Genomic DNA, 72,089 nt, shown 5'->3' on the forward strand with positions numbered 1-72,089 from the left:
AGGAATTCCAGAACACTTCATTGTGCTCGGGTTGAACTTGCACATGGATCAAGGGGCAGTTGTGTACACAGAACAAGGTGTACAACAGGGTTATATCTCACTATACTTAATCTGTCTGCTGAGCAAATAATCAGAGAAGCTGGATTATATGATGAAGAATACAGAATCAGAATTAGAGAAAGGCTTATTAATAAGGTGTTATATGCAGATGACACAACCTTGCTTGCTGAAATTGAGAACTTGGAGCACTTTCTGATGAAGATCAAGGATTACAGCCTTCAGTATGGATTACAACTCAGTGTAAAGAAAACCCAAATCCTCACAATTGGACCAGTAGGTGACATCATGCTAAATGAAGAAAAGATTGAAGTTGTCACGGAGTTCATCTTGCTAGGATCCACAATCAATGCTCATGGAAGTAGCAGTTAAGGGATCAAAGGATGCATTGCAATGGGAAAATCTGCTGCACAAGACCTCTTTAAAATGTTGAAAAACGAGGTCATCGTGAGTCAGGATAGACTTGATGGCAGTGCATATCACCATCTATGGAGCACTGGTGGCCCATTGCACTAGGTTTTGGGAGGAAACTTTGAGGACGATGATGCATCTGACCCAAATCATGATATTTTCAATGACCACATATGCATGTGAAAGTTGGTCATTGATTAAGGAAGACCAAAGAAGAATCTATGAATTTTAACTACAGTGCTGGCAAAGAATATTGAAAGTACCACAGACTGTCAACAGAAATAGCAAATCTGTTGTAGCTGCCGTGGCGTGGCAGCTGACTCCTTGAGCTGTGAGCCAATCTGTCTGGGAAGCAGTACAGCCAGAATGCTCCTTAGAAGCAAGGATGGTGAGACTTCCTCTCCTACATCTTGAACATGCTGCCGAGAGAGACCAGTAGAGGGACATCATACTTTGTAGAGGAGCAGCGAAAGAAAGGACGGTCCTCAACAAGACAGACTGACACAGTGACTGCAATAATGGTCTCAAACATAAGAAAAAGATGTAAAGATGGACCAGGAGCAGGCAATATTTAGTTATGTTGCGCACACGGTCATGATGAGTCAGGAACAACTTGATAGCACATAACAGCAAAATGTATTGTCAACAAGCCACAGCCTTCCCCCCACCCCCACCCCCATTAACGGAGGGAATTAGGTTGTATGGGTTCAAATGACTGTGAAGATGGCACAGGATCAGGCAACATTTTGCTCTTATACACGAAGTTCTTCGAGTTGGAGCTGACGTGATGGCATCTGGCAACCCGTGCCAGGCAACATGCAAACACTTGACACATGATATATCTTTTTGAATCCACACAACCATCCTGTGAAGTGAGTGCTTTTGTACTAATTTTATAGGACAGGTTGCAAGAGTGTGGCATACGAACCCTAAACCAAGTCCCAATGGTACCCAGCCCTGATGTTCACAACCATGTGTAATTTCTTCCACTATGTGTCTGGTCTATGGTGGAAGTTACATAGATGGTGGCTGGAAGTGCTTCATTCAATAATCCACTCTCCTGCCACTGTGAACCTATCACAAAGGCAACTTTGCTTTACATTGACAAAATAAATATTTATGTAGTTGAGCCAACTAAAGAATATCATTTTAGGTGAGTCTTACTTCAACTTTCCAAACCAGACTGTTTTTCATGGGAAAAGAAGAGTAAGTAAAGAGGTATTGCTAAAAAAAATACTGTAGGAAACTTTATTAAGGAAAAATAGTGAAATGTGAAGCTATTATTTCTCAATACCACCATCTACATCAGCAGTTCTCAAACTGTGGGTTGCGACCCCTTTGGGGTCGAATGACCCTTTCACAGGGGTCACCTGATTGATAACAGTAGCAAAATTATAGTTATGAAGTATCAATGAAAATAAGTTTATGGTTCACCACAACATGAGGAACTGTATTAAAGGGTCATGACATTAGGAAGGTTGAGAACCACTGATCTAGACTATACACGTCTGAGTGCGGTATTTCCATCTCTCTACTTCTCCTCCAGATAAATCTATTTACACCATGCCAAGATGGCACCTTGGACATATGAGAGGGACAAAGATCCTGTTTCTTTTAAATGCTCTTTGAGTTTGGGGAACAAAAAGAAATCTGAATGGGCCAAGGTATTTTTTATGTCCAATGATCCATTGAAATCCATTGGACTTTGCCCTCTTCTCTTCTTCCTCCTGTCATCTTCCTCTGGGAGAAAGAGGCAGAGAGCCTGACTGCCCAAGTACAAGTGGTTGTGTTGTTGCTGCTCATCAGTCAGTGGTAATAAAACCCGGTTTCTGGATCAGCCAGGCATGTTCGGATCAGCCTGACCTATCAAATACAGTATAATTTTTGCATGATTAAGTCTACACAATTTGTTCCAACACATTACCCTACAAGGCAGGCTGATCTGTGCCTAAATAGCTAGTGTCAACTTGGTCCGTGTGGCTTTTGTATACGCTTCTGCAATCCTAAGGGCTTGTATCTTGGCAGAGCATGGGTTAGACTGAATACAAGTGGCCACCCCAGAGCTGTCTGCAGGAAGAGTGGAAGTCAGCCACGTCACGTGTTTAGACCTATCAGGGTCTATAGAAAGACCCAGGCCTCAAAGAACTGAGCAAATCCATGCATTCCCACACTGCTGAGTCACTACCAGAAAGTCAAGTTCTCCAAAACTTCTAGAAGCTGCCTGCCCCTAACAGGAGGTATGTAGGTCGACATCAGTTGTGGAATTGTGGCTGGCTGGAAAATGGTTTCACTTCTTGATTGGAGTGGACCTCAACTCTCTCCCTCTCCCCACTCCACCCGTAGTTCCATGAAATGTCTTTATATTTTCAAATGCTTGCACACAGTTTGCAAATATTTGTTGTTAGCTGCGGTTAAAGTGATTTTGACTCACAGTGACCCCCTTATGCACAGTCACACGGTCACCTTTCATAAGCAAATCTCCAGGTCTGTCACCGGAGGCATCTCTGGGGAATTTGAACTGTTAAGCTTTTGGCGAGTAGAGCACATAACCATTTGCACCACCAAGAAAGTCCTTTGGGATAGAGAAGCCAAAAGGAGGAAATGAAAAACACTAAGAAATAGTCATTGTTAACATCTTGGTATGGTATATATAAGAGCTGTCCAGCAGAAATGCAAGACAAGCCACACATAGCCACTTAAAAGAAGGCTTCAAAAGTTCATGGAAGAATGGAAAGGAAAGATCATGGAGTTTTTTCATAAACTTTTTGAAGGCCCCTTATATGTAAATTCACATAATCTAGTTGTTGGATGGCATTGAGTCAATTCCGACTCAACAGCCTCATGGATCATAGAATGAAACACTTTCTGGTCTTGCACTATCTTCACAATCATTCTTATGTTTGAGCTCATTGTTGCAGCTATTATGCCCATTTCTTTTTTCAGATCATTTTATTAGGGGCTCCTACAACTCTTATCCCATTCCATACATACATACGTTGTGTCAAGCACATTTGTACATATGTTGCCATCATCATTCTCAAACATTTTCTTTCTACTTGAGCCCTTGGTATCAGCTCACTTACTCCTTCCCCCACCCTCCCTCCCTCATAAACTCTTGATAATTTATAAAATTATTATTATTTTTCATGTCTTATACTGACTGATGTCTTCCTTCACCCACTTTTATGTTGTTCGGGCCCCTGGGAGGGGGTTATAAGTAGATCAATGCTATCAGTTCCCCTGTTCTCCCCTCACCTTCTCCTTATCCTACTGGCATCGCTACTCTCATTATTAGTCCTGAGGGGGCTTTCTGTCTTGGATCCCCTGTGCTGCAAGTTCTTATCTGTATCAGTGTACATGCTCTGGTCTAGCTGGTTTTCTAAGGTGGAATTGGGGTCATGACAGTGGGGGCGGGGCGGGAGAGGAAGCATTAAAGAACTAGAGGAAAGTTGTATGTTTCATTGGTGCTGTACTGCACCCTGACTAGTTTGCCTCTTCCTTGTGATTATTCTGTGAGAAGATGTCCAATTGTCTATAGATTGGCTTTGGGGCTCCACTCCACCATCCCTCTCATTTACATTGATATGTTTTTTTTGTTCTGGATCTTTGATGCCTGATACCTTATCCTACTGACACTTCATGATCACACAGGCTGGTGTGCTTTTTCCATAGGGGCTTTGTTGCTTCCTGCTAGATGGTCGAATGTTTATCCTCAAGTCTTTAAGCCTCAAGATGCCATATCTTTTGCTAGCTGGGAACCATCAGCTTTCTTCACCACATTTGTTTATGCACCCGTTTTATCTTCAGCGATCGTGTCGGGAAGGTGAGCAGCAAAGAATGCTGGGGTTTTAGAACAAAGTGTTCTTGCACTGAGGGAGTACTTGGCAATTCACTTTCTTGATGGTCTTCTATTTTGCTGACTCTCTACAAGCATAATATCATTTTCTAGGAACTGGTCTCGCTTCATAACATGTCCAGACTATATGAGACAAAGTTTTGCCATCAGCACTTTGAAGGAACATTCTTGTTATACTTCTTCAAGACAGATTTATTTGATCTTTTGGAAATCTATCCTACTTTCAATATTCTTCATCAGCACCATAATTACAATGTATCGATGTTACTTTGGATTCTCCTTTTCAATGTTCAATTTTCACATGCACATGAGTGGATTGTGACAGGCACACTGTAGCTCTCAAAGTAGTGTTCCTGCTCTTCAACACTTTAAAGAGGTCTTGTGCAGATTTACCCAAGGCAACCCATTTTGTGATTTCTTGACTGTGGCTTCTATGAACATTGACTGGTTTCAAGCAAAATGAAATCCTTGACAACTTCATTTTTTCCTCCATTTATCATGATGTTACCTATGGGTCCAGTTGTGAAGACTTTGGCTTTCTTTACATTAAATTAAATTTCAACACATAATTTGATTTTCATCAGCAAGTGCTTCAATTCCTCCTCACAGCAAGCAAGAGTGTGTCATCTGCATATTGCGGGTTGTTAATAAGTCTTCCTCCAATCCTGATGCCATGTTCTTCTTCATAGAGTCAAGCTTTTCAGATTATGTATTCAAAATACAGGTTGAATAAGTAAAAGGAAACAAGGTGATATAGTAGCCACACTTAAAAAAGAAACCTATATAATGAATTTTAAAATATTTGAATTTAATCTAATATGATAGTTAGATAATTTTACGTCAACTTGAACATGAAAGTGTCCAAGTGGAATCCAACCTATCAATTAGATCAGAGACTGCGGGTGCCTCCTTGGGGGTGTGACCTTCTTAGAAGGAAGACCCTGGGAGCTTCCCGCTCCCTCTCTCTGCCCCTTCACTTTCTGGGATTCTGCCACTGACCTGAGAGCTGCCACAACCTTGCCATGTTTCTACTGATCTTGTCTCCACACGACTCTGCACCCACCAGCTGTGATCCTCCTGCATTCTGCCTCATTGCTCATGGATCTGTGAGTCTGAAGAGGGACTTATGGACTAGTATCTGATTTAGGGACTTGAGTTGAACTGAGCTAGAATGCTTTTTTTGATATATGATTATTTCTTAATATAATGCTTTCTTATATATCTATGAGTATCACTGCATTTGTTTCTTGAGTTAGCCTAGAGTAACACACCTAATATACCCCAACTGTTATTATTTCAGCATATAATCAATATAAAAGTATTGATAAGTTATTTTACATTAATCTTACTGGTTTTAAAACCCAAACAGGCTTTTCACCCTTTTAACACATCTTAATCCAGACTCGTCACATTTCAAGTGCTCAAGAGCCAGATATGGCGAGGCTACCTGTCAAACATTGTCAATATATGCAAGCATAAAATGGGGATGCTACCCAAACTTGGCTCCAATGTCATGCCAAAGGTGGGAACACCCGGTTTATATTATCAGTGTGTTCAGATGTGGGTGTGGGACAGAAGTAAAGAGAAAAGGGTGAGTGAGCTAAAAGCTCTCAGCCTGAATACGTAAAAAGATGAAGTCATATGCTATATAAACATAAATACCCCAAGTATGAACATTTCAACATATAATAAATATAAAAATGTTAATAAGATGTTTATATTTTTTGTGCTTTTTTGAAACTCAGAATGGTTTTCACACTTACTGTGTTTGTCTTTCTGTCCCTTATATTCAATATTTATCTATCTATCTATTTATTTTAATATATAGATAGTTTTAGTGGAACAATTTTATTGGCATGTATTTCACAAATCATACAACAGTTCAATAATCGTAAGTTGAGCTGTAAAGTCAGGACCACAATGAATTTCAGAACCTCGGCCTCCTTTTTGTACTCATTGCTGTGAGCTCCCACATCCCTACAACTTCCCCTGCCAAGGAACCATCAGTCCAGCTACTGGAGCTACAGGTTTACCTACCATGAATTTCTTATACAGAAGAACATTAAAAACAGAACAAAAAAACCCTCACAATACCAAAGTAAAACAGAGAAAAGCCTCAAAAGACAAGAAAGCAGAAAACATTAAATATGAGCACACATTTAAAAAGGGAGCTGAAGCAATAAGGGACAGATTGACACCTAGCTACATGTGCCATAATCTACTTTCCACTGCTGGCTGCTTGACAGGAAGGCTATTCACTTCCCTGGTCTGTGTTCATAGGAGATTTTCAGAGGATCAGTCCATGTGTACTTCCCTTTCACCTTTTTATAAGCTGATGCAACATTTAAACGGGCCAAAAGGGAGATCACATGATAAGATATTACATTTTAACCTAACTACTTTGCCCTAATAGACTGTGGCAGTGACATCATCTCCTGTCAACTTGAGCAAAGGGATGGTGTCTAACTTGGCAATCAGTTCATAGCCAATGATGCCTCTGTGTGGGCATGTCCTTCTCCTGAGGATTCTGGGAACTCCTGTCTTCTTCCCTGGAGGTGGGACACACACTCTCTGCTTCACATTCCTATTGACAAGCCACTTGAAGCTATGCTGATGGCAGCTGGAACCTTGGAGCTGGAGGAGCCACATGGAGCACCTAGCTGCTTCCACAAGACTTTTCACCCACTGGCCTGTGACTTCCTACTCTTGGCATCATTGCATGTGCTGCATTTATGGACTAGAATTGGATACATGGGCTAATATCAGACTTATGGACTAATACCAAACTTATGGACTTCATCTGAACTGGGCCAAAATGATTTCTTAATATATAATTACTCTTGGGTATAAAACTCTCTTACACACAGATGAGTGTCTCTGGGTTTATTTCTCTAGTCAGCCCAGACTAACACATAGACTTCACAATATTGTCTGTCTGTCCACATGGCTAGTCACATCCCTCATGTATGGTCAGAGGGAACTCACCAGAGGCTTAATTCATGTGTGGACCCTGCAACTAGATTTTGGGCTTCCACCGTCATCCATAACCTCCTTTCTGAAAACCAGGTGTTCACAACTTCCTCTCTGATACCATTCCCTCCTTCAGATTTGCACTTTATTATTTACAATCATTGGATCACACAGGCTGATGGGCTTCTTTGGATGGACGTAGTTGACATCTCACTTAGATGGCTGCTTGTTTAAAGATAAGCCTTTAAGACGCCAGATGCTATTCTTTCTGATAGTGGGAGCACCATCTAGTTTCTTCATCACACTTTTCGATAGCATTCATATCTTCAGGGATCACTTCAGTTAGGTGAGCATCAAGTAGGGCCATGTCATAAGAACTAATTGTTCTTAAATTGGTGCTAGAATTAACTGTGATTCCCAAATCCATTCATATATCTATGGTTTGTATATGTCTCTGGTTCATTTGTGAGACATCATTGTCATTTTATGTTAGAGAACATTATCAATCATCCCCTGAGGCATAAAATAATTCTATTGATAGTGTCATTTATTTAGCCAATGGGATAGAATTTATTTATTTAATCATTTACTGGGGACTCTTGCATCTCTTGTAACAATCCATACATTCATTGTGTCAGGCACATTTGTACATATGTTGCAATCATCCTTTTCAAAACATTTTCTTTCTACTTGAGCCCTTAGTATCAGCTCCTCATTTTTTCCCCTCCCTCCCCCACCCACCCACCTTGATAAACCCTTGATACATTATAAATTATTTTTATATCTTACCCTGTGTGTTGTTTACCTTCACCCATGTTTCTGCTGTTCATCACCCTGGGTGTGGAGGGTGATACACTGATCATGGTAATTGGTTCCCCCTATTTCCCCCCACCATCCCCCTACCTTTCATGGTATTGCTACTCTCCTGAGGGGTTAATCTGTCCTGGATTCTGGTCTAGCCGATTTATAAAGTAGAACTGGGTCATGATAGTTTGAGGTAGGTGGTGGGTGGGAAGGAAGCATTGAAAAACTAGAGGAAAGTTGTATGTTTCATCAGTTCTATATTGCACCCTGGCTGGCTCATCCCTTCTTTGTGACCCTTCTGTGAGGGGATGTCCAATTGTCTACAGATGGGTTTTGAGTCTCCACTCTGACCCCTCATTAGCATCTATATGATTGTTTGTTTTGGGTCTTCTGATGCCTTATACTTGATCCTGTGGACACCTCATGATCACACAGACTGGTGTGGTCCTTTCATTTGACCTTTGTTGTTTCCCAGCTAGATGGCAGCTTGTTTATATTCAAGCCTTTAAGACCCCAAACACGATATCTTTTTTTGTTAATTAATTAATTATAGTCATTTTATTGGGAGCTCATACAATGCTTCTCACAATCCATACATCCATCCATTGCAGACACTGATAGGTGGGCACCATCACCTTACGTCACCACATTTGCTTATGTATCCATTTTGTCTTCAGTGATCATGCTGGGAAGGTGAGCATCACAGATTGCCTGGTTATTAGAACAAAATGTTCTTGCATTGAGGGAGGATTTGAGTAGAGGCCAATATTCATTTCCTACCTTAATACTTTCCTCTTGTCCCACTATCTTTTTTGGTTTTGTTTTGTCCCCCGCCCACTATTGTTTGACTTGCATTCGGCTTTCAGTAATTCCTTTCAGCTACATTGCACTTGATCAAACTCCACCACGCATTCTATACCCTTCTTGCCATTGATTTTAGATCACTTGATGTTCCCTCATCCCTGGGTTTGTTGGCTTCCCCCTTCCTCTCCCCCACCCCCCTCTCCCATGGCCCCCCTGAACCATCAGCTCCATTTTTCTCCTTGGGATTGTTTATCTTGTCTATCTTATATAGATAGACATGAAAAAAAGCCCATAAATAGTTCCAGGGTTGTCTCTTAACATTTATGAATATTTTCTGATTAAGTCTGATGTGGTGCCAAGCCTTACCCCCAACATTTATTTTTGGCATTCCTTGGGATCTTCATGGCTTTGCTCCCCTTGCTGCTCTGTTGCGCTCTCTTCATGTTTCACCCCTGTGTGTGGGGTGGGGGTGGGGGTAGGGGGTGGTGTCAGACTGGGCACAATTCCCACACTGTGTCTCCAGTATTGTCCCTCCTTATTGCTATGGGTCAGGGAGGGGATGCCGTGTCTCAGGGTAGGGCCATCCCTATGGTCCGGTCTGTGCATTGGTTGCTCTGAGCAGGAATATCGTCCTTGGGGCTTGTTGGATCAGGATGTGGTTCTCTCTCTCTCTCTCTCTCTCTCTCTCTCTCTCTCTCTCACACACACACACACACACACACACACGCACACTGTTGTCACTTGCCTTTGAGTTGATTCTCCTTCCGGGCGATCCCAATGTGCAGAGTAAAACCATTTTCTAGAGTTTTCAAAAGGTTGTGACCCTTTGGAAGCAGATCGCCAAACTAGTCTTCCGAGCTGTGCTCTGGAGGGCTTGGACAGCCTGTTTCAGTGGTGAGTGCTCAGCTGGGCTGCGCACGGATTCCTTACATGTCTCTTATCTCTGCACAGGGAAAGGGGCGGAGTGCCTTCCAGATGAGACACGATATTCAGAGCTCCATGTTTGAAAGAAAAAGGAATGGGGAGTTAGATGGGAAACCACCAAGCTAAGATGTAGTAAAAGAAGATTGAGGGCCTTGTTTGAGAACAGACAGGAAATAGCTCTTCCCACTAGCAAACGCGGCTCAGCCGTTGTTCATTGTCTCTGAGGCAGAACTTTGAATTCACTGTTGCTTTTCCTGCGATGCTTCTCCTCCAGACACATGGCCTCCCCATCATATCTTTTAGTTCTCTGTTCAAATCTTACCCCATCTACCTCACTTAAGGGGCCTTTCCTCCTCAGTCTATCTCCATTAGAGATTTTCCCTGTCCCTCCTGCTGCCTATCCTCTTACCCGGCTAAATTGTTTTACAAAGGAGCTACTTATAGGGTTGGCTGGTTTGTTTGCTTCCATGTTCTCCCATTAAACTGCCATCTCCATCAATGCAGGGCTTTGGGTCTGTTTGGCTCACTATGCTGTCCCCAGGAACTGGGACACAGAGTCCTCTCAGGAAATGGTTTCTGAATGAATGACAGATAAATCTGGAGTTGCAAGCAATGGGGGTGGTTTGAAAGGAGGAATAAAAATCCTTTGACATTAGTATGAGTAAGTGTTTGATAAAATACAAATTTATGATTTTTTTAAAGAGACTGTTTTTAAGCACATAGAATAACATTAGGCTAACTAAGGATTTCTGGGATGCTTTGGGATTGGATTTAATGAATACATGGAAATTATATCTAATTAGCATTAATTTTTATGCATAAGCGGGTACATCCAATAGCGTAATAACCATTGTCTTGAATAATTTAAACATTTCTCTTCGTCCCACAAGCATTTAGTTAGCACCCCCTCCCTCAGAGATTCTATTTATGAGGATGGAAATCATGAGGCTTAGATGCAAAATAAAGGAGCTCCATCCTGTCCCTTCCCGGCCAAGGCAAGCTGTAAGGGAATATTTCCCAACTGGGTATATCTAAGAATCAGACACCGGGACCCTCAGCAGTCACCATAATGGCTTCTGATAAGTTCAAAAGTAGAGATATTTTATTTAAAAAAATAAATAAATAGAAGAAGAAGAAGAGGAAAGGAAGGTCCTTTTTACAGTAGCATTCCCATGCATTTATGCAGAAGTAATGTGGAAACTAGAAAGCCATCCCTGGGTAAAATTACAGTTGCAAGCAGAGGTCATAAATATGTTCTGAAATTAGTGGGTGAAAGTCAAATGAGAAACTGGATATTGACATATTCCCCAAGTATCTCACTACAAGACATTCCCAAAGGGGAAAATAGTCGCTTTACAATAGAGAATTACCTCGGGATCTCACCTTAACCAAGTGATCTAAGGTCCCCGTATGAGTGGGATCACACCTCAGACAAACCCAAATTGAAGAAGATTTTGGGAAATAACTCATCACTGCTGTATAAAAGAGGAGCTCTGCTAGCAAAGTGCTTCAGCACTGGGCTGCTAAATGCAAGGTCAGCAGTTCAAAAACACCGACTGCTCTTTGGGAGAAAGGTGAGACTGTTTACCCCTGTAAAGGACTTCAGTCTCAGAAATCTACATGGGCCATTTTACCTTGTCCAATAGGATCACTATGCATTAGAATCGACTCTATGGCAGTGGGTGACTCTATGCCATAGAAATGTCAAGGTCTTGAATAACTGAGAGACACATTAACTGTCGTTGTTGAATGGAAAGGTCCCGTGATGGAATTCACCAGCTGCTCTGTTGGAGAACAATGCAACACTTGTGCTTCTGTAAGGACGTACAGCCTTGGGACCCCATGGGGCAGTTCTACTTTGCCCCATGGGGTCACCCTGAACCAGTATTGAGTTGTTAGCAATGGGTTTGTTTTGTTTTATGGAAGAATGACAACCAAGTATGGTGTTGGATCCTGGATTGGATCCTAGACCAGAAAAAGGACATTAATTGGCAAAATTTGAATGCAACCACCAAAATAAACCAGAGTCATGCATATCCCAGGGACAAGCAGATGGATTATGGGGCTCCACTGAGCTCTAGCCCCAAGAAGTTAGTTCTGATGGCCCTGCTTGATACTCACCTTCATGAAATGATCACTGAAGATAAGGGGCCTACAGCAAAATGTGGTGAAGAAAGCACATTGTGCCCGGCTATCAATTGGAATAGCACCTTGGGTCTTAAAGGCTGTATTCAAACAAGCACCTATTTAAGCCAACTGAGTCCACACAGAAGGACCACATCACTTGTGTGATCCAAAGACAACAATAACAAAATTAAAAATATGGCAAAGGGAATAGTACAAGAGCCTACATTTCAAACACCCCATTTGTAGAAGGCCATCAAAGACAGTAGAAGCCCCAAACCCATCTGCAGAGTACCTAGCCTGATTAAGCTGTTGGCAGATCCCTGTGAGATTCTTCTAGGTGTGAGTCTTGCTTGTCCCATGACAAAAATTTCTTACCCAGCCTCTTAAATCTTCATGGTGGTCTTTTCTTTCTTACCCACTACCTTTATTTTTATCTTTGTATTATTATGATTCCATCCTTACCACTTTGTTTTTTCCTTGTTTCTGTTGGGTTTTCCAGTTCGCAAAACTCAGAGGCGTAGAGGCACAGAGCTGGAACCGATGCAAAGGTTTATAGGGGAGGCGGTGGATTGGGAGGGTGAGGGGGCTGAGGGAGCAAACAGTGTATGTGGGAGGGGGAGGAAGCACTCTCTAGAACTCATGATGATTCCAGGACTCAATTTAAGAGTGATTTAACCGTGGTGTGTATGTGGAAGTGGGGGGAGGGAATGTTCCAAAATTGTTTGTGGTGGTGATTGCAAAACTCTTCTTGTCGTGATTGAGCTATTGGATTGTGTGCTATGTAGATTCGGTGCCACTGTTTAAAAGGAAACGTGAATGCAGTCTATAGGTGAGCTAATAGTAACATATCAACATTAGCATCCTGGTTCAGATGGTATACTATGGCTGTGGAGTATGTTAACATTAGGGGAAGCTGGTGATGCTGTGGACTGTGTTTGCAATTGTTTTCTAAGTCTGCAATGAATCAAAATGAAAAGCAAAAAAAAAGAAAGAAAGAAAGAAAGACGGAGATTTACTTGGTAATCTGACATGATGAGCACGATAGCCATGCTGATAGTGACAATACTTGCTAACACTGAGTGCTTACACAGGGTGAGAACCATGATTGAACCCCTTACATTTCCGCATCCTCTCAGCCCTAAGCAGCTGGTTTGATGTTGTCCCTACTTCATAGTGGAGGGAGAAGGTTAAGTAATTTGCCCTAGATCACACACCTGGTAAATCAGGAAATGGATTAAAACGGCTGCAGTCTGACCTCAGTACGTTTCTTGCCACTACGCATGCTGCCCTGGTGCCACAATGGTACAGTGCTCAGCTGCTAACTGAAAGGTCAGTGGTTTGAGCCCACTACCTGCGTGTGAGAGTAAAGACCTGGCTATCGGTTCCCAGCAAGATTTCAGCCTAGGAATCCCACAGGGGTAGTTCTTCTCTGTTCTATAGAGTGAGTACAAGTTGGCTTTAGTTGACTCAATGGCTCCTAACACATATGTTGCTTACTTTTCATGGTTTACAATTCCATATATTTTTTAATAGAATGTGAAATTGTGATTTTTAAAAAATGAATTTCCCTCTAGACTTCATGTATACATTTCAGGCATGAAAAACTTGCATGTGCACATGTGTGTGTTCTTTATGGTGTTTTCTTACACAGACACCTGAGCCTGGCACAATTCAAAGACTGCTTGATTGGAGAATCTCAATATTCATCTCAGCAACCCCTGGAAGGAGTGTTAGTCGTCTGAGGAGAGCGAACAACTGATTCTAAATACAAAATTGAGATTCAACTGGGGCATCCAATGCATCGGGGATCACATTCTGGGGACAATGGAGCTACTTAAAAAAAAAAAAAGCAGAGAGCAAAGCTTTGGCTTTTATACTTTTTATTTTATAGCAAATAGTTGGAGAGATGTTCCTTTGGCTTTTGGAGTAATTTCTTCATTCAATTAGCCTTTATGGAGCAGCGTGAGCTTCCTGGCACTGGCTCGGTCAGTAGGAACTTGAGGGAGAAGAGTCTTGGTTTTCAGGCAGTCCCTTAGCCAGGGTTGGTCCCCAGGCTCAATGGTGGGAAAGGCTTGTCATAGCCCAGTTCTTACCCGCTCTCCTCATAACCCAAACCAAATTCACTGCCCTCAGTTATTTCCAACATATCAGGATCCTACAGAACAATGCAGAGCAGCTCTTGTAGGTTTCTGTGACTGTAACTCTTTACAGGAGCAGAAAGCCTTATGTTTCTCTGTGGAATAGCTGGTGGTTTCGAACTGCTGACCTTGTGGCTTGTAGTATAATGTGGAACCCATTACACCAGCAAGCTTCCTTTTCCTCTCTTCACAGGCTTTGTCTTTTGAGTATCTGAAGATCAGATTCTTGTGCAAGGGGCCTTCAAAACGTGTGTGGAAAGAAAAGAAAATGGAAATTTCCCACAAACTTTTGAAGCCACCTTGCTGATTCAAGTGCTCACGGAATAAACCACTGCTTGTTCCACCACGAAGAAGCAAACAACACGTTTTCACAATCCATTGCCATTGAGTCAATTCCAACTCATACTGATCCTTTAGGGTGTCCATAATATTTCCAAGGCTGTAATCTGTAGGGAAGCAGACTGCTGTATTTTTCCCCAGGAGAGAGGCCAGTTGGTTCAAACTACTGACCTTTTGGTTCAGAGTCAAGTGTTAAGCTACTATGTCACCAAAGCTCCTTGGTTGTCCCATTGAATAAAAACTCAAACTCATTGCTATCACATCAATTCTGACTCCTAGCAAACCTATAAGATAGGGTAGAACTGCCTTTATGGGTTTCTGAGGCTGGAACTCTTTACGGAAGTAGAAAGCGTGGTCTTACTCCTGAGAAGCGGCAGGTGGTTTCGATCTACTGCCTTTGGTTAGCAGCCCCATGCTCAACAGTTATGAAAAGGAACCCATCATCATTTCCCCTTCTCTTTTGTTCCCCACCTTTTCCTCTTTTTCAGTGAATGGCACCACCAATTTGGGTTCATGTGACTCTCTTTCCCTGTAATTCCCTGTGATCCGCAAAGACACAGCATGGTGCTTCCTTGTTGGGAATACTCTTTCATTTCTATCGCTATTGTAATAGAGCACTGCCAATTTCATTGCTTTGGATAGTATCCATTTACTGTCTCTGCATTATGTATGTCATATACCTGGGAAAGCTTGGCGGGGTCCTCATAAGACCAAAATCAGTGTTGACAGGGCTGCGGTCCATGCTGGAGGCTCTGGAGAAGAACCTATTTCCATGTCACTAGGCTTAGTGGAAGAACTGTTTCTTATGGTTATAGGACTGACTGACCTCCCCATGTGCTTGGCAGGTGGTCCTTCATTCTACAAGGCAACCCTGGTTCATCAAATCCTTCCTATCTTTGGGATCTCTCTGACTTAGCTCTTGGCTACACCTCTCTGATGTCCCAATTTACGGCATTTCCTTGTCTTTCAAGGGCTCATGTGATTACATTGGGTCCACTTGGATAAGCCAGGTTGAGTTCATCATAATTACACGTTCTGGGATGAGTGCTTGCCAATCTTCAGAGAGCCATTTTTTCCCCCACCACAGATGCTCACCCTCAAATCGGAATGATGTGCCCCTCCTTGGTGTTCCTGTGGTGGGCGCTGTTGGCTCTTGCCCAACCAACAGCTACTTCTCACTCTTAGCTCCTTCACTGCTGCTAGCTCACATACCCCACTCTACAGAACATGCCAGATGCGTTCTCAATATCTCTGCCTGCTATTGAATTTCTGGGAAGTGTGTTCTTTCATCATTTTATATATATACAATAAACCTTTCGAAATATATGTATATTTTAAATCTATTAAAACATGGAATAAGAAGGTAATGGGGATTTTCCACAAATACCCACCTCCAAAACTTTTTGAAGGTTCCTCTGGTGTAGTGGTTATGTATTGGGCTACAATCCACATAGTCAGAAGTTTGAAACCACCAGAAGCTCCTCAGGAGAAGACTGTGCTTTCTACTCCTGTAAACAGTTATAGTCTTTGCAAACCCACAAAGTGGGTCACTATGAGTCAGTACTGACTCAGTGACAGTGAGTTTGGTTTTTACACACACACACACACACACACACACACACACACACGTTTCAAAAAATCCACTTAATTTAATTTTTTATAAACTTTTTGAAATATTTTTTGCGTGTAAATATCTATATTTATAGAGAGGACACTGCCATTGTTAGTCTTTCAATCTTCAAGCACTATAATATGAAGTCATGGATGGAGTCATGATGTTGGGAGCTACAGCACCATTTGTGATCCTAAGCTGAATTGAGGACAAAAAACACTGAAAAGAAAAAAAATTTAAAAAAAAAACACTGAAAAGAAAGTTGAAAAATAACTCATTAATTGGGTGCATTAACCTATTCTGCAACACCTTCGAACAATGATTCTCAACCTTCCTAATGTGACAACCCTTTAATACAGTTCCTCATGTTGTGGTGACCTCCAACCGTAAAATTATTTTCGTTGCTAGTTCATAACTCTAAGTTTGCTACTGTTATAAATCATAATGTAAATATCTGATATGCAGGATGTATTAGGCAAAACCCAAAAGGGTTCGTGGCCTACAGGCTGAGAACCACTGCCTTAGAAGACAAGTGAGCCAACAGAATGCAGAAATTATAGGACAAAATAATTAATATTGCAAGCTGGTACCGTTTTGCTGAAGATCATCCAACAATGGTTGCAGCAGTAGGTTCGAAGGGAGCTGACAGATATTCAAGCCAGTTTGAGAAGAGGATGTGGAACAAGGGATAACAGTGCTGATGTCAGATAGAGCTTGGCTGAAAGCAGAGACTCCCAGGAAGTGTTCATTTGTGTCTCATTGACTATGCCAAGGTATTCTACTGTGTGGACTATAACCAACTACAGATAGTCTCGAGAAGAATAGGACTTGTAAGAACACCTCATTGTGCTCTTGTAAGCTGTGCCTGAATCAAGACATAGTTGTGTGGCTAGAACAAGGGAGTACTGCATGGTCTAAAATCGGCGCATCAGGGTTTTATCTTCTCACCTGCTTACTCAATCTGTATGCTCAACACACAATCACAGAAGATAAATTATATTAAGAAGAATGTACATCAGGGTTGGAGAGAGGCTTATTAACAACCTTTGATATGCAAATGACATAACCTTGTTCGCTGAAAATGAGGAGAACTTGAAGCACTTGTTGATGAAGCTCAAGAATTGCAGCTTTCAGATGGACATTGGGTCTCTACTCAAGTACTCCCTCAAAGCAAGAACACTTTTTTCTAATGACCCGGCATTCTGTGATGTTCACCTTCCCAAAATGATCACTGAAGACAAAATGGGTATATAAGCAAATGCGGTGAAGAAAGTTGATAGTGCCTGGCTATCAAAGGATATTGAGCTTGGGGTCTGAAGGGCTTGAAGATAAACAAGAGGCCATCTAGATGAGAAGCAACAAAGTCCACATGGAAGAAGCACATCAGCCTGTGTGATCATGAGGTGTAGATAGGCTCAGGTATCAGGCATCAATGACCCAGAACAAAAAATCATATTGATGTAAATGAGGGGGAGGGTGGAGTGGAGACCCAAAGCCAATCTATAGATAATTGGACATGCTCTCACAGAGGGTCACAAGGAAGAAATGAGCCAACCAGGGTGCAGTATAGCTTTGATGAAACACACAACTTTCCTCTAGTTCTTTAATGCTTCCTTCTCCCTACCACCACTGTCATGACCCCAATTCTACCTTACAAATCCGGCTAGACCAGAGCATGTACACTGGTACAAATAAGAGCTCACAACATGGGGAATCCAGGACAGATAACTCCCTCAGGACCAATAATGAGAGTAGCAATACCAAGAGGGTAAGGAGAAGGTGGGGGGAAAAGGGGAGAAGCAATCACAATGATCTACATATAATCCCCTCCCAGGGGACGAACAGCAGAAAAGCAGGTGAAGAGGGACAGAGGTTGGTTTAAGACACAAAAAAATAATAATTTATAAATTATCAAAGGTTCATGAGGGAGGGAGGGTGAGGAAGGGGGTAAATGAGCTGATACCAAGGGCTTAGGTAGAAAGAAAATATTTTCAGAATGATGATGGCAATATATTTATAAATGTGCTTGACACAGTGTATGTATGTGTGGATTGTGATAAGAAAAGTAAGAGCGTCCAATAATATGACTTTAAAAAATTGCAGCTTTCAGTATGGATTACAACTAAGTGTAAAGAAGACCACAATCCTCACAACAGAATCAATAGGTACCATGATAAATGGAGAACAGATTGAAGTTGTCAAGGACTTTATCTTGCTTGGATCTGCAATCAATGCTCATGGAAGCAGCATTGCATTAAGTCAATCTGCTTCCCAAGACCTCTTTAAAGTGTTGAAAAGCAAGGATATTACTTTGTGGATTAAGGTGTGCTTGACCCAAGCTGCAGTGCTTTCAATTGCCTCATATGGGTGTGAAAGTTGGACACTGAATATGGAATAAGAAAAATAGATGCACTCAAACTATGGTGTTGGTAAAGAATATTGAAAATACCATGAGCAAAAGAACAAAGAACTCTAACTAGAATGCTCCTTAGTGCCATGGACTGTGAGACTGTGTCCCATGTACTTTGGACAAGTTAATAGTAGAAACCAATCCCTGGAGAAGAATATCACACTTGACAAAGTAGAAGAATAGTAAAAAAAGAGGAGGTCCTTTGTGTTCAACCCGGGTGAATAGAGAAACAAATCCAGAGACATCCATATATGTGCAAGAGAGGGCTTTATATCAAGAAGCAGTTATATTCCAGGAAAACATCCCTGCCCAGTTCAGATCAAGTCCATAAGGCCAATACTGGTCCATACATCCCTCTCAGAACTCACGCAGCTACATGCAACGATGCAGAATGCGGGCGATCACAGGCCGGTGGTTGCAGAGTCTCGTGGCTCCAGTGGCAGGGGGAGCATCCCCGGGGCTCTGACCGCCAGCAGCACAGCTCTAAGGGGCTCGCCAATAGGAAGGTGAAGCAGAGAGAGGGGCTCTCACAGGTCCCTGCAGGTCTCTTTGTGACTTGTCAACAGGAAGATGAAGGCCGAGAGGGAGGAAGTTCCCAGAATCCACATGAGAATGCCATGCCCACACGTTAGACTGGCACAGTGGCTGTAACAATGGGCTCGGACATAAGAACATTTGTGAGGAGGGCAAAGGACTGGGCAGTGTTTTGTTCTGCTGTGCAAAGGGTCGCTGTGAGTCGGAACTAACTTGGCAGCAGCACTTGGCAGCAGCAGCACTTCATGTTCTTGTTAACACCTCGAGACTTCTTGTGAGAACGCTCTTATTTTTTATTATGTGTTTTTCTTGTTTATGCCACTTTTAGTAGAGTGTCTGTTATTTGCAGCCCAAAGAATCCTAAATGATAGCTCCATGGCATTCTCCTCACTTATTCTAACACATATCAAGTTGTACTATGATTGTCTGTGGGCTTGTCTCTAGACTATAAGATCTTGGAGGACAGCAGACCTGCCCATCTTTTAAATATATTCTTCCCTAGCATGTATTATTTCCTAACATTTATTCAATCATTCCTACTGTGCTTTCCCTCATTAGATCCAGAGCTCCCATTGAGGTAGGGCAGGTTGTATTCTGCACCACGGCACCTGGCTGAGGAGGAAATCAGAGATGGAAATCTCATGCGCCCTGGCATGGGCTGTCTGCCTAGTGGAAGGGGTACTCCCCTCACCCCTACTGTAGTGTAGGGCTAGTAGTATCACTATAACAATGGCAATTCTGAGTTTTCCTGAAGCAGACGTCCTTTCCAGGTTCTAGACACTGTGTTTTGAGGAGATTGGCAACTATTTTGAGCAGCTAATTAGTGGCAGAGTGCTCATGAGAGCTTTACAGTTTTAATGCATTGCCTTCTCTGGTGATACATGGATCATTTAATTGACAGTCTTCTGGGAATTCGGCCCTGGTGACCCAGTGGTTATGGTTGAGCTGCCATCACCTAGGTCAGCAGTTTGAAGCTATCAGCACCTCTGTGGGAGAAAGATGAAGCTTTCTACTCCTGCAACACGTCTCTGTCTTGGGAAGCCACACGGGACAGGTCTACTCTGGCCTATAGAGTGGCTATGAGTCGCCATCAACTAGATGGCAAAAAGTTTCTGAGAATTATGCCTTAATATAATAGGAACAGCTAAAGTAGGAATCAGGAACCCAGGTTCAAGTTTGAACCATGGTAATAATCAGACTCTGGATGCTTGGGTGCACCTCTCTGTCCTTAAATGTCCTCACCTGGAAAACCAGGTGTCCTCAACTGTGTGAGGGAGAGTTTGGGAGTGTTGAGGAGGGGCTGTGGGGCTCTCAGTGATGAAGAGGGAGCTGCCTGGGTCCATGGGAGCCTTCACCAGAGCCCTCTGTTTTCATGTGTTTTAAACATAAAACCCAAAGACCCTGCCTAGCGGTGACAAGTCTACTGTGATTCACAGCCACCCTATGTGCTGCAGAGTAGAGCTGAGTTCCGTAGGGCTTCATGGCTGTGGCCTTCTGGAAGCGCATTTTCGGGTATTCCTTCTGTGGTACCTCTGGGTGGATTCCAACCTTTCCCCTACCAGTCAAGTGTGTAACTAACTATTCATGTCACGCAGGGACTTTTTACTTAACCTACTTGCAGAAAACCCACTGTCATAGAGCCAATCCCAGCACCTTATGACCCTATGGGAGAAAGTAGAATGATGTCTTAGGTTCTCTGAGAACACAAACCTTTCTGAGAGGAGACAGTTTATCTTTCTCCTGAGGAGTGACTGATGGTTTGCACCATCCACCATAGCAGCCTGAACCCACTGGGCTTCCTCGTAGGTACTCTCATAGGGCTTTGTACGATTTGAAAGTTCCATGAACTCGCTAAAGGGACAAACAGATCTCTCTTGGAAGAAGTGCAGCCAGAATGCTCTTTAGAGGCAAGGATGGCGAGGTTTTGTCTTACAGACATGTTGTCAGGAAAGACCAGACCCTGGAGAAGCACGTTTTGCTTGAGAAAATAGAGGGGCAGCAAAAAAAGGGAAGGCCCTCAACAGAATGGATTGACATAGTGGCTGCAACAATGGTCTCAAGCACAGGGGCAGTTGTGAGCGTGGTGTTCAGTTCTGCGGCACATAGGGTGGACATGGGTTGGAACCAACTTGATGGCACCCAACATCAACATAGGACTTTATACAAACTCATTTTTAATTGCATCAGAAATAGACTGACACCTTCTCCTTGTAAGGAATTAGAACATTGCACGTAAAACTAGAGCACCTTTGACCAACCCCCACCCCAATCTCTGCATGTATCGAGATTGATCTAAGATTTCTATTTCAATGAAGGGATCTTGAGTGAAGCAAGCTGGGAAACCATTGGTTTGGTTAATAATCTCTGAGGATGTCAAATGTGCAAAAAGTGCCTCTGGGGATCTTGGTGCGAGGGACAAGTCCTGAGGTCCCTTCCTAAGAGGCCGAGAGGAAAACTATTCCACGGTTGATGAAGCAGGTGCCGGGGCAGTGCTGTAGCTTGGCAGGACGCCGTTGCTGTCTACTGGCTGGGTTCCCCAGGGGCAGGCTGGGCACTGGGAGGGCACAGCTTTCTGAGTTAGAAGGAAGGCCTTGTGTGCATGGTCCTCCATGGGGAGGGGAAAAGATCTAGGGTTCAGGCTCACTGCTCCATCTTGGACCAGTGTTTAAGACACATCCTGCAGGTAACATTGGTTGTGTACCTCATTTCCCCGAAAATAAGACATACCCATAAAATAAGCCGGAGCAGGATTTCTAGGCATTTGCACAACATAAGTCACCTCCTGACAATAAGACATCACGATAGGCATGACACTGCGGCATACCTTCATGGAGCGGTCAGGAAGATGGGCAGCCCTTCTCATCTGCCCCATCGTGACCATTGCTCTCTCGGAGGTGACCAGAGAGGTGCAGGCAGCCCCATCCACAAGGCCGGCTCCCCTGTCAGATGCACAGAGGGAGACCTGGACAGTGGAAGTCAAGGTCTCTCCGGGAAGTGCGGAGCAGGATGCTCTGCTTCAGGTAGTGTGTGTCCTGGGGGTGAGGGGGAAGGAAAACTGTGGCTGCCGTGTGACTCAGCACTGTGCTTCGATGGTCCAGAAGAAGATGACTTCACAATATTTGAATGAATGTAGATTAGTGTACCATACTTTAGAAAAATAAGACATCCCCTGGAAATAAGCCATAGCATGTCTTCTTGAGAAAAAATTAATATAAGACAGTGTCTTATTTTTTGGGAAATACGGTATTTGCCAGGCGCTCTCGCCATGCTCTGAGCGCCTCTGGGAAGCAGTGGCATTACTGGCATGTTTGCTTGGGAGTCAGGACACCAAGTCCAGGCACAAAAAGGCAAAAGAATTGCCAAAGCACCCAGCTAATGAGCAGAGGTGCAGAGGTTTGATCCCAGGTGCCCAGGCAGTGTGAATGGTTCGGACTCACCCACGAACCCAAAGATTGGCTGTTGGAAGGCACCCTGCAAGATCTGGGAAGAAAGGCCTGGCGATCTGTCTTCATAAAGATCACAGCCATAGGAGCCCATGTAAAAACACCGTGCTGGAAAGCTGATTGTGGTGGGAATTGTACAATTCTCCTGGATGTGACGGAACTATGATCTGATATAGATATTAAATTTTTAAAAAGAAAGAAAGGAAAAAAAAAAAGAAGACCACAGCCACGACCCCCTGTGGGGCATTTCTACTCTCACGTGGGTTCAAAACAGGAGCCAGGTGACTCAGAGCGATGTTTTTTTGCTGTTATTGCTGTTTCTCCTTGTTTAGGGTCAAGTGCTCACTTCTTGGCTTCTTCCAGCAGTGCCTGCGCTTCGCTTCTGCTGCTCCCCTGCTGCATGTGGCCTGGCTGTAAAAGGAGGAAGCCGAGGGAACAGCGTCTGACTCCGCTTCCTGGAGCTCAAACCCTAAAGCCGCAGTAGGCAAAGGTTCCGTTCCCCAGCCCCGCCCTCTACCCAGGTTAGCAGCTGCCAGGGATGGTGCCAGGTGGGCTAGGAGGAAGGCAGGGGAGGCTATGGAAGGGGCCTTATGCAAGGGGCAGGAGAGAATGGCCAGCCGCCGCAGTGCCCTCCAGGCCGCCACCTACTGCCAAGCCCGCACCTGGTGGAGAGGCTGCGGAGGGAGCGCTGCCAGAAGGACCGCGTCTGTCTGTCAGCAGCGCCCAGGCCTGCGTGAAGGTAAATGCAAATCAGGCCCGCCTCCCGCAGAAGAAGGGCTTTCAGTATGTGCGCCTGGTTTCTTCTCCTTTAGCCTGAATGCCGATTTTATGCTTGCGTTTTATGAGCATGAGAGAGAGAATTCATTTCTGCGGTATAATAGGAACGTCTTGTCCAAATTCATTTTGCTCACAAAGGCTGTCCTGGAAGTAGGGCTGCGCTGAAATGAATGGAGATGATTAAAGTCTGATTTATAGGTAAGGTGAATTGGTAAGTTTATGCCAATTATTATGTCTAGGAAGATGAAAAGGGAATGAAGAGGCTCCCTTAGGGAGCTGGAAACCTTTGTAAAAAGAAATATTTAGGTGACTTACACTCTTACCTCAGCCAAACTTTTATTTTAATACAGTCCCTGTGCTTGGCCCTCTCGCGGTAGCTTGTGAAATCCCCCATGGCAGGGCTTGGGCCCTTTGCTTCTGCGGCTTTATTTGTAAGAGGTTCTGCCCTGGAGAGGCCTTTGTGAACGGCCAGCAAAGCACCTCTTTCTGCCCCCCTCCCCCCACCCACTGATTCCTGCTCTCTCCGCCCAGCTTGGTTCCAGAGAAGCCAAGGTGACCTTGTAACAACTGCTCCTCCATTCCTCCACCTCCCAAAAGTGCAGCGTGCAAAACTGCACTCCTGTCAGGTTATATATCAAATACAATAATACATTTATTGAATGCGTTTCTAAACATTTCACTGAATCCCCAGAGCCACCCGAAGAGGTGTGGTTACGTTGTCCGATGCCACCTCACAGCTACCTTTACATACAACACCAAGAAACTTGTCCCAAGCCGCTCCATCCCCACAACTGTTCTTCTGTTTGAGCCCACGGATGCAGCCAGTGTCCGTCCTCCTTGTCCAGGGCCCTTCTCTTTTTTGCTGCCTCTCCACTTTGCCAGGGACTCCTGGTAACATGTCGGAAGTACGGAAGACAAAGTCTTGTCCTCCTTGCCTCTAAGGAACATTGTGGCTGAATTTCTAAGGCGGATTTGATTGTTCTTTTGCCAGTCCATGGTATTTTCTTCTTTCTTTCTTTTTCAGGGCACTTTCTCTGTTCTTCGCCAGCACCAGCGTTCAAATGCATCTATTCTTCTTCAGTCTTCCTTATTCAACGTCCAACTTTCACCTGCATGAGGCGATTGAAACACCCTGGCGTGAGGCAGGCACATCTAGGTCCTCAAAGTAACACCGTTGGTTTTCAACACTGGAAAGAGGGCTTCTGCGGCAGATTGTCCCAGGGCAGTGCATCGTTTGATCTCTTGACTGCTGCTTCCACGAGCATTCCCTGTGAATCCAGGCAAGGTGAAATCCTTGCAACTTCAATCTCTTCTCCATTTATGATGTTGTGAGGATTTTGGTCTTGTTTATGTTGAGTTGTAATTCATACTGAAGGCTGCAGTTCTTGATCTTCTTCAGAAAGTATTTTAAGTCCTCTTAGCTTTTAGCAAGCAAGGTTGTGTCCTCTGTATATCAGAGTGGTTAGTAGCCTTCCTCCAGTCCTGAGGGCCCATTCTTCTTCACACAATACAGGTGCTGTGATTATTTGTTTAGCATGCAGACTGAATAAGTATGTTGAGAGGATATAACCTCGATGCACATGTTTAACGACTTTAAAACATGTAATACTTCCTTGGTCTGTTAGCACAACTGCCTCTTGATCCACATACATGTTTCCCATGAGCACAATTAAATGGTCTGGAATTCTCTTTCTTCTCAAGGCCATCCATAGTTTGCTATGGTGTACATAGTCGGATGCCTCGAAATAGCCACTGAGGCACATAAACATCTGCCTGGTATTCTCTGCCTTTAGACAAGATTCATCTGACATCAGTAATATCTCTTGTTCCATGTTCCTCTTCTGAATCTGGTCAGAACCTCTGGCAACTCCCTGTCAATGTACAGTTGAAACCTTTGTTGGATGATCTTCAGCAAAATTATAGTTGCATGTGACATCAGTGATGTTGTTCTATAGTGTGTGCATTCTGTTGAGCCACCTTTCTTTGGAATGGGTACTAATATGATTTTCTTCCAGTCCATTGACTAAGTAGCCATTTTCCAAATTTCCTGGCATAAATCAGTAAGTGCTTCATTAGCTTGTTGAAACATGCCCATTGGCATTCCATCAATTCTTAGAGCCTTTTTGGCTAATGCTTTCAGTCCAGCTTGATCTTTTTCTTTCAGTACCATAGTTTCTTGCTCATATCCTACTTTCTGAAATGGTGGAGTGTAGACGCATTTTTGTTGGCACAGCGACTCCGTGTGTTCTTTCCATGTTTTAGTAAAGTTTCATGCCTCACTCAATATTTTGTTCCATAGAGTCTTTCAACTCGAGGCTTGACTTTTTCTTTAGCTCTTTTAATTTAAGATATGCTGACAGCATTCTTCCTTTTTTTTAAACTGTAGGAGATAGGTCATGTTATTTTCCATTTTACAGGTGAAAAAACCGAGGCTTGAAAAGTTCGTGTTAGATCCTATTGAGCTGCTTTCGCCTCCTAGTGGCCCCACATGACAGACATCAATTTTTGAGGCTGTGGTCGTTCCTGGAGTTGATCAGCTGGTCTTTCTCCCACGGAGTCACTAGGTGGGTGGGTTCAAGTCACCAACCTCTTGTTTAGCAGCTGGCTCATAGTTGTTTTTGTACCTCCGCCAGTGGAGAAAATTATCATTTCCTGAGTTGCAGGTGCTGTGTCAGTCACATTAAATTGACTATATCATTTAATAGTACCTCTGACCTTTAAAAACTGGCATGCTGAGATTAGAATTTCTAGCATTTGGTAAAAGGGGCATAGGGAAAAAGCTACTGTATACAAACATTCCTGGGGTGAGGACCAGGTAATATGGCTGGGACCAGACCAAATACAGGGATACACATAGTAGGCAACTAAAAAGGAGGTGGGGAAAGGAAAATTATAATAATCATAAAAAAGAAATGGGTAGAGGAGGCACAGGGCACTAACCCACCCAAGGGGAGGGTATTGTTTATATCTCCACAGGGAAAGAGGGACCAGACTTCAACCTAGTGCTCCAAGATGTGAATGCAACATGCCAGTGAGTAGTTGGGAACCAGTGGCTAGGTCTGGGGGGCCGGTCCCAATCCCAACTACGTGGAAAGCTGCCCTTCCCCCCAGAAGAATTTATCTCAAATCAGGGTACTGAATCCGCAGCTCCTGGAGAGGGACTTATCTGATCAGAGCACACGGGAGCAGATGAAGGGGGAGGAGGAGAGAGTGCAGCACATCCTGGCCCACTAGGCCTTGCGGACGGTGTTCCCGATTAGAGCAGCCAGTCCACAGAGAGGACGACATGGCCGGTCCCACTATGAGACATGACGTCCCTCACTGACGCACAGCCCTACAGGGGACAACACCAGAGACACAGTTGGGAATTGCACGCAATCTGATCCCGCCACACTGAGGCAAAACACTAAGAGGTTACAACAGAACAGCAAGGGAACAGAGCAGCAAAATCCCCAGGGAATGCTGAAGGTAGACTTTGGGGCTAGGTCCTGGTGCCCAGACTGGACTGCAAAACACTGCTAAAGGCCAACAAATGATCCTTGAACTAACTAAAAGTTTTTCTTTCTTGTGTTTTTTTTTGTCTTTGGTTTGTTGTTATTTTGTTGTATATTGTTGCTTTGTTTTGCTTTGTCTTGTTTTTGTACATGTTATTATCTCCACAGGTGTGTCTAAATAAGATAGGTTGGATGAACAATCTGGACAAGAAAACAATGGGACCGAGAGTTCTGGGGGACATGGGAGAGGGGCAGGTGGGGGACAGGTAGTGATGTTAACAAACCCAGGGACAAGGGAACAACAAGTGATCCAAATCGGTGATGAGGAGGGTGTGGGAGGCCTGGTAGGACATGATCAAGGGTAATGTAAGAGGAATTTCTGAAACCCAGGTGGGGACTGAACATGATGGTGGGACAGGAGGAAAGTCAAAGGAAATAGAGGAAAGAGCTGGGAGGCATAGGGCATTTATAGAGGTCTAGATAAAGGGATGTACATATGCAAATATATATGAGGATGGGGAAATAGATCTATGTGCCTATATTTATAGGCTTAGTATGAAGGTAGCCGATGGACATTGGGCCTCCACTCTAGTATTCCCTCAATGCAAGAATACTTTCTTCTATTAAATTGGAATTCTATGATGTTCACCTTCCTGACACAACTGCTAGAGACAAAGTGGGTGAATAAGCAATTGTGGTGAAGAAAGCTGATGGTGCCCAGCTATCAAAAGATATAGCATCTGGGGTCTTAAAGGCTTGAAGGTAAACAAGTGGCCATCTAACTCAGAAGCAACAAAACACACATGAAAGAAGCACACCAGCCTGTGTGATCACGAGGTGCTGAAGGTATCAGTTATCAGGCATCAAAGAACAAAAAAATCATATCATAGTGAATGAAGAGGGGAGTGTGGGGTGGAGACCCAAAGCCCATTTTTAGGCCACTAGACATCCCCTTACAGAAGGGTCTCAGGGAGGAGACGAGCCAGTCAGGGTGTGATGTAGCAATGATTAAAAAACAACTTTCCTCTAGTTCCTAAATGCTTCCTCACCCCCCACTATCATGATCCCAATTCTATCTTGCAAGTCTGGCTAGACCAGAGGCTGTGAACTGGTACAGATAGGAACCGGAAACACAGGAAATCCAGGACAGATGATCCCTTCAGGACCAGTGGTCTGAGTGGCAATACTGGGAGGGTAGAGGGAGGTGGGTTGGAAAGGGGCAACTGATTACAAGGATCGACATGTGATCTCCTACCTGGGGAACAGACAACAAAAAAGTGGGTGAAGGGAGAAGTCGGACAGGGCAAGGTATGACAAAATAATAATTTATAAATTATCAAGGGTTCATGAGGGAGCGGGGACAGAGGGGACAAAATGAGGACCTCATGCCAGGGGCTTAAGTGGAGAGCAAGTGTTTTGAGAATGATGAGGGCAATGAATGTACAAATGTGCTTTACATACTTGATGTATCTATGGACTGCGATAAGAGTTGTATGAGTCCCTAATAAAATTATTAAAAGTAAAAAAGAATTGCCAGCATTTGGGAGCTGTGGAGACCAGGAAATGCATGAGGACAATTTTTCTCACTCCTTCCTCCTGAGAGTAGGTGTCCCTGGGAGGGACAAACAGTTAATACGCTCCTCTGCTAACCGAAAGGTCTACCAGAAAGTACCTGGTGATCTACTTCCAAAAAATCAGCATTGAAAGCCCAATGGGACAGAATTCTATTATGAACAGACATGGAGTTTCCATCAGTCGCAATCGACCCCACACAAAGTGGTTAGTTTGGATCCTGAGGAGTAAGGACAGTGTCAGGGTCAGAGCAGCAACTCAGACCCTGTTTGCTGAGTGATGGGTAAACAGAGGTACCAGTCCGACGGAGCCACCTACCCCACTCTTCCTAGAGGTGGCGAGTTTGCTGAGGTTCAAGGTGCTCTGGCAGCCACACCCTAGCTTGGTTTCCTTATCTGTCATTGTAGGGTGAGACCCCTGCTTCACAGAGTGATAGCAGCCTTTATGTTCATATTTGGCCTTAGTTTCCCCACTTCTTTAATATGGGGGGTGAGGGGTAGCTCTTGCAGATTTCAGAGGGCCTTCACGTTCATTTTCCTGTTTGTTCTCTGGCTTCCACCCCACCAGCATCTTTGGAAGTTAAACAAGGCTTTGTTTCCCCAGGGTCATGCCTGCTGTGAGCAGCAGACCCAGGTCCTCTGGCCCCCTGACCCTGTCCTTTGCTGATTGGGATCCTTTTCCTGACTTGGCCAGCTATTTTATCAATGGTACCTCTAAGGACTGGATGTGGATGAGAAAGTCTTGTTTATATATTTCTGTTTATTTAATTTCTATTTTAAAAACAAATAGGTGTCTATCTTTCTCATGTAGCAAGAAGCCTGGAATAGGGAGTTAAAAGGGTTGGTTTAGTTGCCCAGTGATGTCGCTTGCACCCCAGACTCTTTTTCTTTGTACACTCTTAGCATAGTGACTTTCATCCTCACGGCTGGTTTCAGAGTGTTCTTTATACCTCCTGGAATTTTGTATGCTCCAGAGGAGGAAGGAAGGAGGCCTGATGCTATTCATGAAAAGGCTCCTGTTACTGTTATCACAAAACCCAAAGACTGCTCCAAAATCCCCAGTAGAATTTTCTTCCATCTCTTTGGCCAGAGAGAACGAGGGCTTCAGTCTTTGCTCTGTAGCAAAGTGATGACTCAGCTTGCCAACATTTCTGTCTGAAGAGGAGCATCAGGGGACAGGGATATGGACATGGGAATGGACTCAAGAAAGTGGCTGTGTCCAACGTCCTGCTCCATGCCACATAGTCACCTAGCAGGTCCGGCCAGACCTGGAGGCCAGTCTCAAGGCTCCAAACCCTTCGCTGTTAGGTTTGGATGTCAGATACATTCTGCAGTGTCCAGAGAAAAAGCAAAAGTAAAGACTATGCTGGAGAAGCTGCTTAAAAGAAAAGCCTCTGCACATACCCAATAAATCAAATGCTGACGGACTGGGTTAGCAAAGCCCAGGGCTTGATGGGAGCCTGAAGATGTAGGTTTTCTGCTGTAGCTCTGCCCCATGATGGCTGTGAACTTTGAAAGCTCCCTAGGATTCTGAGCTTTCGAAATGCGATGACTGATGTAGCGTTGTTCACTACAAGCCTGGAAAGCCTCTGGTGGAGGCCATGTAGTTGTCATGAACCCGCAGCATGCTGTGAAGCGCGGACTCCTCCACAAGACGGTGTATTTCAAATGGGCAGGATGACAAGGCCATCCCCTCGTTCCGCCGGGCCTGGAGCAGAGTAGAACAAGAACTTCAGGAAACACGTAGGACGAGGCCTCTCAGTACTTGCCCCTTTATAATTACCCTGCTATTGCAAAGGGGCCCCTTGTGTGAACTAGCCGTTCACGATGTGAGAAAGCAGTCACCAGGCTCGTCCATCTTCAGCAAGCAGAGAGCAGTTACTAAAACACCAGGGCACCCACTAGGCACCCACTAGAGCTCAGACACCTTGGGTGTGGAATGTGGGAACCGGATGAATTAAGAAAGGCGGGTGTGTGGGGGGCGTGGCTCTTAGATGACGCTCAGGAAAGATTGATAACCCCATCGTATTCAGCCAGCGAGGAACCGGGGAGGGGGCTTGCGAACTACGGGATAAAATACTTGCAGAGGACCTGTGAGGCATATCCACGCCCCCCCCCCAGCCATTTTGCTCAATTTGTCTCAGAGCTTGGGCGCCCGATTTTGCAAAATCGAATAATAAAGCCCTTTCTCTTGCTGAAGGAGCACAGATGGGATTTCTTGGGCGTTTGTCTGTTAAAATCCTGTGACAGCCTACTGGTAAACTCATGGAATAAGGCGGTCCGTCCCAGTTCTCGTGCAAGAGACCCATTTGCGTATGGCCCAGACAAGGAGTTTATCATGGTCTGCCAGTGACCAAGAGGAACCAATACTGTGTCCAGGATTTCGACGTCCTTTCTCACAAAGAGAGCAGGGAATTGCGCTCCAATCTTACCTCTTGTTCTTTCAGCAGGACCCAAACTGGCTGATCCTGTCCATTCTTTGCCCTCGAAGTGCCCACCTTCCCTTCTCTGTCAAGCATGCCTGGGTGGCTTTCATTACACCGGTCCTCTTTCCTTCTCACCCCGGGCACAGAACTAGATGGAGCATGTTAGCCTTTCGGATCGGGAGGCCCACGTTTCATGCTTCTCATAAAGTTTACCAGGAGCAGCGTCGCTTAGGGAGGCGAGCATGACGTTTCTTGGAACTTTCCAAGCCCACGGCTGCCAAGCCTCAGCAAATACCAGAACTGCTTCTATCAGAGGGGGTGCTCACCACTCTATTATTTCGTTCACGATGCTGAGCTGCCCCATGAGGCTTTTGACTCCCACAAAGAGCTACAGTCTTGGAAACCTACAGGGGCGGGTCCAGCCTGCGTTAAAGGGTCCTGATAGCAGTGATATTCTGAGTTTGAGAAAGGTAGACAGTTCAAATCGAGCCAGTGCCCCCCTGGAAAAGAAGCGTGGTGATGGGATTTATTGGATATTATAGCCCAGGACAGCCGTGGGCAGCAGCCCCTGGCACACATAGGGTCGCGGTGAGTGAGTTGGCATTGACGGGACAGCTGTGTTTTTGGTTTTGGTTTCGGGTAAACCAGGATGAAAGGTGAAAGCAGAAGTGCATATTCAAGAGCACTCCAGCCTCAGGGCGGACAGACTACACTGCAGTGCCCTTGCAGGGGGGCCCTGCTCAGATTACAGGGGCGTTCCCTGAGTTCCATAGGACACCGACTTTGGGAATGCTAGGAAGCAAAGAGAAAGTGTACAAACCGGACAGGGAAGCCCTGTAAGGAGGGCGATTCTTAAATGACAGGCAGCAAGTTGCCCCCCCAGGCAAACGTGGGTACAGGAGCTACAAGAAGACGACTGCAAACAATCGCAAAGGGAGTTATCCTTTTATTAGGTCAGGTTTGGAATGTCAAAATAAATAAATAATAAATAAATAGAAACCACGCACAACCACTTTATCAAAAGCACTTTTTCTGACTTAAAAATAGCACCTTCACCGCCAAGCCAGTCTGTGGTATCTCGTGAGACTCCCTGAGGGTGACCAACAGGCTGCTTGCTCTTCATCCTTTTCTGTGCCTCTCGGTCGGTTTTTTCACTCGGTCAGTGCGCAGCAGCCTGAGGGTCTGACAACGCCTCCTCCTTAGCCCCATCTCCAGAGTCGACCTGGTGGCAGCCCTTCGGCATCTGCCCTTCCTCTTGAATCATAAGCCCTTTGAACTATCCCAGGCAACTCTGCACACCTTCTCCTGCCTCAGACCAGTGGGAGGGGCGACTGCCAGCAAGGCTGAAGCTTAATTCCAGCGTCACACATTGCAGGTCTTCTCTCAGTGCAGGCACCCAAAAGATACACCTGCTCAGAAGTAGCTTTCCTGAGACATCCCGAGACAAGATGGGGCAGGGAAGTCTTCCTGGATGTTGGAAACAGCCTCTCCTGCAAGCACCCCGCAGTGTGTCTATTTCCACATCTCTTAGGCCCATCCATTACGAATAGATGCTTGTGCTCACGTCAGCACACAGTGTGCTCACTGGCTGTCATAAAACCAGTGCACTCGAAGCCTCGCTGGATAAAGTGGTCAGGATAAATAATATGAAAATTCACATTTTTTTTGGCATAGTAGGGCCAGTGGGCCTTCTGTATCAGGTCTTGAAATCATTGGATGCATTTTGCACACAGATGTTAAGCAACAGTTACAAAATAATAAATATATAAATTACTTGTATGTAAAACAGCATGAAGGTCAGTGGCAACTCGAGAGCTGGCCAGTCTATAAATAAATTAGCTGTTTGTTTCAATCAGCACTTTGCATTTAAATATAAAAATATACCAAAGATATTATTATACTCTTCTAAAAAATAAAGAAAATCAGAAAAATAGAATGTTTTTTGGCTATGACATAAAAAATATTTCTTCCAGGAATTATAACCTGAAAGAGAATGGTAAAATATAGGTGAGAAACACAGCACCAAGCCCTTCTTATATCATAAAAGCTTCCCCTGGGCAGTTGGTTTGTTAGGGATTCCACCTCAAAGGGCCCAGCCCCTCCTTCTGTGGCCAAATACCATGCTCCTCCCCAGAGGCTCACCTGCGCGGTTTCTTAAAACAGTATCTGATCATGCCACTTCTTTGCTTAATGCCCAGTCATGGCTCCCTAGTGCCCCTATCATATGATTCGCATTCCTGAAGCTAGCTTGGAGGCCCTCAATTTTCTGATCCCTGCCCACCGCACTCTTCTGCCTCTGCTTTCCCCTGTAGGGATCCCGGTGGCACAAGCAGTTCAGCAAGGCTGGCAGTCTGAAACCACTTACTGGCTCTGTGGGAGAAAACCATGACAATCTGCGGCTGTAAAGATTACAACCAGGAAAACCTGATGGGGTAATTCTGCTCTGTCACCTGGATGTACTATGAGCCGCAATAGACTCTGTGGCAGCTAGAAAGAACGTAGGCCCTTACTGCTGCGTTCCTGGCTCAGCACAGTGCCTGGCACAATATAGGTGTCAAATAAAGCCTGTTAATGAACAAATGCATGTTTCAGACTCTGGCCATGGTGTGCTGGGAATGCCATTTGCCACTGCCCATCTGCAGCGCCCCTCGCTCTCCTTGCCCTATGGCCAGGTTCACGGTCTACACGTCTGGGGCACTCACCTAACTGCAGGACACAGATGCCCAATCACTCCACAAGGAGCTGTAGTAGCGGTCCCGGGCTTGTACTCGGACTGTGGCGTCTTTATGGCAGGTAACCTTGGCCGAGGTCTTGTCCATGCAGGCTTTGTCTTTCTGTAAAGTGCAGTGCAATCTGTGAGTGCCCTGTGCCAACATGGCCATCAGGCAGGCAGCCTGTATTCCTGCACAGGACAGCTTCCCCAAACAATCACACCCAGATCTTAGGATACCACATTTGCAAGTCACTGGGGAGGGTGTAGACCTTCTGCCACCTACTGGCAGAGGTCTGTGTGGCATCTGCGTGGCACAGGGGTGAAAGCACTTGGCTGCTACTTGAAAGGTCAGCAGTTTCAATCCCTCATCTTCCATTTTCACATAATGCTGTTCTTCGCATCATGGCCTGGCTTCTGGGCCGTAACCATGTTCACGTGTGAGAAAGGAGTGTACGCACTTGTGACTTCAGGGAAATGCTTTAGGTTCCTAGTGTCTCAGCTTCCTTATTTATAAAATGGGGATAATAATAAAAAAGATCGCCTCGCAGAGGTGTGAAAGTGAAAGGTGACCCTAATAGCAAAGTCTTTACCTTGTAAAAGCGCTCAGCAAATATTACCTATCAAGGTGAGGTGCTACAAAGAGGGAAGCTAGTCATCAAAGCTTTTAAACCACGGTTAGGTAAAATCCCCTAACCTGCTGAAATTTTCAGGGGTGACTGACCCACTCCAGGCCAGTGTTGGCTCCAGGATAAATCCTTGCCTGGGTACAGGAAATGTGGGTTTGATCCCCAGCCCAGACACCTCACGCACAGGCAGCTTCCTTTCCTCAGTGGGGGCTGTGTGTTGCAAGGATGTTGAACAGGCTTTGGTGTTGGTGCCAGATTAAGAGGGACTAGGAAGCAAGGCCTGGTGATCTACTTAAAAAAATAGCCAATGACAACATAATGGATCACAATGTTGTGATTGCCTTGTGCGTGTGATCATCATGAGTGCAGGGCCAACCCCACCACAGCTGTCTGACATGCCAAAGGCTTTCTGCCACATGCCAATGATTTGCTGTCTAAGGTCTCTTGCAGCGGTTTTACAAGTGGGGTCCCAGGAGCTCTAGGGCTCCGTCAGATTTGCCTCTGGGCCCTTTGCAGCATTCTGAAGTCAAGAGAAGAAAGTTTGAAGGTCTCAGCCTATGGCAGTGCCCACATTTCGTTCAAGAAAATAAGCTAACACCTGGAGCAGGTGAGAGTTACCTATTTTCAATTGAGCCACAGCATGGATGTTCTATGATCAATTCTATTATCCACGGAGGACTAATTCTGCATGCAAAGATTCATGATCAGTGATCCTGGAGGCAACAGTGACTGGGTGACGGCTTCGTGTCTTTTGGACCGAGTTTGTGTCCTAGCTCTGCCACTTGCGAGCTGAATGAACTTGGATAAGTCACAGCCTCTCTGGGCTTCAATGCCTTTCCTTAGGAAGCAGTGTTGACGATTAAGTGGATAATACATGGGACCCATGGAATGTGCTAAGAAAGTTGTTTTGTATTGTCAATCATCTGCTCTGACCTGCTTCAATCTGACCACAGAATATATCACACACGAATCACGCCTTACCCTTTCTCTCTTGTTCTTGCTCTGTACCTGGACACAGAATGTCAGGGAGAAGTAGGAATGTGGGGTGCTCCAGGTGTTCGGGTACTCCCAGCTGACCTCCACATGCCGAGAATTGGCTAGTGGCTTCACCTGCAGGTTCTTGGGTGGGTCAGGTTTGACTGTGGAAGAAGAGAACTCATTCACACTCACTGCTATTGAGTCAATTCCAACTCATAGCGAGCCTATAGGAGAGGGTAGAACCGCCCCGATGGGTCCCTGAGACTGTGAATCTTTATGGGAGCACAAAACCTCATCTTTTCCCCATGGAGCAGCTGGTGGGTTTGAACTGCGCATCTCGTGGTCAGCAGCCCCATGCATAACCCATTACGCCACCAGGGCTCCTGAAGATAGAGATTTTCCTGATGGGGCTTGGGGCTTCTGTTTCTCCTTTCATCTTTTACCTGCCGTGGGGCCGTAGGGTAGTTACTTCATTTCTCTGAGCACCATTTTCATCTGGAAAATTGATTTTGTGCTGGCTTCCACCTCATAAGTGGTTGTAAGTATGAAATGAAATTCACCACATAAAGTCCTTACATGCGACCACTACCACTCTCTTTTCTAAAACTCCAGCACCGGGAGGATCCGCAGGGCTTCACTTGTCATCTTTGGGAATTGGACTGGAGCGCGATACCCTCTTTCCCTCCCAGCCAGCCGCTGCACCCTCTCGTTCATGCTCTCCTATTGCCACAGCTGCTCCCCCACTCCCCGCCCAGCATCTGCCAGGCAGTGAGGGCATCCTACTCACCTGGAGTCTGGAACAACGTGGGGCCACAGTGCCCAAAGTGCCTAGCTACTGAACAGCTGGGACCATAGTATCTCTTGGCAAATGGAATAAACCAGCTGGCAGACGTGAGATGCTTGGACTGCCGGTGCCCATGGAGAGCAGCCCTGGGCAATCATCACAGACTCTGAAGTCTTCTCATCCCTGCACTCTGGGGGCCACTTCCCTCATGACCTCTGTCTGCGCTCTGAAGGTTCTGAGAGAGCAAGATGCTCACCTCCGGGTAATGCCCGGAGAGCCCATCATCGCCACAGCACCAAGCATGGGGCGCTGCTGAGCCTCTCACAGAGCATGAGGGGAGAGCCTTTTAGGCAAGGCCTGCAGGATACTTGCCCCAAGACTTGGTCCTAATCAGGCTTACCTTTTCCTAGAGGAAGAGACATTCTATGGAAGGTACGTGGACTCATTAGACTCCGTCTGGAGGCCATGGCACCTTGTAATTGCTCTACGAGAGTCTCCTCTCTTTTCTGAGTGCAATCTCGTTAGGTCTCAGCTGACCACCCCTTCCCTTGGCCACACCACGTGAAGTCGATCCCACTCTCCTCCACCCACCAAGGGTAACCCCTCCACAAAGACTCAGACTTGAGCAGGGTCTATAGCGCTCATTTCGTAGAGCTGGCTCCAGGAGTGAATGAAAAAGAGAAGGATAAATGACCAAGATCTGTATTTGCCAAGTGAAATAAAAGTCTAATCTAAGAGTGTATATTCACAGACAAATTCTCTCTCTCTCTCTCTCTCTCTCTCTCTCTCTCTCTCTCTCTCTCTCTCTCTCTCTCTCTCTCTCTCTCTCTCTCTCTCTCTCAGTGCTCGAGAGAGACTGGCAGGGAATAGTGGCCACCAGGAGGGATGTGCCAGTCCTCAGTATAAATGTTATGTTGTAAGGGTTCTTGGATTCATCAGAGGAGCGGCCTCCGGGGCAGAGGAAGAGACAGGGTCACAAAGAGCCCTCCCTTTGCAGTGACAAGGTCTGGGTCTGAGTTACCTTGAGGCCTGGGGCCAGTTGCTTATCTAAGACTCAGTTTCTCCCTCTTTAGAATATAGATCATAGCATCTCCACTGTCTTCCCCGCCTTGGTGCAGAATAAAAGAGATAAGGGTAGTAGCCCATTAATCAGCCCAATGCCCGGGGCATGGTGAATGTGTGACCAATAAAGTCTGTGTTCCTAAGTGCAAAACCCCAGCGAACTCACTGATGTCTCTGATGAAGAAGCTGCTGGCGTATCTTTCATACTTGAGCTTGTGAATAGCTTCCACCACCACATCAATAGGCAGGCTCTCCTCGGCGGCTGGGCAGGCGCTGACCTCCTGACACTCTACCGTGTACTTCTTATACTCCCTGTGGTCCACTCTGACCTTCTCTTCAGACAGTGTCACCTCCCCACAGGTCACCCCTTGGGGGTCAGAAGAGCTGAAATCAAATCAAATATCATGTGTTATGCATTTGGGATGGAGCTGCTAACCAGGTGGTTCCAGTCCTTGCAGAGGATCTTCAACAGAAAGGCCTGACAACTACTCATGAAAACCAGCCCCTGAAGGCCCTACAGAGCACACTTCTCCTCTGACACGAGCGGCTTGCCCCGAGTCAGCGTCCATTGGATGGCTATCGGTTTGTGTATGAGTTTCTACTGACTGCAGCCATTGAGGCAGGGAAGCTGGCCGCGTCTGAGAACTCACCTTCTCCAGCTGGTGTCATTTCTCCCAGGGCTGGCAAACTGTCCTCCCCATGAGAACAAGCTGAGTTTCAGGGTCCTGACACAGATGTTTGGAAGCAACTCTGTGTGCATACGCTTTTGGCCTGAATGAATCTGGAAATTTTTAGATCTAGAGTCCTTGATCAAAATGTTTTATTAAACATTTAAATTCATGAGCCTTATTTTCCTTTGAAAAAAATCAATGCATAGTAATTATTCAAATTAAAATGATAAAGATGCATATGAATGTGTGTGTGTGTGTCTCCTTCTTCCATCTTTTCATCCCTAAGCTCACTCCCCAGGTAGAAATACGAATCCTAGCTTGCTGGAGCTTCCCAGAACTTTTCCAGGAAATATGCAAAATAATCACATATTCAGGTCTATAAAATCCTATATACTATATACAGATGTTTTATGCACTACATCTATATCCTTCTCTATATCTACTTAGGTGTATATATTTTTTATGAAGTGGACTCAAATGATTATATATATATATATATGCTTTGTAACCACCATGTCCCTCTTTGAACATAGTACGGGGGGAGCTCTCCACATCAAAACATACAAACTCAAACGAACATAAAAGTCGTTGACTTGATTCTGACTTATAAAAAATATAGGTTGGCCTATTTAATTTTAATAACTACACAGTGCACCCCGTATTGAGCCATTTCCCTGCTGATGACCCCAAATGCTGCAGGACACTTACACCCGTGTCTCTGTGCACTTTGCACAGCACTTTAAAAGTCAGTGCGATCATTTAAACCTGTGGAAAATGAGGCCTCAGAGGTTAATTTAGGTAGCACCACCAGTGCAAGTGGTTTGCATTGGCTGCTGATCAATTAGAGAGTTTCACCCACCTGCACAGGTGGGATCTGCTTCTATAAAGAGTACAGCTAAGAAAATCCTATGGGGCAGCACGACTGTCACCCATGAGCTGTCCATGAGCAGCTACCACCACTACTACCACCACGAGGTCAATTTACCCAGTGAAATGGTGTCGGTGTCAGGCTGAGTGGCTAGGGTTGGCTCCATCATCCCACATGGATTCAGGGAGTCACAAAGATGGGCAAAAACATCGGTTCTGTTTCCATGGAGATGGGTGCAGCTGTGTCGGATAGTGAACTCTTCTGCTCCATTAGCTTCCCAGGGGTGGTATTAGCAGGAGAGAAAGAAGCTGAGGTGACCATAGGAAAATGTCTAGTGGGATCACATAGTTTTGGAGTCAACTTAAGAGTCCCACAATCTATACTCTATTTTTGACTCAAGGTGCCATTGTGGCAAGTCATTTGTATTTTCTGCTTCTCCTTTTATCCCTCCCTCTGGAGCTATGAGCCTTAATGAAGCATTTCTAGGCAAGTTGGACGAGAGTGGCTTCAAACACAACTTAGGCTATTCTCAGACCTGGATAATATCCTGTCCAAACGTGTGCATTTGTTCAAGCAATTGGCTTATATCTCCATAACTTTTCCTCAATTTAGAGCAAGAGAGGGGCTGAAAAAGCTTGGAGTATTGAGTTTGAGTTTGTCCATCCTGATTTTCTGAATGAAACAGTTCTAGCAAAATGCTGGGAAGCCACATGGGTTTCACTTACCCTCTGCTGCCCTTGATAGTGAATTTCAAATCGGTACTGATCGCTGTCTGCCACCAGCAGGTGAAATGGCCAGAATAATTTTTGGCCTCGCATTTTAGAAAGGTCTTATTTTTTGGTTCTGGATTGGAAGAAGAAAAAAGATTGTGAAGTTCCTACATATATTTTCTTGGGAAATGTGACAGTTCTCCTGACAGTTGGTCCCAATAGGATGCTGAGTTGATAGGGTATAATAGACATCTAACACATCTGAGAGTAGTGTTAATCCCCCCCTCCCCAAGGTTATCACCTCAGTGTTGATATAAAGCACCATGCATACTCATTCATTTCCACCAGGCATGAAATAATAAAAACTCCAAACTAAACACACTGCCACCAAATTGATTCTGAATCATAACAACCCCATAGGACAGAGTAGAACTGTCCTGGTGGGTTTCCAAGGTGGTAAATCTTCACAGGAACAGACAACTTCACCCGTGGCTGGTAGGTCTGAACTACTGAGCTGTGTGTGATTAGCAGCCTAGAGTGTAACCCACAGACCTCACAACCAGGGCTGCTTCTGCAAGCATCTTCTCACTGCCATTGAGTTGATTCTGACTCAAGGAAAGATTGTAACTCTCTATGGGAGTAAAAAACGTCATCTTTCTCGTGAGAGTCGGTGATGGTTTCGTACTGCTGACCTTGGGGCTAGTGGGCCAATGCACAACCACTACAGAGCATCTCAGGGAAAGCACTCAGCCTGAACACAAATCTCTCCCGTAACAAGAGTTTGATGGTTGATAATGCAATCCTGCTAAGAGAGCACAGGACACTGGAGATCCTGGGCGGTGTCAGTAAGGAGTATATGCTAACTCACTACCTAGACTCACTGCGTCTTGCCTTTCTTTGTATTGCCTATGAACTTATGAAGAAAACACTAGCAATATCCAAGAGGAAGGGATTACCTTTCTGGTCTTTTAAAATATCAGTGGACCAAACCCCATCTTCCTTTTTGTGAAGCAGCAAGAGCGAATGGCTCAGAACCTCGTCTCCTTTCTGACAGGTGTACCGGCCAGCATGCTCAAACTCTTTGACGTGGATGGTCAGGGTTTTGCCGGAGCCTAAGATCTCACTGCTCTGGTCAGAGGTCCAGGTGATTCCGTCTTCTTCTAAAGTGTCACATGTGAGGACCACCATTTCTCCAGGAGCATCAGGGTACCAGTCCAACTCTACAACATAAACTGAAGGATGGGGGAGGGGGGGGAGAGGACTAGGTTATAAGCTCGATGAACTCTGGACTGTTTTCTCTAAACCATGGCAGCGTCTCCACTGCCTAAGCATAGATTTTCTCATAACAAATATTGGCAAATGTTTGCTGAGATGGCCTCTGGGCACTGGCCCCCATTTGGGCTCAAGGTCTAGAAACCCCGAAGCAGAAAGACCTTGGCAGCTCACTAACTGGAAGATCACCTGCAATAATAAACGGATTTGTTGGCAGATAGAGAAGACCTGGGCACACTGAAAAATGCAAACACCACTGAAGTCTTTGGCAAAGGTGTGGTGGAGATAAGAAACTTCCAGCACACCCGATGCTCCAAGACGTGAATGTGACATATTGGCATGAAGCAGGGAACCAATAGAGAGGTCTGAGGGGCCAGCCACAATCCCAACTATGTAGAGAGCCCTGCTCCCCCCAGAAGAATTCACTTCAGAGGACAGCCCCGAAGCTACAGCTCAGGGAGAAGGACATGTCTGATCAGAGCACACAGGAGCAAATGAAGGGAAAAGAAGAGAGCACATCCTGGTCCACCAAATCCTGAGGACGGTAATCCCTCTCAGAGCAGCCAAAGCACAGAGAGGACCATAGGCCCAGCCCCAGTACCAGACACAACGTCCCTCACTGACCCATAGCACTATGGGGACAACAGTGAGATACAGTGTGGGATTGTGCCCAATCTGATCCCACCACACTGAGGCGAAACACTAAGGATGTGCAGCAACAGAACAGCAAGGGGAACAGAGCAACGAAGTCCCAAAGGAATAACAAAAATAGACTTTGGGGTCAGGGCATGGTGCCCCATCTGACTCTATGGGAAAACATTCATAAAGGTCAACAAAAAAGACCTTGAGCTATTTACAGGCCTTTCTTTTTTGGTTGTTGATGTTTTGTTTTCTTTGTTAGTTTGTTTTGCTCTGTCTTGTTTTTTTTTGTGCATAGTATTATCTCTGCCGGTCTATCTAGATAAGATAGGCGGGATAAACAATCCGAAGGAAGAACAACTGGACCTAGCCCCCCTGGGGTGACTTGGGAACGGGGGAGGTGGGGGTGGGTGGGAAGGAAGTGGGTGTTAAAAACCCCAGGGACAAGGAAACAACAAGTGATCCACAATTGATGGGTTCCTGAGAGAGGGAGGGAAGAAATAAGGAGTTGCCAAGATGTGAATGCAACATGCTGGCATGGAGTAGGAAACCAATGGAGAGGTCTGAGGGGCCAGCCTCAATCCCAACTATGTGGACACCTCCACCTCCCCCAAGAAGAATTTATTTCAGAGGACAGCACTGAATCTTCAGCTCCGGGAGAGGGACATGTTTGATCAGAGCACAAGAGAACAAATGAAGGGGGAGGAAGAGAGGGTGGGACGCATCACAAAGCCTTGAGGACAACGTTCCCACGCAGAGCAGCCAATCCACAGAGAAGACCATATGGCTGGCCCCACTATGAGACGTGACATCCCTCCCTGACGCATAGCCCTGCGAGGGACAACACTGGAGACACAGTGTGGGAATTGTGCCTGATCTGATCCCACCACATCAAGGCAAAACCAAAACACTAAGGGCATGGAACAGACAGCAAGGGGAACAGAACAATGAAGTCCCCAGAGAATACCAAAAATAGACTTTGGGGCCAGGGCTTGGCACCCCATCAGACTGGACCAGACAACACTCCTAAAGGCCAACAAACAGTCCTTGAACTAACTATAAGCTTTTCTTTCTTGTTGCTGTGTGATTTTTTTTTGTCACTGGTTTGTTGTTGTTTTGTTTTCTTTTGTTGCTTGGTTTTGCTCCATCTTGTTTTTGTGCATGTTATTATCTCCACAGGTTTGTCTAAATAAGATAGTCTGCATGAACAGTCTGGAGGAGAAAACAATGGGACTGACAATTCTGGGTGACATGGGAGAGGGGGAGGTGTGGAGAAAGGTAGTGGTGTTAACAAACCCAGGTACAAGGGAAAAACAAGTGATCCAAATTGGTGGTGAGGAGGGTGTAAGAGACCTGTTAGGGCGTGACCAAGGGTAATGTAACCCAGAGGAATTACTGAAACCCAAATGAAGGATGAAATGATAGTGGGACAGAGGAAAGTCAAAGGAAATAGAGGAAAGAGCTAGGAGGCAAAGGACATTTATAGAGATCTAAATAAAGACATGTGCATATGTAAAAATATATGAGGATGTGGATATAGATCTATGTGCATATATATAGGTTTAGTATTAAGGTAGTAGATGGACATTGGGCCTCCACTCAAGAATACTTTGTTCAATTAAACTGGCATTTCATGATGCTCACCTTCCCAATACAATCGCTGAAGACAAAGTGGGTGCATAAGCAAATGTCGTGAAGAAAGCTGATGGTGCCCAGCTATCAAAAGATATAGCGTCTTGGATCTTAAAAGCTTGAAGGTAAACAAGCAGCCATCTTGCTCAGAAGCAACAAAGCCCACATGGAAGAAGCACACCAGCCTGTGCGATCATGAGGTGTCGAAGGGATCAGTTATCAGGCATCATCAGAAAAAAAAATCATATCATTGTGAATGAGGGCTGTAGTGCAGAGTGGTGACCCAAAGCCCACTTGTAGGCCACTGTACATTCCCCTACAGAAGGGTCTCGGGGAGAAGATGAGCCAGTCAGGGTGCCATGTAGCAACGATGAAACATACAATTTTCCTCTAGTTCCTAAATGCTTCCTCTCCCCCCACTATCATGATCCCAATTCTACCTTACAAATCTGGCTAGACCAGAGGATGTACATTTGTACAGGTAGGAACTGGAAACACAGGGAATCCAGGGTGGATGACCCCTTCAGTGGTGAGAGTGGCAATACCGTGAGGGTAAAGGGAGGGTGGGATGGAAAGGGGGAACCAATTACAAAGATCTATCGGGGTCCTCAAACTTTTAAAAACAGGGGTTAGTTCACTGTCCCTCAGACCTGTTGGAGGGCCGGACCATAGTTTAAAAAAATCTATGAACAAATTCCTATGCACACTATACATATCGTATTTTGAAGTAAAAAATATGGGGCAAAAACACCCGGCAGGCCAGATAAATGTTCTTAGTGGGTCACATGTGGCTAGCAGGCCATAGTTTGAGGACGCCTGGAGAGGATTGGGGGCAAGGTACTTAATCACAATGTGCCTCTGCTCCCTTGTTTTAAAAATGACCATAAAACAGTATCCACCTTTTACCTTGTAGTTCTGTTTAACTTTAGACTTACCTGAAAAACTAAAAATAAAAACAGCACCTGGCCTGACCTATGGTCCATTCAATGTAAGTTACTGGTCATTTTCCTAGACCAAAGGACCAGATAATAATCCCTTCTCCATCGTCTGACTGGGGTTTAAGGATTTCGTTTTCTCTGCAGGGGGCTCATCAATGGAGATTCTCATTCTGTGCATTATTCATAATTTTCCAGATCTTACAATTTTAGGAGGCAGTTCCTATTTTATAGAGGAGGATATAGGGGTTAAGCAAGGTTCTCTTGAGTCATTGTATTTTTCAACAACCAAAATAATCATGCTAGCTAGCATTTCCTCCTTTCCACTTGTTGCGCCTTCTTCAGCATTCATAATGAGTCGACTCACCAGTGTGGTAGCTATTAGTTGGTATCTGCTAGTTCACAGGTGTGGAGATGTGACCCAGGTTCGGTCACACAGTCAATAACGGCAGAAGCGTAACTGGAACCAAGTCACTGTATCTCAGCCCTCCGCTTCCATCCACAGTGCTTGGTCAGAAGTGGACGGCTGAGTGAAGGTGTGAGAGATGTAGGAGGACACAGTCCTTACTTTCACCACTTCAGTGCTGGCAAAATCTGTATCTCCTTTCCATCTACAAAGTGGTTCTCAACCTGTGGGTCGCGACCCCTTTGGGGGTCGAAGGACCCTTTTACAGGGGTTTCCTGATTCATAACAGTAGCAAAATTACAATGATGAAGTAGCAACGAAAATAATTTTATGGTTGGGGCGGTCACCACAATGTGAATACTGTATTAAAGGCTGGTGGCATGAGGAAGGTTGAGAACCACCGTCTACAGAAACACAGGAACCAAACAATGGAGATAACCTCAAGAGGTAAAAGTGGTAAATATTAGTCCCCAGGCGCCGGCTCTCACTAGTAAAGATCCAGTGTCGGGGTGTGGGTGTTGCCCATTCTGTCTGACATCCCATCAGGAGCTGCCTTAGGGTCCAGCATTAGAATCCTGTCACTCCCAAGAGGGTAAAGACAAGCTGCTTACCATCTTTCTCCAGCTCCCATATGGCCATGAGGGGGGATGCCAGCAACACCACGGCGAACCAGGAGACGACCAGCTGCTGCTGCTGCATCTGCGGGCGAGGGAGAGCACGAGGAAGGAGGAGGAAGAGGAGATGACGAGGGGCGGGTGAGAAGGAAGGGAGAAGATTGTTAGTATTGTTCAGGTATGTCTAGGAACCACACGTCCATGGGCTCTGTGCGCATTGCATTTCAGCTTTATTCCCCTGCTTCTCTGCAATGTCAGGTTAATATTAAATGTGCTACAAGAACCCTCTACACTGGTCTCTGGGTAAGAGTAGCCCCAGACAGAGAATCACAGACTATCTGGAGCTGGAGGACTCGATAGAATCCTTTTGTTTTCAGAGGTCAGAGAAGGAACATGGTTTGTGCATTAGGCAGTTATTTATTTAGTACTTGTTATGTGCAAGAGGATCCCTGGTGGCATAGGGACGATACCTTGGGCTGCTAACCACAGGGTCGAGAGTTTAAAACCACAGTTCCTGTGTGGGAGGAAGATATGGCTTTTTTGCTCTCCTCCACCCCCACACACACCCAAGCAGCTGTACTCTGTCCTATAGGGTCACTATCAGTCAGAATTGACCTGATGGCAGTGGGTATGTAAGACTGGGTAGTGGGTTAGGCACTGGCCTGCTAACCACTAGGTCAGCAGTTTGAATCCAACAGCCACTCTGTGGGTACAAGACTTCCCACGCACTTGTCTGTGATCTTCCTGTATTCAGCGTCATTGCATGTGTTTTGTGAGCCTGATGAGGACTTTACAGATTGGTATCGAACAGATGAGCTAATATCAGACTTATGGACTTGATCTGGAGTGGGTTGGGATGGTTTCTCAAAATTCAATTGCTCTTGTATATAAAGCTCTTTCTTACACACACACACACACACACACACACACACACACACACACACACACATTTACACTCTCAGAAATCCACAGGGCTTGTTCTCCTCTGTCCATATGGCTGAATCAGGGTGTCTCAATGGCGACATGCTTTTGCTACGTAAAGTATGGGGAGGCTAGGAACAACAACGAAACAGTTGTACTTGGATCCTGCCTTCCAGGAACAAAGACTTACGCCCAAGCACTGTTGATCAAGTTTAGTTGGGGAAATAAGCCACAAGTCGGAATCACTTTCACCAGGCAGCGTGAGCTGGGACACCCAGGAATAAAGGGCTGGAAAGTTTATTCAAGTACAAAGGTTCAAGTTCTGGCCACCACCTGGCCATCACCCCTTGCTGCTTTCTTCCCTTGTTTCAACTACAGTTGTTCCAAAGTGGGAGATGGACTCCCTTCTACACAATCCAGCTCTGCGGCTCTCAGAGCGGAGTGGGCAACACCATCACTTCTTTCAAAGAACCTTGTGGTTTAGGTGAAGCTCCACGGAGCAGACCATAAATCTTACATTGAGAAATCCTTATACATTTCAACTCAGTCATTGCAATGTCCCCCATGCGACGACATTTATTCTGCTTTCCCCCTTTATTTCCTATTTTCATTGTCCCCCTTTCCCTAACTCTGTGAACTTTGCTATTGGGTAAATACTCCTCTACTGATCTTAAGTGGTTGATTAATCCACCACAGGGATACATTCAGTTCTAGGCTTTGAAAGGGGACTATTGGTCCAAGTCTGGGTGTGGGGCATGGGGAGGGGTGGGAGAAAGGGGCAACCGTGGGGTGTATGTCACTGGGGTGGGGGTGGGAGGGTAAAGGAGTTGGGTGGTGGGGGGAACACCTTTTTGTAGTTGACTAGTAAGCCTGGTTTCTTTTGCATCATGAGCGCCTGGAAGCCTTTTACAAACACAGGCCGAAAGATTGTGACTCAGCGGGTCTGGGGAAGAAACCTATGGTGCTGCCTTAACGAGGCGAGGAGTTTCCTGGTGGGGCCGGCTGATGCTGCGGGTGCAGAAAGCACACTTTGAAACCTTTGAAACCACTGGCTTTACTCAGCGGTTCATGTTCAGGACCCAGCGGCCTGGGAAATGCAGACTGTCCTTGAGAGAAGATCATAAAATAATAATAAACTACTCTGAAATCATCCAAGGCATGCTAAATCATCCACCATCTTATACAAACACCCACCAGGGTTTACAGAAACCTCAATATTGTGCAATGGGAACATTTCCCCACCTGAAAACTTAATTTCTGATGGAAACACTGTCATCTTTTGTGAACAGTACCACTGTTTGGCTGAATATTCAATATTTCTCCCACATTCCTTAAAAACGAGGAGCTGATATCAAGGGCTCAAGTAGAAAGAAAACGTTTCGGGAATGATGATGGCAACAAATGTACAAATGTGCTTCACACAATGGATGTATGTATGGATTGTGATAAGAATTGTATGAGCCCCCAATAAAATGATTAAAAAAATTAATTTAAAAAAGGGCATCTCTTGGTTGAGGTGGCTGAGCATTGACAATTGAGGGCTGTATCCAAACTTCCGCTAATGCTGCGGGTGGGGTGGGGTGTGGGCCCCCCTAACTCCATTATTCCTTTATCATATAAAGCTTGAGAGGACTTGAAGCCAAGCCTTCAATACACTGCCCACGTTTCTTGTCATTGAGCATGGTGCTTTCAGGGACACATTTATGAACCAGTCCAAGCGATGGCCACAGCAACGTACTAACTAGCACGGAGCCACGGTTAGTGAACTCAGAGCTGAGAGTGAATCAGACAGGTCTCGAGCCCTGGTTCCCCGTTCACATGTCTTCAGCTTGCTACTCTATGAGCCCGGTTTCCTCCCCTATTAAATGGACAAAATATCCACCTTAAAGGGTCTTTGGAAGTAAGCAGTGCCATGAAGGTATTAAGGAAGGCAATCAGTAACAGGCTTGTTTGTACAAACTAATCAGGAAAAGATATAGCTATATTTTGATATGTTTGTTTTGAATATAATGGGTCACTATAAAAAGCCAGTGCCTGGCTCTAGGGAAATGCCCATGTAGATATTGAGATTATGCAGCCTGTAAAACCCAGATGGACTTGGGAAACAGAGACATCGGAGATTCCGGGCAATTCCTTTACGCTCTCTGAACACTGGGGTTTTCCCTTTGGCGATGCGCCCAGCACCTCCTCCCTGGGCTTTAGGTGCAAGATAGAGGGAGCCCTGGGCAGGGTCACCGGAAGCAAGTGACATTGCAACACCCCCCAAATTTAAATCAGAAACCTACTGAGGGGTGGGGAGGGCAATGGACCTCTCTTCATCACACCCAGGAGAAACAAAAAATCGAGGCGGCGTTTGCTCAACTCTGCTGCCCTCCAGACAATCCGCGGGTACCAGGGAGCACGACAACGCTGAGAGACCTGAGCAGCCCCGGTGGTGGAGTGGGTCATGCAGTTGGGCTGCAAACCCAGTGCCACTGACTCATAGCGACCCTACGGGACAGAGTAAAACTGCCCTGTGGGTTTCTGAGCCTGTCATTCTTTACAGGCACACACTGCCTGCCACAACTATCTCCCTCAGTGGGGAATTACTGAGCTTCCTGATGGCAATGAGCATTTTCATCTCCGTGCCACCAGGGCTCCTTAGACAAGATCAAGACGCTGAATATTTGCTCTCACAGCACCTCGCCGTCATTTTGTAGCATATCACACACAGTAATACTGTAGTTCGTGCTATGTTTGCTATTTTTCATCCCCACCAGAACCCTGCTGGTGTGGTGGTTACGCATCGGGCTGCTAAACGCAAGACCAGCAGTTTGAAACCACCGACCTCTGTGAGGGAGAAAGATGAGGCCTTCCACTCCCCAAGAGTTACAGCTTCGGAAGCTCCCAGGGCCGCTCGGCCCTGTCCTACAGGGCTGCTATGAACCAGACTCCATTTGGTGGGAGGGAGCTTAATTGTGCTTTGGTTTACTAGAGCTTCTTTTTTGAAAAGAGCAAGTCATCTGAGTAATCTCATTATTAAAATGATACCTTAATTTGATCATGTGTTATCACATAGCACTTACCTGGGCAGGTAGAAGACACTTGTAAAAACTACCCCTCTCTCCCCCGCCCACTCCACTAAGATTTTAACAATATTCAGGGACCAGTTTGAAACAGTACAATTGCTTTTCATTTAAAAAAAAATGAGATCAGAGCTAGTCAATCAGAAAATAAACACATGGATTAGACAAGTAGATAATCTGGTAGTCAAACTGGTTGATAGAACAACTAGCTATGGTATAAAACCCATGAAAAACATGGGAACAGAGGTATGCTCTGTAAGACTCAGTTATGGGGTCTAATTACAAATTCAATGACTTTAAGGAATATGAGCGGGCTTAAAAAACCCATGGAACAATGAATTGAAAGACAATGGGAGTTTTCCAAAGCTTTTTAAGCTTCCTGGTACATGACAGGTTCCCTGCCCCCACAGTTTTTTTTTTGCACATTATTCACATATTATACAATTCAATAGTTCAATCATATAAAGAGGAATTATACAATTATTATCACAATCAATTTTAGAACATTTTCTTTTTTCGTGGTTAAATCACTTTTAAAATGAGTTGCGTAATCACCATCAGTTCTAGTGCTCTCTCCCCACTTCTACATACAGTGTTTGCTCCCCCAGCCTCCTCACCCTCCCCATCTTCCAGCCCAGCCCTGCACCTTTTATACACCCTTGCATCCGTTATTATCTTATGCATCTACTCCTTCGGTTTCCTTCACAAACTGGAAAACCCAACAGAAACGAAAAAACAAACAAAAGCCAAATAGAGTGATAAGGACAAATTAATGATAATTAAAGATCAAAATGCAAACAAGGAGTCAGAAAGAAAAGCCCATCATCAATATTTAAAAGCCCAGGGGAGAAACTTTTGTTATGGAACAAGCAAGAAATACTTGCACCTGGAACAATTTGAGGTTGGGACAATAGGGAGGTCAAGTTCAATCCAGCATAATCAAGATGACACTGACCTCTATCTGACCCTTGCCTATGGCTAGAGGGGATCAGCCAGTGGTTTAATCTGACTGGATACTCTGCAGATGGGTTTTGGGCTCCCACTGTCCTCCATAGCCTTCCACCAACTGGGTGTTTGCAAGTTAAGCTCTGATGCTTTCTCATATTTGCATTTTGTTATTGTCATCCTTGGATCACACAGGCTGGTGTGCTTCTTCCATATGGACTTAGTAGATGCTTCACTGAGACAGCTGCCACGACAAGTTTTTAAAAGGGTTTTAATCCTAGGCAAGCCCCACTCACTTCACCACTATACAATCCTGTAACTGATGACCAGTGTGACTGAGAACATGATTTTTATATGAATACCACTTCAAAATAAAGAAAAGTGTCGGGGGAAAAAACCACCCCAGACATTTTAGACCCGGTGTTCACAGTCCAAGACATACAAGTATTATTCATTTTTTATAGAATTCAGTCCCTCAAGCCCTGGCTTTTCACTAGCGTGCCAGCAAGCCACTAGGTCTGCTTCCAGAACCTACCCACTTCATCTGCCAGACACTGGGGGTCACACAGATGGGGTCCCCATCCCAGCTTACCTTGATTCTGAGAAGGCAGTGGGGTGTGCTTGGTTGGAATCTGTCTTTCTGCTGCTGCTGCTGCTGCTGAGTTTATATACCGTACTCCTACCAAGGTTTCTGATGGAAACCCAAACTAGAAACTGATTTGTTCCAAGTTGCAACATTGCAATACTCAAGAAGAAAAAAAACAACTCTCAAAACCTTCTGGGGGAATTTCACGAAGTTCCTTTTTCCCCTCTCCTCCTTCTTGTGTGTGTATCAATAATGCTGAACTAACGTCGACATCAAAACTCCAGGTAATGAACTAAGAGGAAATGACTCTGGGGTGGGGAAAAAGGAAGGAGCTGGGGATGTTGGTTTCTTCAGTTTACATCACGGCCAAGGTACTCAGGGACAGCAGCTGGCAGCCTCAGACTGAGGAAGAAGGAAGGCCAATAGGAGGCTGAGCAGGAGGCTGAGGAGTTCACTGCCGGATGGAGACACTGTACAGAGAGGCTTCAGTAGCAAAAGGCCACGGTTCTCCTAGCGGGAAGGGGAATGGGAGGAAGGGCAAAAAGTTGAAGACTAGCATACTGGGGCGCCCTCCTTTCACTTCTGAACTCCAGATACATACGAATGCACCCACTGTGCTTCCACGCAACACACACACACATTTTTGTACAGGCACGATAAATATGTGTGTGGAGACACAGCACAGATTATAGACACTCCCTCATTGACAGCGGGGAGCAGAACTTTCCATTTCCACAGATGGGAAGCCAGGCAAGCGGAGCCACACAGAACCTCATGGACACCCAGACTGGACCCTTGGCCTGATCTGCACACTAATCTATGCCCTTAAGAGAATTATGTAGATGCACGTCACTTGAAAGTCTCAAGAGGTGTGCAAAGGTGCACACAGGTATTAGACTGCGCATCCCTACCTCTACCCTGTCAGCACAAGAACGCTGCGCGTCGAAAGGGTGGCATTTCCGCCAGGCGCTGTGAGGGAGAAGGGGAGGCAGTGTGCTTCTTCCAAGACCCAGAGTCTTGGGAATTCACTCTATGGAGCAGTTCCATGCTGTCCTATAAACTCAGAGCCGTGGGATCGATTCTGATTCATAGCGACCCTCTTTTTTCCCAATAGTTTAATGACATATAAACCCTATTTCCCAATAGTTTAATGACATATACACCATGTATCATACAATTCAGTAGTTCATCACATCAAGCGATGTGAGAACACTTTCTTCATTCTTGTGCTCGTCACGATTAGTTCCCCGTTTCCCAGCAACCTCCTCTGCGATACCTCCAAGGATTAGTTACCCTCCGAGACTCTAAATCTTGATGGGACCAACCAGCATCACCGTCCCTCCTGCAGAGTGGCTAGTGGGTTTGAACTACCGACCTTGCGTTAAAGGCCCAATACTCTTTACTCCAAGTGCTACCAGGGGTCCACTCTTTTACAGGGTCGCTACGGGTTGGAAGCGGGACCCTGGCCACGGGCTGGGTTGGGCAGGGCACGCAGACAGGTGTGAGTCATGCCCAGAGCCGCCGATAGAGGGCACGGCTGGCCGCGAGGCGCCCCAGCAGGCGGACTCTGGGTCCCCGCGACCTTGAGCCTCCGTCTCCCCTCGGGGGAAGTTCCTGGGGCGGGGGCTGGGGCCAGGCGGGATTTCAGGCGGACGCCGATTTCCGGGGTAACTTTCCTTGCAGTCTCAAAGGGGGGAAAACGGGAAACCCGGACGAGAGTGGCGGAGCTTCCCAGCCGCATACTTCCTGCACCCCCCCACCCCCAGTTTCTCTCCGCTGGCCTCGCGGTCCGCGGTCAGTTCCACTGGTTATCTGACCTGGGTGCTGGCTGCGGACGGAGACGGAGCCGCCTCCCATCTCTGCCTTCTGGCTTCCCAGGCTTCGAGTGCAACGGAATTTCTTCTCACATTTAAAAAGAAAAACAGAAACACGTCTCACATCCCAGATCTTGTTACGTGAACAAACCATGCGGTATTGTCTGTTGGTCATATGATAGTGTGTGTGTGTGTGTGTGTGTGTGTGCGCGTGTGTGTGTGTGGTGTTTGGCACGTCTGAGGAAAAGAGCCAGGCCTCCTGAAGAAGTTGGCCTTTCCACAATTTGATCTTTTCTTCCATAAATATGAACCAACTTGGTGAGGCGGAGTCTTTCTGTAAAAAACGTATTCATTCTCCTCAACTAATCATTAGAGGTCACTGAACGGAAAGCGTAGCAATATGAAATCGATACTTGTAGTTGCGTAAATTCACTGATCGTGGCCGCACCGCTGTGGAGCCCAGTGGTGCAGTGGGTCAAGGGCTTGGCTGCTGAGAGGTCGGTGGTTTGAACCTATCAGCGATTCCCACTCCTCAGGAGAAAACGAGCAGTCCTGGGAGTCTGTTTCTGTAAAGACTAGAGCCTTAGGACAACCCCCACCCCCCACCCCCCACCCCCCGCCCCTGGGGCAGTGCTGCTTTGTCCTATAGATTAGAACTATATAGATATGCCCTTTTGAACACCATGACTAAAGTACCAAAAACTTGCTGCCACTGAGTGGATTATGGATCACAGTGACCTATGTGACAGAGTGGCACTGCCCCCGTGGGTTCTCAGACTGTAACTCTTTATGAGAGAAGAAAGCCTCTTCTTTCTCCCTTGGAGCAGTTGGCGATTTCAAACCCCTGATCTTGTGGTTAGCTGCTCGTGCCACATTAATAATTAAAAAATATGTATGTATGTCGTCATCTTCAAATAATAAAAACCTTGAATCGTAGCATTAAATCGAAGTGAAAACTGATAGTTATGCAAAAGAAGTTTCAACACAAACCCATACGGGCTCCTTTTCCATTCACATTGCAGCCCAGGTCTCATTTTATATGAAAAGATTGGGGTGTTCACCGTTCACCTACCCCAAGGCCAAGAAGGTGTTTTTGAGGGTGTGGCTAGAGATACAGACACCCGAGCTCCAATACCTCCTCTGAAGGTTACTTAATTTCTCCAAGCCTCAGTTTCCTACCTCTGTAACACTGGCTAAGTTTGGGAGAATTAGCTGAGGCACACTGTCGTGTACTTAGCATACCACCCCCTGAAGAGCCCCTAAAGTCAATCGCAACACTCCCCATTCCCATCACCCCACCCCCACCCCACCTCCGCTCCCCCTCACCACCTGAAACCTGTCTTCCATAAATGGCCCTGCTGGTACTTGAAGTACCAGTGGCATAGCTTCCAGCCTCACAGCAACACACAAGCCACCAACATACAACAAAGTGACAGATGGGTGATTAATTTCTCTTAGGAACAAAGAATCTGCCCCAGAAATCCCTGGAAGCCTTCTCCCCCAAGATTCCATGGCCTTCCATAAACAAATTGCTGGCAAGAAGAAGGATGTACAATTAAACGTAAGTCAAACCTTTCCTTTTAGCTGGGTGGACCAGTATCTCAGAGGAACGGCTACTTACTTCAACAAGGGGAAACGGATGGACAGTGCGGAGTGTGGGTTCGCATATACCCGCTTCATACACGCTTGATAGGTGAGCTGCCCAGGAGGTGAAGAAATGTGGCATTTGTGTGTGGCTACTGAAGCGTTTCCCCCAGGGGGCTCAGTACTTTTAAAGGAGCATGACTAGTCTAGAGACATGGATTAGCGCCTACTTGCTATTTCAATTGTGTTCTTTTAGAAAAAACAAAACCGAAAAAGACTGGGAGGTTATATCATCAAGAATGTAAATGCATTTCTCAAAGGTAAAGTGATTGTGGATGAATTTTCTTTTGTTCTTTATGGGTTCTTAAATGTTCCCAAATGGCTTATTTTCCTAATTAGAAAAGAATATATTATTGAGGAGGTGGGGGGAAGAGATGAATCAGGCACCCCAAAAGAGCAGTATAATAGTTGGTAATTTGCATGGTAGAATCAGACGACCTAGGTTAGACCGAGATTCACGTTTCCAGCAGAGTAGTGTGCTTATGAAAGATAATTCTGGATGCAAGTTGCCAAGCCCTGCCGCAATGCTGTACTTTTATGGGTGGTGATGGAGCAGCATCTGGCTTAGGTGTGGTGTAGCTTATTAGACCGAACACTGTCTCACTCCTTTTTTCAAGTTTCCTTCAACATATATAAATATATGTCTATTATAACATATACGCATATACATATATGTTTGAATACTTTGTAAATGTGTTCCAAAATCAGTTTATTTTTAAAGGAACTAAGATGTTTTCCCCAGCCTCCCCCTCTCCAGTGATGGCTCTGTTCAAATTACTACCACATCATCCTTTCAGCACGGTCCCTGACACGCAGGCGGAAGCTTAAGACGCAGTCAGTCATTCCTGCGTTTCATCACCTAGGCAGACATCTTCAGCCTGCTCAACTGGACTGACTGCAGCATGAGACCAAGATTCACTCTGACCCGGGTTTTGCCATTCACACGTGGAAGCCTTTTCCTCTCGAAATAGGATTTCATGTTAATCCCAGTGAAAGGAAAGGGTGTATGGGCAACGGAAGGAAGCAGGTATGTCCCAAGCTTTGAGGAGGATTGCAGAGGTGTAGCAATGCTGATGCTGGGAAGGGTGGGAATAATTGATCTGCTCTTGCTGTTAGTAGAAGACAGGTATGACCAGGCCAGGGGGGAGTGTCGTAGAGGGGTCATGCATCTTGGGTAATGTCCTCTCATCTTAGATTGCTGTACCGTTCCACGTCAACTCAGATTGTGGATGTTCTAAGGCGGTGTTGAGTAGGTTCTAGCTCATAGCGACCCACGTACAGCAGGATGATACTTTGCTAATTCCTGGACCATCCTCACATTGTCATGTGGGCATCCATTGTTGCAGCAACCACGTCAATCCATTCCATTGCATCATGGTCTTGCTCTTTTCTGTTGACCCTCTACCAAGAATGATACATTTCTCTAGGGACTAATCTCTCCGCATAACATACCTATGGTGTGTGGGACAGTCTTGCTATCCTCGTTCCTAAGGATATATTTCTGGCTGTATTTCTTCCAAGACAGACTTGCTTGCTCTTCTGGCACTCTGTACAAACAACGATTGTGTCTGGGCTGAGCACCCTATACAGTTATCTGGAAGCAAACAGTTTGCCTCTGAGTGGATCCTGGATCATGGCAACCCCATGTGAGCAGAGTGGAACTGATTCGTAGGGTGTAAAAAGCTGAGACTGTCCCAAAGCAAGACACTTTGCGATGACTTTAGCCACCATCCTTTCACTTCTTAGTTGAGTGCATATCGATTCGCACTAGCCAGGAACTGTGTGCACTGCTCCGCCTGAGACAAACAGAGTTACCGGGGCAGGTAGTTACATGAAAAACCAGGGCCTCTCCTGTGAGAGGAAGCAGATGACTGCTATGCTGAGGTTTTTCATTTGGAGGCTGTTGGACATTGGTTTGGATCTCTTGCTTAGAGGATGCCCAGTGAACGGAGACCTGAGACTACCATCTATTTGATATTTTTCATGCTTTCTTTGCTTTTTATGATAAACTTTGTCTAGTAGGCATGGCTCTGCCTTTGTGAATAAAGATTGTTGAAAGTTTTGCCCAGTCTCCCATCCTCATTGTGTTCCGTCACTTGAGCTTTTGATCTGTATAGGTCAACAATTCATGTACTGATCTATAAAGCTGTCCTATACATGTATATTTTCCTCTACTAGACATTGTTTGAGAATCTGTAAAATTGGCTAAATTAATATTATCACTAGAGTTACCATATTCCCCATGGGGGTGACTTATAAGCCAATGAAAGGACAATGATGTCTCTGAGGTGGACCAGGGACACACAGAGAACCCGCAGATTTCAAGGATGTATGGATTTTGAGCACTCAACTGGAGCCTTCATCGAAGAGCAATTCCTTCTTATGACATGGCTATTAGACGCTTGCCCTTATGAAGGCAACAGTGAAGATTTGGGTGCTAGAACAAAGTGTGGTGAAGAAATCAGATGGTGCCCAGCTATCAGAAAGAAAGTGTGTGGGGTCTTAAAGGCTTGTTTTCAAGCAAGCAGTCATCTAAGTCCACTCAGAAGAAGCACATCAGCCCGCGTGATCCAAGGACGGTAGATAATAAAATCCAAGACTAGAGGAGGAATGATTATTAAAGCTTACAAATTGAGCACTTTGTTGCAGAAGGCTGTGGATGACAGTGAATGTCCAGAGTCCATGTGCAGTGTTCTCATGCACATTAAGCCTCCAGTGAATCCCCTCTGACCACTGACCAGCCAGCAATGTGAATAAGCTTGCAGTCAGACAGAGTGCCCTGGAAAGTGGACTAATGCGGATGCATTCTTGTTGTTGTTAGGTGTCATTGAGTCAACTCAAACCCATAATGACCCTCTGCACAAGAGAATGAAACGCTGCACAGTCCTGTGCCATGGTTACAATCGCTCCTATTCCTGGACCCATTGATGCAACCACTGTGTCAATCCTTCATGTTGAGGGCCTTCCTCTTTTTTGCTGCCCTTCCACTTTACCAAACACGATGTCCTTCTCCAGGGACTGGTGTCTCCTGACAACATGTCCAAAGTATGTAAGACTAAGCCTTGCCATGCTTGCCTCTAAGAAGCACTCTGCCCTTTCTTCTTCCAATACAGACGGGATTGTCTTTTTAGCAGCCCATGGCACTTTCAATATTCCTTTCCAGCACAACTCAAATGCATCCATTCAATGTCCAACTTTCACATCCCTATGATGCAATGGAGCTCGTCATGGGTTGGGTTAGGTACAGCTTGGTCCCCAAAGTACCATCCTTACTCCTCAATATGCTAGAGAGTTCCTGTGCAGCAGACTTACCTAATGCAATAGGTCTTTTGGTCTCTTGACTGCTTCTTCCATGAGCACTGCTTGTGGACACAAGCAAGACAGCAAAAAATCCTTGACAACTTCAATTTTTTTCCCTGCATTTATCATGTTACCTATTGGTCCACTTGGGAGGATTTTGGTTTTCCTTACACTGAGTTGTGATCCATATTGAGGGCTATGGTTTTTGGTCTTCATCAGCAAGTACTTCAAGTTGTCACTCTCTGCGGGCAAGGTGGTGTCATCAAGCGACGTGTAAGTTTTTCGGCGGCTTCCTTCTCCAAAGTGGGAAGCTTGATCCTTCTTTATTGTGTGTTCTTAGTCTGGAAGCTCCGCAGAAACCTGTGCACTTTTGACCCTGCCGGCATCAGAAATACCAGTGACATAACTTCCAGCAGCACACAAGCCATCACAGTACGACATACAGACACACAAGTGGCGGCCTGCAGGTAGATGCATAATTAGGTTAAAATGCAATATTTTATTATTTGTTCTCCCTTTGGGTGAAGTTTAAATTGGTTCTAGTTTTTATTGTTTTCTGTTCTCTTTCAGTTGAGGTTTTTCTCTGTTTTATTTTATTTTTGTGTGTGTTTTTTTCTTGGGATTGTTCAGTGTTCTTGTGTCAGTTCTGACTCATAGCCACCCGACGTCCAGCAGAACGAAGCGTAGCCTGGCCCTGCGCCTTCCTCACAATTGTTCCTATGTTTGAGTCCCTTGTTGCAGCCACTGTGTCAACCCATCTTGTTGAGGAACTTCCTCTTTTTCGCTGCTCCTGTACTTCACCAAGGTTGATGTCCTTTTCTAGGGACTGGTCTTAACTGACCATTTGTCCAAAGAACCTGATTTTTTATGGTCCCTTTTAAAAGTAACTCACATCCTTGGTAAAAAAAATAAAGAAAAAAATCGAATAGCACAAAGGAAATGAAATATGTCTCTCTTCCTGAGATTTCCTTGAGCCCCCAAGGAGGAGGATGCTTGTCCCACAGGTACAAGCTAGGTGGTTCTAAACACGTCTGCACACTTGTTACTGATCTTCCACTCATTTAACTTGAATGCCTTACAACCAAATAGACATACATTTAATACTATTTATGTTCTTTACTAGCAGCCCTGGTGACACTACCAGTAAGCATTGGACTGCTAACTACAAGGTTAATGGTTCAAGCCCACCAACTGCTTTAAGGGAGAAAGTTGAGGCAATTGGCTCTGGTAGAGAGTTACAGCTCAGAAATCCTACCTCCATAGGGCTCTGACACATTAGGATCATTTCATGGCACTGCGCTTGGTTTCTTTGTATGCTTTGCACTAGCAGAAAATACTATCATTTTAAATCTGGGGAGATAGGAAGAATCATAATACATAGGCATTGCCACTACAGGTTGTATGGGGTGGAGAGACTTGACAAGGCATGAAAATGAATGTCTAGAAAACTATGTGGCAAGGTAGTGGGTGATGAGTCACCAAATGAACTTACACTTAAGGCGTCCCTCTGTTTGCTGTGTGATGCAACACTGCTCTGGCACTTGAGAGGCCAGAGCGATTCACTGGGAAGTAAAAGCAACAGCCCCGATCGTACCAAAGCCAGAAAACAGGCCTTGCAGTTGGACACATTTTAAGCTTCGTCCCAATTCTGCTTTACTTGTTGGGTGATTTGGGGGTAAAAATGACTTTAACTCCCCAGGTCTCAGTTTCCTCATCTGTAAGGTAGGCCTGCTAATAAAATCCAGTAGCCAATGAGTTGATTCCAGTGCACGGCATTTCCAGGTGTGCTACAGCAGAACAGGGTAGTGTAGATACTCTTCTACTTGTGGAAAAGTTCCATTATCTTTGAATTCAGTTTTTCCATGTACTTTCTGAAGCCACCTCACATGAGGGCAATTCTGAATCACAGAACAAGTTTCATCCTCAGCTAAGTCATATCTGAGAGGCCAGATAGATAAATGGCTTCCCACAATGTGGGTGCACACAGACTAGGAGCCAGAGATAGCTCCTGCGGGGGGCGAGGGGATGATTGGATTCTAGTGGTTTGTTAGGATGATGCATCTGTGGGAGGGTCAGACTGGGGAGGCTGGAAGCAGGGCATCCATCTTTCCTGCTGTGAACTAATGAAGCCTGGCCATTCACAATTCTTCCCACTTGAAGAACGGGAATATATGACATCTCTTACTGGTGCCCCCACCCCCACCCTCTGCCCATCTACCCTGTGATTGGTATCCCGTGCTTCCTCTCAGGACTGGGACAAGAAGAGAGTAGATTACAGGTGAGCAAGTAAAGGGCTGGGAAGGTCAAGCAAATACAGTTGGCTGTGCCCTTGGACCCTAGAGTGGGCTGAGTCTAGACAAGCAGGCAACCATCCATCATATCTTGCCCTGTTCGACGTCTCCTTTTACCCCCTTTTCTGTTGTCCGTCCCCCAGGGAGGATGTCACATGTAGATCCTTGTAATCGGTTCCCTTCTTCTAACCCACTCTCCCTCTACTCTCCCAGTATCACCACTCACACCCCTGGTCCTGAATGTATCATCTGCCCTAGATTCCCTGTGCCTCCAGCTCCTATCTGCACCAGTGTACATCCTCTGCTCTATCCAGAGTTGCAAAGTAGAATTAGGATCATGGTAGTGGGTGGGGGGTGGGTGGCGGGCAGGAGGCATTTAGGAACTGGAGGAAAGCTGTATTCTTCATCGGTGCTACCTCGCACCCTGACTGACTCATCTCCTCCCCTAGACCCCTCTGCGACGGGATCTCCAGAGGCCGACAAATGGGCTTAGGGTCTCCACTCTGCACTTCCCCGCCAGGGTTAATTCTTACAGCAAAAAGCATCACCTGATTGAGGTTGGGTGGCAGTGCGGATAGGAAACAGTGATGTGTCCCTTTCCAACCTAGATGAACTGAACAATATGTTGATTTTATTCTTACTATCCATTGAGTTGAGTTTGACTCATAGTGATTTTATGCACAACAGAAGGAAACACTGCTTGGTCCTGTGCCACGATCCTTGGCATCTCTGAGTCTTTGCTGCAGTGATAGGTAGAATGGAGGGCATAGTTAAGGGTAATGGTCTTCAATAGCGCAGAAGCGTGCTTGAATGCCAGCTGTGCCATTTGTTGTTTATACTATTTTGGCCAAAGCACTCAGTACTTTTTAAAAACATTTTTATTGGCACCTAATCCACTTATCATGCAACTCAGTTGTGCAATTACATCAAAAAGAATTGAACAATCTTTACCACAATCAATTTTAGAACACCCCCCATGGTTAAATTGCCTTTAAAATGAATTGTTTAATAACCATCTGTCCTAGTGCTCCCTCTCTCCTGCTGCCTTCATTGTTAATCCTGGAATCCCTTCACCCTCCCTGTCTCCCACCTGACCCCTACATCCCTAAGAAACCCTTGCATCAGTTATTACCTCTATCTATCCACTCCGTCTGTGCTTCACACACTGGGGAACCCAATAGAAACAATAAAAAACAAAATAAAAATAAAGTGGTAAGGATAAAATAATAACAATTAAAGATAAAAATGGACACTCAGTCTTTAAAAAAATCATTTTATTGGGGGCTCATACAATTCTTATCACAATCCATACATACATCCATTGTGTCAAGCACATTTGTACACTTGTTGCCATTATCATTCTCAAAACATTTTTTTCTACTTGAGCCCTTGATATCAGCTCCTCATTTTCCCCCTCCCTCCCTCCTCCCTCCCTCATGAACCCTTGATAATATATAAATTATTACTTTGTCATATCTTGCCTGTCTGATGTCTCCCTTCACCCACTTTTCTGTTGTCCGTACCCCAGGGAGGAGGTTATATGTAGATCTTTTAATCAGTTTCCCCTTTCCACCCCACCTTCCCTCTACCCTCCCGGTATCACCACTTTCACCACTGGTCTGAAGGGATCATCTGTCCTGGATTCCCTGTGTTTCCGGTTCCTATCTGTACCGGTGTACATCCTCTGGTCTAGCCAGATTTGTAAAGTAGAATTGGGATCATGCTAGTGGGGGGAGGAAGCATTTAAGAAGTAGAGTATGTTTCATCATTGATACCCTCTCCGTCTTAATGTGTTGTAGCTCCTTCATGTTAAGATGAAGATGATAGTCCAGGATATGTCTCCTCAGGCTGTTTGTTGTGAGGCGAGGGTGCAAGATTGCCTGTGGAAGTCTCAGACGCTCCATGACCTGAAACCAGCTCTCCAGAGACCCACAGTACACAGTAAGCTGAATCCATTCTTTCTTCTCTATAAATAAGCTTTACACCAGGAGCCTTTTATTTCTTATTCTCATAAGTCTTTCATTCTTTAGTATCATGATAAGCACAGAAAATTTGAGCTAAAAACCCTTGATTCATATGTAATACAAACGCTATCCACAGGACTCTCAAGCCCGTTGGCAAGGTGCGAGAGCGTCCAGAGCACTCGGCCATTAAACGAATGCACCAGACACTAGTCCTCACTTACTCAGTGACCTCATGTAATTACCAGGCGCTCATTCCTCACTCTCTTTTATAACCATTATAAATTACTGTCTTTGAACTAAATAAGAACGAAATATGCAGACCCTCTCATTGGTCTGTAGGGATTTTCTAGAGCTAAGGCTTGAAGGAAACACCCTTTATTGTGCTAAGCTTTATGATAAAATCTGGGGACTTTAGAAGGCAGGTAAGGGGCAGGAGTCGGGCTGGTAACTTCAAGGTCAGCAGTTTGAAACCACCAGTTGCTCTACAGGAGAAAGAAGAGACTGTCTATTCTTGTACAGATTTATACACTTGGAAATCTACAGGGGCAATTCTACTCTGTCCTATAGGGTCTTTGCGAGTCAGAGTTGTGAGTTTGTTTTCTTGGGTTTAGGAGGTAGGCAGGAGAGGTAAATGAATGAAGGCTGTCCTCCAGTATATGATTCTGGATGCTTCTGTTGTTCGATGTCATCGAGGCATTTCTGATTCATAACAACCCCTGTACAACAGAACAAAACACTGCTTGGTCTGGTGTCATCCTCACACTTGTCCTGACGTTTCTGGATAGTACTTCCCAAACCAAACTCACTGCCATTGGAGTGGTAGCAGATGGCTAATGACTTTTAACTAGTCACCTTACAGTCCAGCATGTGACTACTAGGCCACCAGGCCTCCTACCTGGGTGGTACTGGAGACAGCAAAATGCTGAGGAGATCACATCTCCTCTAAAGCACTCAAATGCAAAATGTAAGCATTATTTATAGCAGCACAGCAAGACGTAATGGTGCGTCAAATTTGACGGTACTGCCTGCTTGGCACCTCTGGAAAGAGTGTGTGAAATTTATAAATAATCAATGGCTGGCTCATAATTCCACAGTGAGCGTGAGGAGAATGTGACTGCCCTTTATATCTCCTTGGTTCTCATGAAAAATATTGTGAATGAATAATTATACCCTCCTTGAATTGTATCTTCGGGACAGAAGTGTTTTCAGTGCATGCAGATATATCGTACACACACGGAAACTAGAGGTTTTCTGCAAAGTAGCACTGACGAATGCCCATTTATTCACCCATCTATCAATCACCTAGTTGCTGAGAGCCTGGTGTGTAAGTAAGTGGAGACAGACTCGCTTTATATCAGGACTTTCAAGAGTAATTGGGGAAATGCGAGGATTGCCCTGATGTCTTTAAGTAGGACAGGATGAGATAGGAGTTCAAATAAATCCAAGTGAAGTGCTTGGCAGCAGACTACAGCAGCCCTTGTGGGTTTCTGAGGCTGTACATCTTTTCGGAGCAGAAAGTCTTATTTTTTCATTCTCAGAGCGGCCAGAGGATTCAAACTGCTGACCTTGTGGTTAGCCTATCCTGTAACACACTATATGAGGTGAGCACATTTGGCTGAGTTGTGTCCCTATGGATTTTAGGGGAGATGTAAGGATAAGTGGAGGATGCAGCACAAGAAGACACACACACACGCCCACACAACTGAGCTGAGAGCTATGGGAAAAGCCTCTGAAGCCCCGAAGGTGTGGAATGCGGGCTCCTCTCGGAAGCTGTCAGTTCCTTGTATGGTGGCCTGTGTTTTGCTGCACGGGAAGCTATGCCATTGGTATTTCAAATATCAGGGGCGCCACTGAAAGGGAAGGGATTTCAGTAGCACTTCCAGACTAATCAGACTACCAAGAAGACACGGGTTGTCCATTTCCGAGGCATTGTTCACCTTCTGGATGGCAGCACAACAGTGTCAGAGACGGTGCCGGAGGGGAGCTCCTCAGTTCAGAAGGCACTGCAGCACGACCGAGGATGGCTGCCTTCTTCACACAGAGTCGACCATGAGGATGCAGACGGAGGAAAACCTTTAGGAGGAAAGCCTTCGAGCGGAAACACATTTAAAATGGGTCAAACGGGAGATTAAATGATAACACTATAACCTAAGGCAATAAGGGAAAAGGTCATTAAAAAGACATGAGAATCAGAAGAGACTTTGAAACTTACAGGGTAGCTAAGAGAAATGGAAGCCATGATGACATTGAAGAGCTGAGCAGAACATTTCAAAGGGCAGCTCAAGAAGACCATGTCAAATTTTATAATCAAATGTGTAAAGACAGAGGTAGGAAGAACATGCTTAGCATATCTTTTTTCCGTAACCATCTTTACACAATAGTCGCTGTGTTTAATACATTAGAAACTGTAATCCGCCACATCTCTTCTCTGGACATACTATGTTTATCTTTGAAAGACCCTTTTCCACTTCTGCTGAACTTACAGCAGCTGTTCTGATATGATTTTTAGCTCTTTGAACACTTTCAAGAATTGCATAATTCATTCATTATATCTCATGGGAATTTGGAGCTTATCACAAAGTTGAAACCGAACTGTGTCACCCTCTGGTTGTTTGGTATTTTTTTTGCTTTAGGTTCTATGTCTGTTTACTGAAGAAACAAATACAAGGGAATAAAAATGTAGTATTTCATCAAAAGTATAACCAGTCTGATGAAATGAATAAATAAACATTCAAGCATCATTCTAATTTTTGATTCCTGTGGACCAAATGAACATGACTTCCAGATTGTACTACTACACTAGATGTGCCGTAGCACAGGTGAACGTTAAAAATCAGTAGGAAGGTAAATTGTGATTTCCACTTTGGTCAGCTGCCTAGCCATCCACCTTAGAGAACTCTGATTACAAATGCCATTTTAGCAACTTGTTCACAGAACTCACAAAAAAATTAGGTATCAGCTCTTCCAAACTTGTGCAAACTGAATCCCACCACTGGCCCAAAGATATTGTTTCATTTTGTTGTATTGTACGATAGGGTTACTTTGAGTTGGAATCAACTCAAAGGCACCAAACAATAACAATCCTGAGCTGTGCTAGTTACCCAACTCTTCCGTCGCTTGTTCATTTTTGTACTCTGCAAAATTGGTCACAACATCAATACATACACACTTTTAAACTTGCCATGAGAAGTTAATAGTAAAAATTTATTACTGAGAAAAGGTCATACATCCACTACTAGGTTGCATGGCTTATATGCATTATCATTTTACTTTCACAAAAACCTTGTGGAGAAGGTGTGTTATAGTTTCCCATTGATGTCCAAGGAAAATGAGAAGTAGAAATAATGAGTAATCTTACCAGTGTCATAGATATGGAAAGTAGCAGAGCAGGGATGACTTGGGACTTGGTTGAGATCATGCACCCAGAGCATGGACCTATCAAGGACTCAGGAAATGTTTCCTATGATTGTTGACAAATCGGTCTCGGAAGAAATATGGCCAGAGCACTTAGAGGCAAGAAAGGTGAGCCTTTGTCTTCCATACTTTGGGCATGTCAGAAGAGGCCAGTCCCTGGAAAAGGACATCGTGTTTGGTAAAGTAGAGGAGCAGCGAAAGAGAGGAAGGCCCTCAAGGAGAGAGATTGACCATCATGGCTGTGACGATGGGCTAAGCATAGGAACCATTGTGAGGATGTCACAGGGCCAGGCAGTGTTTTGTTCTGTTGGGCATAGGTTGCTATGGCTTGAAATCAACTCGATGGCACCCAGCAATGGCAACCATTATTGTTGATTAGGAGCCCTGATGGCGCAGGCTGCTTAACCTAACGGTCGAGAGTTTGAACCCACAAGTTGCTGTGCGGGAGGAGGATGGGGCAATCACCATTTGTAAAGACACAGCTTTGGCTACCCTCTGGGCCAGTTCTACTCTGTCCTATAGGGTCACTATGAATTAGAATCAACTCAACTTAAGGTCGGTTTTCTGGGTGTTGTTTATTATTGACATTATTTTGTTTTTGTGAGTTGCTGTCAAACCAGCTCTGACTGCTGGTGACGTCCATGTACATCAGAACAAAAATGCTGTCTAACCCGGCCCCATCTTCGTGATCACTGCCATATTTGAATCCATTATGGTGGCTCGTGTATAACGCTTTCCAACCTATGGGGCTCATCTTCCAACACTATACTGGACAGTATTCTGTTGTGAACCACTCATGTGTTCATTGGCAAAGTGTCCTCGTTTTTCTTAGCCTGGAAGTTCCACTGAAACTAGTCCTCCATGAGTGATCTTAGTGGTCTCTGAGATACCAGTGGCTTTGTTTCCAGCATCCTAGCAACACACAAACCACCGCAGAACAACTAATGGGCAGATGGGCAGTGGATTAATGATGTAGTATCACTAGATCTATTACCATGGGTATTTGATGGGGTCGGGGGATCACCTTTGGGTCATGGACGAGGTAGCATTTGGCATCAGCCTTGAGGATGGGTAGGCTTCAGACAGACAGCAACAGGTCAGAAGGCCATTCTGGGCTCTGGACACAGCAGGAGTTGACACTCCGCGGTGGACTAGGTGGCTTTGGGATGGAGAATAGAGAGAACCCACAAGGCTGGGTCTTAGATTCTAAGGGAAACAAGAGAGGAGTCAGCTGACAAGACAGTACGCTGACAAGACTGTCTGGAGGTGTACAGTGTGTCAGCATTCTAGGGTCCAAAAATGGGAAGTGAGGAGACTTTGTTGAACTGCCTGCTCAGTGAGCCCCATTGCTTGCTTTCGACGCCGCACTCTACTCCCAGCAGCGTCTTTCAAGCCTGAGTCATGCAGGCAGGCTCTCAGCTCCATTACTGATGCCCCAGGCCTCAGGAGGCCTTGAGCGTTTGGAGATGTGGAGTCTCCAGACAAAGGTCTAGCTTTCCCCCTAGCTCCAGCCCGAGCGAGGACAGGCTGACTGTGTATTCAGAGACAGGGCAAGAAAGAGAAACTGAATAGCAGAAACCCCTCCTTGAGTCATGTGTCTTTCTGCACAGTGGCTCCTGTTTCCCCTTCCCGGGTGATACTTCCTTTTAAGATCCCAAAGGGCATGGCTGACCTCACCATGTCCAGGGCCAGGCATTCCTGGGTGAAAATGAGGGGCTTCTGGAGAGGAAATGAAAGGAGACAGAGCTGTGGTTTTGCTTCAAGGTTTTCTAATGCCAACCACTGGAGAGACTCATCTCGAAATAGAAAGATTGGCCGAAAGGTGATGCAAACGCAGGCATTTGGATTCCCTGCTACAGAGTGCACAGAGGGGAAGCGGGGTTCTCCACCGTGACCTGGTTTGAGTTTGGGCTGAAAAGCTGACTGGGCAGTTGGAGATGGACGAGCCTAGAAATAGGAACCAGATAACCCAACATTGACTGGCCCAGTGTTTCTCAAAGGGCAGGGCCATGTGAGATGATGCTAGATGGGAAAGAAACAACCCAGGATGCTGTAACAAATCAGGAGAGAGCATTCTCTCCCTTTCCAATCGATTGCTCATCTTCTCTCATGTCATGGAGAAAGTCGAAGTTTGTGAACACCTCTCCATCACTTGACCATCTCTCTGAGCTCAGGTTCAGAACTTTTAGCAGGTGAAACAGCCAAGCCAAGTCCCACTCAGAGGGACCTCCTGTGTGTCAGAGTAGAACTGTACTCCCTAGGGCCTTCAATGGCTGAGCTTTTGAAACTAAGTCACAGGTCTTTCTTCCAAGGCACCTGAGGGCAGATTTGAATGGCCAAACTTTTGGTTAGCAGCCTAACACCTTAACCATGTGCTCCACCCAAGGAGTCCCGTGAAACAGCAAGAGCATCTATTTCAGTAGCTCTCAATCTGGGCTGCTATCACATGGGGAGAACTTTAAAAAACACCGATTCCTGGGTCTTCTAGGAACGATGATGGCCTGTTGGGTAAGCATTGGACTGCTAAGTACAAGATCAGTGGTTCAAAACCACCAGCCTCTCCTCTGGAGAAAGAGAGGCTGGCTGCTTCCATGAAAAGTTCTAGCTTTGAAAACTGGACACGGGCCACTATGAGTCACAATTAACTCAATGGCAGTGGGTTTGGTTCTGGTTCTGGGCCCTCTGACTCCCCCATGGGTTCTGTTTAATAAATCTCTGACACAGATTGAGGATTGGGCATTTGCATTTTAAAAGCAACAGCTTTTAATTAGAACTGTTTTGTTCTCATAGTATCATATTTATTAATCTTCGACAGCGAGTAACACTAGTTTTCTATTTAAGACAATAAAGCAAAATTTCCTAAAGAGAAATAATAACTAAATAGCATGGTGGTATTTGGTTCTGTCAAAATCATTGGATAGCATCTATGAAAAGTGCAAACAATGAAGCAACTGCTAACCAGAAGGTGGGCAGTTCTCACTTACCGAGAGGCACTTAGAAGAAAGCCTTCTGCCCCCCGATGTGCTCTGCCTCCAGACGGACGCAGCAGGGATGACAGAATCGACTTGGTCGCAATGATGCCATTCTTGGGATCCGTCTTTGGGTTCCTGCTCAGGTCTGCACTTTGCGACTCTTACAAGAGGATGAGCTTTCTGATCAGTAAATCGAGAAGAACTGCCCAGTCACCTTTCTCTTTGGGGTTGCCTTAGAGTCAAATAATGACTCTTTGTTAAATTTGATTTACAAAACAGACGTGCGCAATGCAGTTCAGTGGAGGTGAATCATGCTTCAGGATGTCTGCTCGGTCTGTTTATAAGGGATTGGATCTGAGACTTCTGAGACCAGGCCACTTGGAACTCTTGATTTCCAAGTTACTCCCCTCTCCATGGTATGGTTCCCTGGTGCCCATTAATGGTACCACACCCTCCAGTCTTTATTAATTTATCCTGCTGCCAGGAAGCTAAGGAAAAATTAGAAGTCCCACTGAGGCCTCTGAGGGTTGCACGTTAGAACGCAAACTGACCATCCTGAGCCCTGGTCGGGCGGTGGGTTAGGCGTTGGGCTGCTAACTGCAAGGTTGGATTTTCAAACCCACCATCTCCTCTGTGGGAGAATTATGAGGCTGACTGATCCCATAATGATTTATGATTCATATAGGATCCCTATGGACTGTGGATTGACATCATGGCAGTGGGTTTTGTTTGGCTTGGTTTGTTAGGAACTGGAGTTCCTGGGTGGTACAGACTGTGAATGTGCTGTCGCTAGCTGAAAAGTTGGTGGTTCTAGTTCACCCAAAGGTGCCTTGAAAGAAAGGTCTGAGGGTCTACTTCTGGGAAAATGAACAGTTTCATGAGCATTGAAACTCGATGGAGCAGGGTTCTAGTCTGATGGGCATGGGGTCTCCATGAGTCAGAATGGACTCAATGGTAATCAGGAGCCTTTACATGTTGTACTTCACGGGACACGCAGCAGTACTGACATCTAGACTTGATCCTGTACTTACTACAGAGGGCCTTTCCTATGGGCCCCAGTTTCTTCTCTGGGAAAGTAAGAGACTTCGACCTGTTTAAGATCAGACCACAAGTCAAATGGCTTCACACCACAGAGGTGAACGATATTGAAAATCTGCTAAGGGAACAGGGAGTGTGGCAAAGTGTAGTGCTTACCTCCATAATAAACACGTTCAGATTCAATTGTAAAACAGAATTTAGCCAACAATACTTTTGCAAAACGACTATTTGTGATTCCTGGATGTGGTGGTTTCTAAGATCCCTTTCAGTTCTAAAAAGTCATTTTATAATAGTAGAATAAATCCAAGGTTTCTGCTAGGGGTATGTTGATATAGCTTATGTACCTAACACTCAGGGGGTTCCCTGATAATAAGAGCTAACATTTATAATAAGAGATAGTAATTACAAAAAGAGCGAACAACATGCCTGCTCTAAGTTCCTTAAAATCACGATCTTACTTAATCCTTGCCGCATCCTGTGAGGTCCGTACTCCTTAGGTGCTTCATGACAAATGAGGCAGTCGAGACCCAGGGGTGTAGTCATTGGTGTACATTTTACAGCTGTGTGTCCAGCAGAAATACAATATGAACCATACATGTCATTTTGAATACACTGCGCTCTTAATTTCTTTTTCTTACCTTGTTGCTTTGTCTAGAACCTCCAGTACAATATTGACTAGGGTGAAAACAGACATTATTGCCTTATTCCTGATCTTTGGGGGAGAAGCTTTCAGTCTTTCACCATGAAGTATGTTAGCTGTGGGTTTTTCATTGATGCCTGTCACGTGGTTGAGGGAGTTCCCTTCAGTTCCTAAGATGAAGAGTGTTTTTGTCTTGAAAAGGTCTTGTAGTTTGTCTTATGCATATTTTGAGGTCTCAATGTGTGTTTTAATGATATTGATATGATGTCCTCCATTAACTGATTTTTAGATGTTAACTCAACCTTTCATTCCTAGTAGGAACTCTGCTCGATCATGCCAGAATTATATAATTCTTTTTATAAGTTTCTGAATTTAGTGAGCATGTATTTCATAGTGATTTTTAAATATTTCAGACTGTCAACCCTTTGGTCCATTTCCTCATCCTCCCTCCTTTGGTCTCTCCATGTGGCAACCTCCAAAGCCTGTTCATTTGGTATTTATACTTTGTCTTAAAAAAAATCCTTATAATAGTGGTTTCATATAATCTTAGCCCTTTTGTGTTTGAATAACTTTATTCAGCATAATGTTCTCCAGGCCCACCATGCCACCAGGTGCTTCATGGTTTCGCCATTGGGTTTCTTAGCAGTGCGTAGCATTCCATTGTGTATATGTACCACAGTTTCTTTACCATTCTTCTACTGATGAGCATGCCCGGTGAACAAGAAGGGCATCAGTCTTATCGTGCTATGGCCGTTACTTCTATAGGGTATATACTCAGTGGAGTTATTGTTGATTGTATAGAATTTCTACTCCCAGTTGTTTGAAGCATCTCCAATTTGTTTTCCACAGTGACTCTTCATAGTTACAGACTCACTAGCAGTGTATGAGTGAGGATTCCACTCTCTCCACAGACCCTTCGGCATGTTATTTTCTTTTGTCTTTTAAAAAACATAGCTGTCATGGTCAGTGGAAGGCGGTATCCCATCTTTGCTTGGGTTGGAATTTCCTGGATGGCTAGTGATTATAAGCATTTCTTCAGATGTTTGGTGGCCATTTGGCTGTTATCTTTTTCAAACTGTCTATCCATGTCTTTTGCTCACTTTTCATTTGAGTTATTCATCTTTTTCTTATTGAGATGTTGCATGCTTATATAACTTTTAGAGGGCTGTCCCTTGTCTATTGTATACGTGTGAAATAATCTTTATCCCTCTATGTGGATTCTATTTTTACACTTTTAATAGTGTCTTTTGCTGTACACAGGTATCTTATTTTTAGTAGGTGCCAGTAAACTATTTTGTCACCTATTATGTTGTTTCCTTCATTACAGTTGATAATGTGTCTACACCATATAATAGGGCCCTTAAGTTCTTCCTTATTTTCTCATTGACGATATTTATAATTCTGGGGTTTTCATTTAGGTCTCTGACACATCTTGAGTTTGTTTTTGTATCTGGGTGACGTATGAATTCTGTTTCATCCTTTTCCAGATAGAAACCCAATTTTGATAGAGAGTTAGTATTTTGATGAGTTTTAGCATCAGAATAATACTGGCCTCACAGAACAAATTGGGAAGTGTTCCTTCCTCTTCTATTTAAGAAAATGATTGTGACTACACGGTATTCATTTTTTCTATAAATGTTTGGTAGAATTTACCTAGCTATTTATATTTTTATTATTAATGCAATCTCTTTACCCCATGTGTTTCTATTTCTTTTGGATTCAGTTTTAATCTTCTTTGGGCAAATACCTAGGATTAAATGGTAAACCGGTGGCTAGTTTCTAAGAAATGGCCAAACTGCTTTCCACAGGAGCGGTGCCATTTTGCATTTCCACCAGCAGTGAGTAAGGGTTTTTGTTGTTCCACGTCCTTACTGGCATTTGATGATGTCACGGCTTTGGGTTCTTTCTATTCTAATGGTGTATAGTGGGATATACATTGAGCGGTTAACTACAAAGTCCAAGGTCCAAATACACACACACACACACACACACACACACACTTAACTAACTACTGTCAAGAGAACAAACAGATGTGTATTGGAGGAAGTATTGCCAGAGATCAACTTAGAGGCGAAGACGGCGAGTTGTCCGGAGTGACCAGTCCCTAGAGAAGGACATAATATTTGGGAAGGAGAGGGGCAGCGAAAACGAGGAAGGCCCTCAGCGAGATTGACCCAATGGCTGCAGCCATGGGCTCGAACATAGGAATAGTTGTGAAGATGGCACAGCATCTGGCAGTGTTTTGTTCTCTTGTGATTGCGGTTACTATGGGTTGGAACTCAGCACCTAACAACAATGGCGGTGCTGTTGGCTAAGTACTGGACTGGTAACCCCAAGGTCAGTGGTTCAAACTCACTAGTTGCCCCAAGGGAGAAAGGTGGGGCTGCTTGCTGCCACAGAGATGCACACGTTCAGAAACCATGTACAGGGTGGCTGTGAGTCGTAATCTGCTATTGGCAGTAGTTGGTAGTGGGGGAATGGAATGGTGAATCATGGTATCCAAGTGTTGCTTTGACATGTAATATGGAGTAGTTTTCTAAAGGCTTTTCAGCTGTCTATCTTCTTAGGTAAGGTTTCTTTCTTTTTAAATAAATCATTCTATTGGGGGCTAGAACAACTCTTATCACAATCCATACATACAGTCATTGTGTCAAGCACATGTGTACATTTGTTACCATCATCATTCTCAAAACATTTTCTTTCTACTTGAGCCCTTAGTATCAGCTTCTCATTTTTTTCCCTCCCCACCACCCTCCCTTCCTCATCAACCATCGATACTTTATAAATTATTATTACTTTTTTCTTGTCTTACACCGACCTATGTCTCCCTTTACCCACTTTTCTGTTGTCCATCCTCCTGGGAGGGGGTTATATGTAGATCATTCTGA

The 72,089-nt window shown here is 45.0% G+C and overlaps 1 protein-coding gene across 1 annotated transcript; it reads right to left on the reverse strand.

Annotated features, from left to right (window-relative positions):
- Nucleotides 1–33,399: 33,399 nt before the first annotated feature.
- Nucleotides 33,400–44,692, reverse strand: IL12B (interleukin 12B). The gene is made up of 6 exons (XM_075543177.1): nt 44,605–44,692; nt 40,066–40,341; nt 39,125–39,242; nt 37,027–37,244; nt 35,018–35,175; nt 33,400–33,531 (listed from the first exon to the last, which is right to left on the reverse strand). Exons 1-6 carry the CDS (start codon nt 44,690–44,692, stop codon nt 33,400–33,402), a joined length of 990 nt encoding a protein of 329 aa, XP_075399292.1.
- Between the last annotated feature and the right edge of the window lie 27,397 nt (nt 44,693–72,089).

The sequence above is a fragment of the Tenrec ecaudatus genome, chromosome 2 (genome assembly GCF_050624435.1).
Source record: "Tenrec ecaudatus isolate mTenEca1 chromosome 2, mTenEca1.hap1, whole genome shotgun sequence".
In the NCBI taxonomy this organism is placed as follows: Eukaryota; Metazoa; Chordata; class Mammalia; order Afrosoricida; family Tenrecidae; genus Tenrec; species Tenrec ecaudatus.

What these genes read in the sequence shown, in the direction of transcription:
- IL12B (XM_075543177.1), bottom strand. Translation starts at nt 44,692, where the DNA reads ATGCAGCAGCAGCAGCTGGTCGTCTCCTGGTTCGCCGTGGTGTTGCTG. An exon ending in TATTTTAAAAGACCAGAAAG is followed by an intron (nt 39,243 to 40,065) that starts GTAATCCCTTCC and finishes CTTCCAATCCAG; the next exon opens with AACCAAAAAATAAGACCTTT. An exon ending in CTTCTTCATCAGAGACATCA is followed by an intron (nt 35,176 to 37,026) that starts GTGAGTTCGCTG and finishes CTTCTTCCACAG; the next exon opens with TCAAACCTGACCCACCCAAG.